Source organism: Oryzias latipes, chromosome 4 (genome assembly GCF_002234675.1).
Source record: "Oryzias latipes chromosome 4, ASM223467v1".
Taxonomy (NCBI): Eukaryota; Metazoa; Chordata; class Actinopteri; order Beloniformes; family Adrianichthyidae; genus Oryzias; species Oryzias latipes.
Genome location: NC_019862.2, coordinates 27,627,959 through 27,700,047, shown reverse-complemented (window position 1 = coordinate 27,700,047; position 72,089 = coordinate 27,627,959). Strand labels below are relative to the sequence as shown.

General features: G+C 41.6%; 1 protein-coding gene across 1 annotated transcript; it reads left to right on the top strand.

Annotated features, from left to right (window-relative positions):
- The first annotated feature begins 13,474 nt into the window (after positions 1 to 13,474).
- On the top strand, positions 13,475 to 67,571 carry atp10a (ATPase phospholipid transporting 10A (putative)). The gene is made up of 21 exons (XM_004068298.4): positions 13,475 to 14,268; positions 18,394 to 18,598; positions 19,032 to 19,117; positions 31,325 to 31,431; positions 31,513 to 31,644; positions 31,806 to 31,936; positions 33,778 to 34,030; positions 34,133 to 34,347; positions 34,435 to 34,629; positions 39,901 to 40,456; positions 44,319 to 44,422; positions 44,811 to 44,937; positions 45,016 to 45,200; positions 47,767 to 48,115; positions 55,511 to 55,587; positions 57,570 to 57,695; positions 57,776 to 57,976; positions 59,618 to 59,698; positions 59,799 to 59,903; positions 63,443 to 63,630; positions 63,773 to 67,571. The coding sequence occupies exons 1-21, from the start codon at positions 13,841 to 13,843 to the stop codon at positions 64,302 to 64,304; spliced, it is 4,383 nt and encodes a 1,460-aa protein (XP_004068346.1). The 5' UTR covers positions 13,475 to 13,840; the 3' UTR covers positions 64,305 to 67,571.
- Positions 67,572 to 72,089: the final 4,518 nt, after the last annotated feature.

Sequence of the window (72,089 nt, the reverse complement as noted above, 5' to 3'; positions counted from 1 at the left end):
TTTTATTCGTGCTGCCACCTGTGCATTCTTACAATACATATTTTGTTCAAAATGAAGAATGGTATAATGTTTAAAAATATTTAAAACTTTTAAAGGGTCTAAATGAGTTTGCAAAAATTCTCTTCTACAGAAATACAATGTGAGATAAATATGTGGAGCTTTTAAAGAACCAAATGCAGAAGTGGAGCAGCGATAAGTGATGATCAAGCAAATGCCACAGAAACAGGAGTTTGGTCAACTGTTTTTTTTTTCTGTTTTTTTTTTTTGTTAATATGAGACTGTCTTGTGCATGGTTTCATGGGCAGCGGAAATGCAAAAAAACCACCAACAATTGACAAAGTAAAAAGTCTACGACTAAACTTTGTTTCTTTGTTGGGACTGGACAAAAACAAGCAGTAAGAAATGAACTTTCCCTCAGAAGAAATCATGCTTTGTTTAACTTATCATGACAATCAGCAGACTTTACTACTTTACTATTTTTACTACCCCCCTGAAAATTATGGAGCCCCAAACTGTACATAAATAAATAAATATGACCTTGTGCAATCACACAATCAACCAATAAATCTCTCATAAATATTTAAAAAGATCATGACATTGAGAAAAACCTGCGCACAGAGTTTAAATCAGTCATATTAATAAATATATTTCATGTTGCTGTAAAAACCTGTTGATTGTTTTAAAATAGCATTTTCAAATATTCATTTTTAATCAAGTTGAATATTGTTATAATTCAATGGCTTTTTTCAGAAACTTGATTTCAAAATCATTATTTTCCAAATTAGGTTTGTTTTTATTGTACGTTGCCGTTTTTTAGAATTACTTGTTTATTTTATGAGTTTTTTAGCAGAATGAGTTTGTCAATCAATGAAAGTGGGTGGGGTCTAAACGCACATCAGCTGCTCCCTTGAAATTGACTCATATTCCCAGATACCCGCTCTGCAGTGTGCCAGTCAGAAAGATGACATATTTCGCCTACATCCGCTCGGCTTTGCTGACATTAGCTGATCAAATAGAGACAAACAATCTGTCAGCAGACGCTGTTTTGAGTCGTTTAGATAACACTTTTGAAATGCTCTCGATGCAAGCATCTACGACTCAGTTTTTGCGCGTTTGAGAGCAATTAAGCACCGGGTTCATGTGCTGCGAGTCAAGCTTTCAAGAACACAATTTTGGACACGCCGAGCAGGGCGGCGAACCCCCAACATCAGGTTAAATGACAGAGCCAGGGCCATTAAGCATCTCTGCCTGATGCGTTCATGGAGCTCCAGTACATAGAAACTTAGCGGAACTCCAACAGCCTCCCAGCCTAACTGAGTCTGCTACTACAATTTCATGAGAAAAAAGAAAAAGCTAAACCAACCTTAAAACCATCCAAATTATGCCTAGACACCCAAAGCCATTTTTACCCACAAATTTAGAACCAAAACCACCCAATTTTGCTGAAAATTGGCAACACTGTCGATGTGTTGAGGTGCATGCCCCCACCTAGTGTTCAGAGGTGTGCACGTTCGCTGAAGCAACTTTGATCGATGTAGTTAGGGTGCTGCTGCTTATTTCTGAATAAAGTAGTGGCCAATCACAAAAGTGTGTCCACCGTGTCTGATTTGATTGGCAGACAGACCCATTCTACTGAAAATGCTCATTCTGAAATAAATAAGTCATTCTGAAAAACAGCAATGTGAAATAAAAACAAAGCAACTTTGGAAAATATTGATTTTGAAATCAGAGTTCCTAAAAAAAGCAATAGAATTATAATATAGAATAGACTATAGAATTATAACTATAATAAAATTCTACATGATTAAAAATGAATATTTTAAAATGCTGTTTTAAAATAATAATAATAAAATCTTTTAAAGCAAATATTTAATACTATAATGGCTAATTTAAAATATGTGTGCAGGGTTTTCTTAATTTCATGATCTTTTTATATATTTTTGAGAGATTTATTGTTTGATTGTGTGATTGCATAAGGTCATATTTATTTTTTTAATTATGAACATTTCGGGGCTCCATAGAAATGAGCAATAAGAAAAATTCCAGCCAATCATCGCAAATGTGCATGTCGAAAAAAAATGACCACATACACGAGGGGATGCAAGTCAATGAAAATGCATTTAATTACATCAATATGCACATATAGATATTCAATAACAAACTGAAAGAAGGTGTAACAATGTCTTAAACGTCAAAGATGGTGGTAGACTGAGAACATATGGCATGTGAACTCCAGAAACTGTATTAAGGGAAAGGAGATTTTTTTTAGAGACCAAAGCTTAAATAAATGGGAAAAGAGGTTGTCAATCATTTGTTTGCTTGTTTTGCAGCTGCTGTGTGTTTTTGACTGAGCTATAGACGCCCTCCAGAGTAACTGACTGCTTTTAATAAAATTGCCTTAAACCCCTGTTCATTCCTTCCACAGAGTGATAAGTATCTTTAACAGAATCAGCAAATTTCCTCCTGCGTGCCTGGAAAACACCAGACTTAACTGCTTTTGTTTATCTCTAGAAAAAAAAAAACAGTGGATTGATCACGAGCAGTGAGCACACAAGCAGCAATGTGTGGGTTTTCTTCACATTTTCCCAAAATACTTTATTGTCTCATAAGTCAGGCTGACTTTATGTTTCCTTCTTCCTTCTTCTTTATACAGGATATTATTTTCTTATTACAAAGCAAATTGTGTGTGTCATGATTTAAGTCTTGAGCCCCTTTGTTTTTCTTTATATTTAATTTTGGTTTAATTTCTGTGCAGGTTGACTGTGGCTCCTCCCAGATGGACCCGCCCCCCTCTGCGTTTAGTCACGATCTGTCAGGGCTGTGTGCACTTAGTCATTGGTGTGTGGATTTAAGGTCCCACTCTGATCATCTTTCAAACAATTTTTTTTATTATGATTAAGCAGTTATTAGCAAAAATAAAAAATAAACATTTTAATATTCTGGGACATATTTTCTGCAGATTTTATATGATTTACTGTTAATGTTAAAATATATTTTGGTCTTTTGGTGCAACTCTGATAAAAAAAACACGTTATTCAGTGTTTATAATGCAGTACCAACAATACAGTACTGTATGAGCTTTTAAATATTCCACACAGATTGGATCAGGGATAGTGTGGAGCGTCTCTGAATTGATTAGAAGACTGTGCCATCTTCTGGAAGGTTGCATGGTGTTTGTGACATAACAAGCTGTTAATGGATTTCATGCCTTCTGATGTACAATCTCTTGTGTAGTGATGTCAATTTAACTGTTTTCCTGCACTTTATTTCAGTTTTATGAGAAAATCTAGAAAACAATTATAATGAATAATTTAAAAATCGTATAGGATTTGATGGATTTTGTTCTACATTTTGTCTCACAGTTAAACTACAATGGCTGCGGGGTCTGGGGGGTTGGGGGTCTTGTTGGCCCTGTCCTGGGGGAGGGGAAGGGTCCACCAGCGGTACTGGACCTTGGAGATTTGTCGGGTTGGGGTCTCCGCTAAGACGATTGGCGGTCACCCCGGCTGGTTGGCTACCTCCGTCCCGTCGAGGCCTGACCAGAGCTCTCCCAGGGGCGGTGCCTGGCGGCGGGGGCCTGGGCTTGCTCCAGTGGGGCGGCACTTTCTGGCTCCTCTCTCTGTGTGTGGGGTGGGTGGTGTGGGGCATGGGGGGTCGGCGCTTTGGGGAATGGGATCCCTGGGCTGAGGGGACCTGAGCCCTATGCTGGGGGGGCCGGGGGGGGGGCTGTTTGACCACCGGGGGACAGTCTACCAGCTGTCCCCAACTTACCCTCTTCCTCATATAATCTATTATTGGGGTGATGGGGGATAGGGGTAAGCCTGCGTTGCACCTTGGGGGGGGGGGGGGGGGGGCTACTTGGCAGTGGTCCCCCTCCCCCTCTCGGTTTTAATTGCCCCTTAGACATGTAGGACCTTTGGTAGAGGGGGTGCCTGGACATCACTGCCAGCAAGCAGCAGATGTCCTTTTAGCGCCCTACCCACCAATTTTGACTGCACCTTAGACATTTAGGACCCCTTGGTGGGGAGGGTGATGACACATCACTGTGAGTAATCAGGAGATGTCCCCTCAGTGCCCTACCCGCCAATTTAAACTGCATCCCCTAAGTACATACACCCTTTACCCCTCAAAATATACAATTCAACACAAACACACATACATGCACACACACACCCTCACAAACACACACGTATGCATTTCACAAGGAAGGTTGTACCTTGGACCATCTGTCCCCTACCCCATCCTTGGTAGGGGGTTCAGGGCTCTTGGCAATGGCGGCAGTGTTCCCTGGGTGCCGGCCTCTCAGGCCCTGGCAGCCCTCTCTCCACACAGAGAGAGGGATCCCTGAGCTTTCTGGCAAGACCAAGAGCCTGGGATCACATCACATCTGAGCCTGGGGGTGTCCGTGTCCCTGTGGTGTGGGTTCTGGTCCTTGCCCCTGTGCGCTGTGGGCGAGTCTGGTCGGGCCATGTTTACAACACTTCTTGTGGACCCCTTCTTTCCCTGGGTGTCCTCCTCCTGGGCGGGGGTGGCTCACCTTTGCACAAATAGTTTGCTTGATTGAGTTAACTAGTTGGTTTAAATGCATAGGTATGCGTTTGTCAACATTATCTCTATTGTGTACATGTTGACATGAATATTTTTGGAGCCAACAGGAATGTTTGTGACATTTGGGTGTTTGTGTGGACAGGCCCCGCCCTTATAGTCTTGTATTACATCTGAACCTACCTGGAATGATTATAACCATCCAGCAACTTGTTGCTTTATGCTGCTTCATGGTTGTAACCCCCCCCCCCCCCTTCTATAATCACCCTTCTATTCCCCCTCTTTCTTCCTCCCTCCTCATATTTTCAAATATGATTAAAATGAATGAAGTTTGGCCTAGATTACAAAAGGGGTTTATTCAGATATACCTCTGGTTTGTCAGAAGATTCATAACGCCTGTTAAAGTAAAATATGGCCAACACAAGGGCCTGACACTCCTGGCTGTACGTGGTGTAGTGGTTTGCATTCTTACTGAACAACAAGAAGGCCCTTGTTCAAATCCTGGCTAGGTTCCTCCTGTGTGGAGTTCACATGTTCGCCTCAAGTAAGTGTGTGTATTCTCTGGGATCTCCAGCTTCCTTCCACAGTCTGAAGCCATGCTTCATAGGTGTATTGGTATCACCTGTAGGGGTAATTGTGTGTCGTGCCCCCCCCCCCCCCCCCCCCCCCCCCGGGTATACCCTTTTTTTGCCCAGCAGCCCCATGACCTAAAAGGAATTCAGCAGGTTCTGAAAATGGATGGATAGGACTGATAAAACTTGAGCCCTACTGTATATGAATGAATTATTTTGCTTTGTAAGTAATTAATCAATTTATCTGAATTTTCCAAGTCTCAGGAGAACATTTGATTTCATCAAACACTTTGGTTAGGTCAATAAAAAAAAAACTGTCACGGTGCCTCTGTCAGCCCCGCCCCCCTCTGCTCTGCTCTGCTCCTGACTCCACCAGCTGTGGCCACTTCACCCTCATCAACCAGCCTGCTCTTAAGGAGATCCAGCTCAATCATTCAACGCCAGTTCGTTACCCCTTATGGTGACTATGCCTGGTCTAGTTCTGCCCATGCCTTGCTTTTTCCTTGCCTTGCCTCGAACTAACGTTATATCTCCTTGTCACAGGATTCATCAACACGAAGGTCACCTGTGTGGAAGTCACCTGTTTCTCACCTGCTGCCTCTGAGGATGTCAGGAATTATCAGCCGCAATATTACCTCCAGCCACGTCGCGAGCCTCCTTCCAGTCTGGATTGCCATCCTGTCAAAATAATCTAGTTATCTCCAGTGAGATTAAAATCTATTTACCAAGCCACTGATCTGTGTTATCATTCTGGGTTTTCAGCGTCTGGGTCTGTCCTGCCTGAGAATTATGACAAAAACATTAAACCACTTTTGTTGATTTTTTTTCTATTAGCCCCATGATGGTCACTGCTGCTGAGTGATTTACCCCCAAAAACCATTTTACTATTACATAAAGTATTTTGTTTCTCAGTAAATGTATTCGATTTTTTTACAAAAACTTTTTCCAATATTTTGAATAACTGTGGAAGTACTGATGCTGCACATTTATTTTTATTTCCAGTTTTTAAAATGGTTCAATTTTTACAATTTTCAGCCTTTTTTTCTGTGAAAACTCCTGTCGCTATTGAGGGGTTACAAATATTAGTGAGTACTTCAACAACAGAACTCTATTCATAATCCTTATGTCGAAACAATAACAGACACTTGATCTTTGTTTCTTTTTTTAAATAGTTTTTATTTCCTCTTTGTCCTAAAAGTTGTCACACGCTGTAGCACAGTCACCTGACAATGGAAAGGCCCTGGTTTAAATCCCATGTGAATTTTTATTTATTTATTTATTTTTTATTTATTCGATGCAGGGACAGCGCATATTAATACACATTCCTGTCAATATGCCAGAGTTAGCCAAAGGGCTATTTTTCATCTGCAGTCCCTTGGTAGATGTTAAAATCACCCCAAAAGATCAAAATAAGATTACATATTTACATAACATTACATACACATATAAAACAATACATTCAATAAAATCAGCAGTTAACCTAGAAGTAATTGTCAATGAGCCATTTCTTTAACTGTGTCTTAAGTGAATTAGATGTTTTTCAATTTCTAATAGTTTTGGCGGTGAAGTACCACTCAGTAGCAGCTCTATAGCAGAAAAAGACCAAAACCAAAAACACTTTTCTAAAGGGAATGACACAGTCTCCTCTGACTGCGCTCCAAGGTCTGTTGTAATCTGCTCTCCGGATGTTAACAAACTTGTGAAGAGGAGGGGATGATAAGCCATGATTTAAACATTTCACCACATATTCCCAAGTCAGTAATCCATGTTTTTGTGAAATTGGACAACGGTGGACAATGTTGGGTTTCTTATCAAAGTTTTAACAGTTTGTTTGTATAATGTTTGCAGAGTGCCTTCTTCCTGTTTTGAGTTTGCATGTTCTCCCTGTGCATGCGTGGCTTTTCTCCCGGGCACTCTAGTTTTTTTCCCCACATGCTTCATGGCTTGACTGATGATTCGCTAGTTGTAAATGTGTGTGTTCTTGTGTTGCCCTGCCAAACTGTCCAGAGTGTGCCCCGCTGCTGGGATACGCTCCAGCAACCCAATGGTCCCACTACGGATTGAGTAGGTTTAGAAAATAGGTGAATGGGTTTTACCTTTATCCCTGTTGATAAGCCTATTTATTTTACTCCTCGCATCCTTTGTGTTGTTTTTATTCTTGTTTAGTGATTCCCTATTATATAGCTTTTTATTGCACAGCAGGGAAAGACGCAGCATAGTGATTTAAGCTAATTTGTGTTATTTTTTCAGCAAAACAAATTCTAACTATAAGCTAGTCACAGGATGTCACTGTGCAGATGAATAGAAAACAATGATTCTTTGTTTAATTTTGTTGATTTTGTTCTTTTGGGTGTTTTGCTTGTTTCAATTTGGATTCAGGGGATTTTTCATTTTTACATGTTTTTATTAGCTTTTGTTTTTCCTCTCAATAGCTGTTTCCTGTTCCTGTGTTTAAAAGTTTGCATTTTCAGTTGCTTCACCTCATACTGGTTCTCTTACAATCATTAAGAGTTTGATATCTTTCTACTATAAATGAATCTTTGTCTTGTTTAGTTCTTTTGGCTCAACCGTGTGTTTATTTGTCAAACCTCCTGCATGTGAGTTCTCCACAGTCTGCATTTCATGACAGAAAAGAAGTTCAAACAAACGAGTTTTTGCCATCTACAAACTCTAAATCAAGATGTTGGTCTGTCGTTTTGGTGTAAATTGTGGGTTTGTCGTTTTGGCCAATGTAATTGTCCCTGCTTGAGAATATACAGAACATCCTTTGAAAATATTTGCGTCAGCTTCATACATCAAACTTCTGAGCTACGCTAAAGGCAGGACAAGAAACAGATAGCTGGAACTAAAGATTATGGAGATGGACAGATCTGATCGGCAACGCCAAATAATATCTTCAGACCCATGATGCGATTGCAAACTGAAAGATTTATCTACAAACAAAAACATTGGTGTATTTATGTAGACGTGTATATATATATATATATATATATATATATATATATTATATATACATATATGTATATGTGTATGTATATGTGTATGTGTATGTGTATGTGTATGTATATATATATATATATATATATATATATATATATATATATATATATATATATATATATATATATATATATATATATATATATATATGTATATGTGTGTGCGTGTGCACGTGCACGTGCACATTTTTTATACCTAATTTGTGTTTGTTTTTTTTTTAGCAAATGAACGAAGAAGGAAAACCTAAGTTTCTAAATTCTATGGATTTTACAGACAAATTCTCAAACATCTGAAAACATTGGGAAAAGTAAGCAGGCCAGAATAGGAACAGTCTTACCCAGCAACACTATGCTGATCCAGCAAAAATCTCTCCCAGTGAGGTCAAATGATTAGCCCCAGTAGAACTGAACATGTCCCTGAACAATTATTGCATTATTCATGAAACTTTGCATTGTACGGACTGCTGTGAGGGCTCTTCATCACTGTGGCATATAAGACACTAAAACCATTTCACATGCAAAAGCTTTTGACTATGAACACTTGAAATTCAAATTTGTCTTTTGGTCATCCTGGACCCTTTAGGATCACGGAGCAGATTTTGTGTGACCGTGGATGACAGCCACCTTTGTCTACCAAAAAAAGTCAGCTTCTTCAATGAAGCAGGGTGGTGGGAGCAACACATTGTCGTTTGGAGGATGGTTTGGGGTTCATCCATCCATCTACATAACCTGTCAATTCCCATCTAGATTAGGTTCTTCTTTTGAAATTTGCTGTTTTCAAATGTTTCTAAAAGATATTATGTGAAACTATTCAAAGTAATTTAAGAAAAATGTCTTCATTGATTTTGGCTCTACTAGAAACCCTTCTAACATTTGGAATGAAACACCAATAAAATATCCTAAAATAAACAGCAATTTAGCTCTTTTAAAACAAAGGAATAACAAAGATTCGGTTGAAGCCATTCCTATTATTTTCTTGACTAAATTCAGTTAAACCTTACAAGCATAAAATAAGTTAATTTTATTAGAACTGTAGTTTCATTCAACTTTTTCTTGCCATTTTCTTAGTGCAATAGTTCTTTTTTGGCAGTTTTAGTCAGCATGTTGTCTCCGATTCACCTCCCTCTGGTCATTCATCATGAGGAAATTGAATTGTTCTCCGTGCCAAGATGCTGCAGTGTACAATCAGGCATTAGTTTTCAGCCCAACAGCTGGATGCTGCCATTGCAAATTGCTGTAGACTGCACCGAAATTGGTCTTTGATTTATTGCTCAAGGGGTACCTGCTGGCTAAGAGGCCAGTCAGCCACTGGAGGCACAGATATTCAGCGCAGAAACTCACGTCCATTATGGGCATGAAAAGAAATGCGAGTCAATGTTTCCTTTCATGTATGGATTTTTTTTAATTAACGAGATGTACTGTGAGTTTTCTAAGAAAATTGGGGACATGGCACAAAAATAAAGTTGCATTGAATAAAAATTGTAATTGTTTCTGCAGCAGCACATAAACGTGCTTACTAAAGAAAATTTAGCTTTTCTATTTGTAGTTATTTAATTTACTTTGTCTTAACTTTTCAGTAAAGACAAAGTTATGCCAGTAGGTGCAAACATAACTTAAAATCCAAATTCAATCGTCTGTTGTCAAATCTGTTCTCAAATAGTTCCCAGTGGTCTTTTAATTATGATTGTGCTGTTTTTAGATGTTAAGAAAAGACATGCATGGATTTATTTTACTGCAAGTGGATGCATCAAAATGGAGCAGAGCAGGAATTGGCCCACCCATGTCAGTTTCTACATCACAACTACAAGCTTTTTCAAACTGTGTTTTCTCCTCCACTTCCTGATTCAAACAAAATTTGAATAAAGATATACTCAGAAAATTAGAGATGGCAAATTCAGATACGTTTTATTGCACATAAAGGGCTGCCATGGAGCTGCGGAAGGGCGGTCGACCCATGATCGTAAGGTTGCAGGTTCAATTTCCGCCTTGCACACCCATGAGTCAAAGCAAATGGGTCTGTGACTGTAAAGCACTTTGTCCTTGTAGGTAGAAAAGCACTATATAAGTATACGCCATTTACATCATTAACCCCATTAATTTGTACATTCAAAATTCTATATATGTAGCTTTAAGCTTTATTAAACCAGTAATTTAACCCATGTTATTATCATCTTGTTATTTTTTATAAGTGCTAACAGCATTTGGACACAACAATAAAACAGAAAAGGAAACACATACAGCATAACCAAGTAGTTGTTTTTTTTGCATAAAACTATTTCATCAAAAACTGTTTTTTTCTTAACATCGAACCCATTTTTTGACTATGACTGAATTAGTCTTACTTAAATGTTTTTCTTGGTTGTTTTGCATTACACCAGCGAGACCCTAATTGAAAATAAAAAGTAGCTTTAGTGATTTAAGATCCAAATTCTATCATCAGAATTTAAAGCAACTTGGGTTTATTTTTAACCTTTTCATGCCGTATGTCGCTACATCCCAATATACCATTAGATCCAGGACTCCAATTGATTCAGTATCACTCCGAATAGAAAAAGAATCACTGACAAATATTTTTATATGATTAAAAGTGAAGTCAGGGGTCAAAATTGTTTGGATTTTGCATGCGCGTTATCTTTACATGAGACTTACAAATCTATGTTTTAGCTCCATGTTAACTTGTTCAAAATCTGTTCTATTTTCTTTATGCATTTTACTAGACGCCTTACATTTTTGCATATGTGACACTATTTTCAGCTGTGTGTGCTTTTTATTCAGATTGATGAAAAAAATGGATGAAATATCTGCACATTAAAAGAAACTGGAACACAGTGCACATAGCTGATTGCTGTGAAATTTGCTGTTTAAATAAGGTTAATTTAAAGCACATTTGCAAATTCTTGGTTTTCGTTCTAGTTGTGCGGCACAAAACAAAACACATTAACATTTGGGAAAAAACTGAATGCTGGATAAATTGGATCTAATCTTTAAGGCCTGTTCACACCGGGACGAATTTCGCCGGTGATTTTCGCCGACGTTTAACGCCTCGTGACTAAACAAAGGGCACCAATGAGAGTGTGCACACCGAGGCGAAAAAACGCCACGCGCCAAAGCGTCGAAAAAAAAAAACGCCTCGGGTTCGTTTTTTTTTTTCGAAGCGTCGCGTCGAAATCTATTCGACCAATGAGAATGGCGCTTTTGCACACGTGCCTGGAGCTTCTGAAGTTACAGTAAAACACAACTTGGGGGCGCTCAAACACAAAACTGCCTTGCTGAGCACACATACCAGCGAAGAAGTTAGACGCCAAGTAGCGTCTACACTGCCGCGAAGAAATAATGACGACATTCTTAAATATCCCCTTACCAAGTACCAGTTGGAGCTACTGATGCTTGAAATATTTATGTTTTCTTTGTATGATTCTGACAAGCGCGTAAATACTTGCTCTCTTCTTCTGAGTGAAAAGCGACTTTAAGAATCGTAAAGTTGCGCAGCGCCACCTTGTGTACAGGAGTATTTCTGTTTACATTAAGCGCCATCTAATGTCAGGGAAGGAAATTGCATGTTCGCTCGGCTCATCGTCAGCGAAAATCGCCTGGGTGTGAACACAAAAAACGTGGCGAAAAACGCTGGCGAATAACGCCTGGCGAATATTCGTCCCGGTGTGTACGGGCCTTTAATCTGGCTAAATTTTTGCTGGGAGGCAACTTCCCCTCCGTTGCCTCCGTTGCTCCTGATCACAAGTTTTTTCCACCCATTCTCAGTTATATAGTCAATTAATCTTAACTGTTCACTCAAATGAAACTTTAGAATGCTTTGAAACCCCACCTCCTAGAGACAATCTCTACCTGGCACGCACACTAAAAGGTTAACACAGAAACTCTAGGCATAAAAAAGTCACACCTTGCTTTTTTATCGTTATTCAATCACTGTTAAAAACAAGAAAAAGTACCTTTAGATAGCACCTTTTAAAACTGATTAGCACTGGCACCAGATAAAACCCAAACAGTACCCATCACTATATAGTCATCACTTTCAAGACAAATAAAATATGTAACCAGGCTGACCTGATACAAAATGTTCCCCACCTAGAGTGCTGGTACCTTACCTCAGCTTAGCCTCATTTGCTTGTCTGTACCAATCAAAAACGTTTGTTTGTTCTTTCTCTGACAGATTTTAATGCTAGCACAACCAGATCAGTGCCGATATAACTTAAAACTGAGCTTTTTTCAGTTTCAAGAATTGTAAGCAACAAAAAAATGAGAAAAAACTATTTTTTTGTTATAATGACAAAAAAATTGAAACACCCTTACGTCTGTGATCTATTATGAATTGTACTTAAATTGTTTTATGTTTGAATGTCAGTGTTCAACCTAAGCAAAACATTAAGTAACTTTTAGACACATGAAGCCTATAAAGTTAAACCTACTAATACATGGTAGTTAGATTTTTTTTTTCTTTGAGCTTTTAAGTGTATTGTAATGTTAGTTCCTCTCGGAAAAACACCCTCAAAGCGGTATTTTGATCCATTCACTTATCTCTGAGCATTCCTATAAAACCCTGCCCTCTGAGCACCAGCACCTCCCAATCCACGAAAACGAGTGGATTCTCACTTTGTGACATCACAAAGTGGGGAACAGCCCCTTCCAGGAAGAGTCTGTGCTGCTAGCACCGCCCCCAGGCTAACACACACTCCCACTTCCTCTGCTGAGCTAGCTGTGATCTTTGCAAAAGTTGTTGTTCGTTGTCGTGGGCGAAACACAGACACCTGCTGAGGCCGACTCTAGGTTAGGTCGAGTCATCTTACGTCCGGGTAGGAAACTGAGCTTGCAAATATAACTCATATTTTGTAAGAATATTTGCCGACTTAGCAAAGGCAACTGTCTTCCAGACTTTTCAGGCTTCTGCGTCGTCCTTTAATTTTTGATGATAGACACCTCGGCGGCCATTATTACACATATGGATATAGTTTACTCTGATAGGCTTAAGAATAGCATGATATAGGTCCTTTAATGTGTAATTAGCCAGTTTCCCCAGCATCTTTGACTAAAGTAGTATTTTTACTTAGAAAAAAACATGTTTAGAAATTACCATCCTTACCATTTTTGTTCACTTCCTTGCTTGCTAGTTAGTCTAGCGTGTTAAACATGACATGTTCTTGTCGCTTTAGGATAGGTTTCTACATTTTTACATTAAAAGTACTGCCTCCTGTGGGCCAGTGTAAACTCAACAACACAGCGTGGCACTCAAAAAAGAAAAAAAAAAAAGAAAAAGGCAGGTTGGCCATAGGAGGGGCCGCTGGGTCAGATTTCCAGGGAAGCGCGACTCCTGATTGGCTGACGGACAGACACAGTTATGAGTCTGCGCAGCTCTTTAAGAATCCTTCCCGCACGCGGACAACAGCTGTACCCCATCCATGGCGTTTGTAAATCGTGGATTTTTCTGTGGAAACTCCAAGTCTTCCCTTGCCACGACCTCAGCATCCTTTCCAGCGGTCGAGGGGGGAAAAGAAAAAAAAAGAAGCGAAACACGAAAAAGTTTTTCTCTGCCTCTCGGGTAAAGATAATCGACATGGGTGAAAACTGGGCGTTTGTGTGACCAAAAGAAGCAACCGAAGACCGAATGGTTCACACGATAAAAGAATGATAACATAGGCAGCGTGTTGTTTTGTGTGTGTGTTAGAGAGAAAAAAAACAAGGTGGAAAAAAAGTTTAAAGGAGGGTCAGGCTATGGCGCGGGAGAACGAAGACGCCGGGATGGCTGAAGACGTCTCGAAAGCCAAAAGTCAAAGAAAGAGCAAAGCGAAGGAGACCAAAACCAGGACCGTCCACGCAAACACACTCCACGACTTCGCCAAAGGGGAGGAAAACCCAAGCCGACGCTATGCAAACAACCGAATCAAGACGACCAAGTACACCGTGCTGTCATTCCTGCCAAAGAACCTCTTCGAGCAGTTCCACCGGCTTGCTAACGTCTACTTTGTTTTCATCGCTCTGCTGAACTTCGTTCCGGTCGTCAACACTTTCCTGCCGGAGCTCGCGCTGGCCCCCGTGCTGTTTATCCTGTCGGTCACCGCCATCAAAGACATTTGGGAGGACTACAGGAGGCACAGGTCGGATATGGAGATCAACCACATGGACTGCCTGGTCTACAGCAGGTAAGCTGGGCCTCAGGTGGAGCTGGCAGCCAGCAGGGCGGGTCGAACCCTCAGAGCAGCTGGGACAGTCCTGAATCCTGCAGGCTGTTGTTCTGATGCACACTGACTCTCACATCAGCTGATGCGGGAAAACAACAACAAACAAACTTTATTTTTATTGGCATCATGCAGGCTGCCCTTTGACTACCTTTTCTTTGAATCTTCTGGAGCTTTCACCTTTTTCACCGTCCAGCTTTAAGCACCAAACAAAACAAAAGCGTTTTTTTCTTCTTCTAGGTTGGTAAATGAAGTTTGGTTAACAATCAGCTGTGGATATCCAACCTGGTGACCTGTCTTCTTGTGCAGGGACTGTACTTTACTCATGAAAAGCAGCACTGTCTCCTCATACAGAGCATAATTCACAGGCATCAAAAGGCTCAGTGTTTACTGGCTCCGCAGTTTTTGCCAAGTCTTGACCCAAGTTTTTGTGTCAGGTTTGGACATTATTACATTTTTGTCAGCTGTGGCATTTTTGTACCAAAGATCTACACTTCTTTTAGCCTAGACTGGTTTTGATTACTTTTGACTGAGTTTACAAGTGTGCTTCTTTGTTGATTAAGTGGCTTGAACCTAAATTTGAGTAAATCTGACCATTAAAGTCCCACTCCCATCCTCCTTTATTTGAACCATTTCAAAAGTGTTCCCAGGTTTGTTTGTTTTTTAATTGATTAATCCGTTTTAAACCAAAACCAATTAATCTGTCGTTTTCTAGTACGTAGTTTCTGCAGAGAGGCAGTATTTCGTTAAAAATTCGTCTTTTGAGTTTGCACTGAAGTTGGCGCGGAAGTAAGCCTCTGCTTATTTTCCATGATCCCCACTCTCTCCCGCTAGCTTACAGCTCCCCACAATGCCAACCTAACAAAGTACAGACCATTGACCAATGAGAACTTAACAGAGTAACCCCCCCCCCCCCCCCCCCCCCCCGTGTCCCAAAAAGGAAATGCCTGGCGGAGCGAAGAATCCCAAATCCAGTAGACTTGAGAAATAAACAGCTATTACTCAGTCATTATTTTTGGCTAAATAATCATTCTTGTTCTGTTATCTTTTTTTTTAAATATGTTCTTGATTTTTTTGTCTTTATTGTTAGTTATTGAAGTTATAAACTGACCAATCTTTTGCCCTTAAAAGGCACGTGGTGCCCAGTGGCCCACACGCCAACCGATCGAAACATTCGGTTGGCAGATTCTCCCGAGGCTGCTTTCAGTGGAACAAGTCCATTCCCGATTAGCGATAGCGGTTACCATAGAAATGTTTACTAAGTACGATTTGGACCTATGGCTGCTTACTGACGTCATCTGGCTCAAACATGGCAGCATTTGTATCGCGAAAAAATGGTGACCGAATTGACTTAATGGGGTGTGAGCCGGAAGTCAGTCTTTTTCTGTGGGTGATGTCACACTCACTCGGTCCAAGTCTTGCGTACAGTCAATGCTACAGACTCAGTGGTTCTGCAGGCATGCTTTAATAACACAAGTTTCACAAATTGCAAAAAAAATAAGAGATTTTATAAATCTAATTACATAAAATGTCATTTTTCTCTCGTTTTTAAACATTCTGTGCACAGATGTTGTGACAGCTAAAGTTTTGTAACTTTATATTTGATTTGAAAAAAAAAAGAAAATCCAGTGATTAGTTTTCCCTCCCCCCAAAAAAACGCCTAAACTAAAGCAGCAGAATTGTTTATGAGGACATGATGGCACCATGGTCCGCTTTACCGAACGTCTCCACTTCATCTGCAGAGAATAGTGTTACAGACAGTTTACTCTGAGAAAAGGGAATTGTGGTTGGCTTCACCACACTCTGGCTTTCCATGTTGGTTTGTTTCACAGAAATCCACAATTGTTAACTCAACATACTAGATGTTTTTAAACTCTTGTGTGCTTGAGGCTTTGCTGTGCTTTCATAGAACAATGAAGTGGTTCTAATTTCAAACAGAACACATCAGCCACTTGTCACTGGCAGTCCAGAGAAACGGTTAGCTTTAATGGAGAGCTGTTGTGATTTTGCACAAAATCTAAGGTTGTATTCAGACTGGAAAGGTCTGTTGGTACGGAACAAGTCTACTTGATTTGGTCCGGATCGAGTCCTGAACCTTGCATTTGGTCTGTATTCTGAATTTACCAAGGGGAATTTTCCCCCTTCAGCTTGTAAACAAAACCACATGACTAAAGATCTCTTCACTCATTGGCCAGGAATTACAAGGCAGGGGCAAAGTAACGAGAGAATGACTAATGGAAGTCCAGTCCTTGTCGGGATAGTTCACTTATTCAAGTTTTATTATTCGCTGACCAATTTTCTCTGTGCTGCCCAAAACGTGCTGCTTCCAGATCACCAAGCACGCCGCAGGACCTCAGATCATGTCTGTACATTGACTTGGCATTAAAACTGCCCACCCCTGCTGCATGAATTGCTGCCGGTGTGAATGCAGCGTAATCTCTTTGTCCGTCCCTGGCAGTTGTTCATAAATTATAACTATTCTTGAAACAGATATAGCAAATATTTAAAGTACCGTACTTAACCACATTAGCTGACTTTAGTTGAAATCTAACATTAAGCTGGAGCAGCTCCTGATTCAGCATCGAACAGGTTTTATGACCTACAGTTGTCTCAGCATTTCCCAGCATTCTTGGTGGATGGCTCATTTGTTGAACCTCTGAGTTTATGAACCTTAACAAAAGAAAAATCTCAAAATGCAGAGCTTATTTAAGCACAGAGGGATCTTTGTTTCCCCCCCCCCCCCCCCCCCCAAGCTGCTTCCTGTTGCACTTAATAAATGTCCTCCTCGTTGTGCCATGCTGCTTTCCAGGAACTGGGAAAATCTCTTTTTTTTTACCAGAGAAAACCTTTTATTCGGGTAAAACATTTTCTTTTTTCAATTATCATTTTAATTGTTCCTTCAGAAGAACAATTAAGGGCAAGTGTCAAAATAACTTGGAATTTTTGTACACCGCGGTGATGAACCAGCAGGGGGCGTGGTGTCGCGGTTAACCGCCAAACAACCCCGGCGGCCGCGTCGCAAATGAATACAATTACAATATGTTAGGGTGTGTGTTGATTCTTCTGCAGTGGACCGCTCTCGAGCTGCATGCGAGGCTTCACCTGTCCTGTCTGGTACAGACATCTTCTCAGGATATTATATATTGCCCAGTAATAAACAGACTGCAGACACCTTGTCACCTTCCTGGTAGCCATGAAGCCTGACACCCTGTAAGTACACGGGGCAGGAGGCTCCGCCTCTATTTATACAGACACCTAATTTTGCGCTGCACAAAATAGTTCCCAAACAAAACATGTAGTGATATTCATGGAAATCTAACAGTGCGCGTTCATGTTTGGTGTGACAGAGTGAAGTAGAACAGTGATAACCCCCCCACACACACACACACCCACCCACCCAACACAAAATTCTCTGGCGGGCGGCCGTGTTGCACACTCAAGAACGCACGCAGCTTGTAATAGAAATGAATACAATGGAAATGAATAATTAGAACGCAGTAAATTTGTCGTATTTCCTTGCGAGAGGAAAACCCTTGTTGTAGAATGAGGATGTGTGCTTCTGAAACCGTGTGTAAGAAGAGGTAGCCTCATGCAGCGCTAGGGGGAGTGAAGGAGAACAGTAACAAAAGGTTTCCCCCAGAAACCCTTGAAGTCTGAACACAGGACTAGCAGGAAAAGTAAATTATCAGTAAAGATGAATGTGTTTAATGTGTTTATTATAGTTCTAATCACACACCATATGCAGAAGTTTCAACAAAATTTTTTTCTCCAAAAAAAACGACTTGCGATGATGCAGTGGGGAGCCTCATCACCGCGGCGATGCGATTATCGTCACTACCCCTAAATGGCATATACCTGTAAATGCGTATGTTTTGCACAGCTTGATATCGCGATAACGATAAGTTTGCGATTTATTTTGTAGACCTAATTTAAATGTATATTTAGAAATGAAACTCTGTTGCATTTGAGAAAGCGAGGAGGGAAATTATACATTAAGTGTCTTTTCTTGGATGTTGCCGATGTCTTACCAACACTCTTTGTCCATAACATTTGAAAGTAGTCATTTTTCACCTCCGGTTACTTTAACAGAGCAGAGAAAGGATACGTGGAGAAGTACTGGAAGGAAGTGCGGGTGGGAGACTTCATCAGGCTGAGATGTAATGAGATCCTCCCTGCTGACGTCCTGCTGCTGAGCTCCAGCGACCCAGACCGCCTCTGCCACATCGAAACCGCCACACTGGATGGAGAGACCAACCTCAAACAGAGGCAGGTGGTCCGCAGCTTCTTTGACCTGGTGAGATGGATTCTCTGTGGACAACTTCCACCTCGCATTATCACACCTGCCTGGTGCTTTGGATCCAATTGGGATGAAAACACAATCAGCTGCTGAGCTGACAAAACCAAAGACTGTTTTTTGCCTTTTTACCTGGTAGTACTAAATTGGGCTCAATCTTATTGGAAAACAAATTATGGTTTGTCTTAAATTTAAACCAGACAAATTCTGAACCTATTTAGATTAGCCTTTATGTTAACTTGTTTTCTAAAGAAATACCCAAACTGCAATCCCATCAATGGAGCTGGAAATCACTGCTTTAAAAGTTTTTTTTTTTTTCATTTTGCTGATTTTCCATTCATATATTAGGGTTGGTTGTAAACTGCAAATCTGTTTTTTTGTAGCAATTTCATTGTTAGGAAAGTAATGACTCTTTGCATTTGTCTGTGCACAGGACTGCGACTTTGACCCATTAAAGTACAACAGTGTCATAGAATGTGAAAAGCCCAACAACGACCTGAACAGATTCAGAGGATACATGTAAGTTCTGTTTGTCTGTAATTTCATGAGTTCTGAGCTGATATCTCAGAGTTGATTGACATTTCCCTGTACATTGATTTGTAATTTTTTTTGGGTGATATTTAGCTTCAGTTTGGAAAAGTTGAGTCACTGCTGTGTCTCTCTTGGGCTTACTCAGCACTCAGGACGACAGTGGAGGAATTTTGGCTCACTGGAACTTGCAGGATCATTTAAATTCAGCTTCATTGGAGTTTTTCTGATATGCCACTGTTTTAGACATTTCAATGATATTTAGGAGGGAAACGTTTGACCCGCTTGATCTATGCAGTTTACCTGCTGAGTCATTGGATTATTGTCCTGCTGTAGTCCCAAATCAATTCCTTGATTGACATTTTGGATGTTTTGTGATCGTCTTAACTGTATTGTAAGCCTAGATAAAAGACTGAATGTTTCATATCTCCTCACTTGGGGGCGTTTATTGCCTGACCAATACAGAGAAAAAACCCACAAGAATATTTTTTTTTCATGAGTCCTGCTTTTTTGGACACTTTTTTTTTTTTTTTTTTAACCTCACTTGTTTGGCGCCTTCATCATCAACCGTCTGGGCGCCACATTTGCTCTTCGGTTTGTCCTCAAATGAACTGAGACCATCTCAGGTCGACCACTTTTCAGTACGTACCAGAGTTCAGCTGAGCTTTTATGCCTGCCAAACAAAGTTGACTATTGAGTACATGGACCCTGGCGTAAACCAGCTCAGTGGGCTTGTGGTAGAGTGTCTGCCCCGAGACTGGATGGTCGTGAGTTCAAATCCAGGCCGAGTCATACCAAAGACTCTAAAAATGGGACCCAATGCCTCCCTGTTTGACACTAAACATTAGGGGGTTGGGTTGGGGGGTTAAACCACCAAATGGTTCCCATTATAGCCAGCGACACCAGTTCAATGTGTCTGCACCTCACCGCTCCTCCAGGGTGGGTCAAATGCAGAGAACAAATTTCACACACCTAGGTGTTTGACAGCTAATGGGACTTTAAGGCTACATTCTCACTGCAGGCTGAAACGACCCAATTCCATTTTTTTGCCTCTATGTGACCTGTATCTGATCTTTTCATGACAGTCTGAACGCCACAGATCCGATCTTTTTAAATGTGATCCAGGCCCCTTGGGTATGTGGTCCTGAATCCGATGCGTATCTGATCTTTTGAAATGCGACCTCCGTCTGAACGGCCAAGCCACGACCCGTACGTCATTGATACGCTACAAACGTCATAAATCTTCGTTGAAGTAGGCGGGAACGAGAACATAAACATCAACCATGGCGGACGATGCTGCTGAGACCAGTCAGTGGAAGGGAAGCCAGGTCACCCATTTGAATCATATTTGGGGTGACAGCTCTATTCAGGCCAAACTCGAGGGCTCTTACCGCAACCGGGAAGTTTTTGAAAAAATCCTGGCTCCAATGCCAGCAAAATATAAAAAGCCTCCGAGCCAAATACAAGGAGGTTAAAGACCGGAGCAAACAAAGTGGCCGCCAACGTATCACCTGTCCATTTTACGAAGAGCTGGACCGCATTTTGGGGGATGAGCCCAGCGTTGTTGACATCCATTGTTAATGTTAGCTACTTCCGCAAACAACGAGTGACGTCGTTCACCGTTGAGTACTCTTCTGCGCATGTGGGTCACTTCTAGGTCATTTCATGTTCACTCAGGAGATCACAAAAGTTTGCATTTATTTGGAATTGTGAACGGCTTGCAAAAAAATCAAATTTTTTTTCGGAATAGAGCATTAAGCCCTGCAGTGTGAACGTAGCCTAACTTTAACTTTAAATCAAGCCTGCCGGTGTGACTGCACCCCAAGTCTTCTGGAAGAACTTTTTTTTCTTCAGATCTCTGAAACTTTATTAGAAACCAACTTTTATGTTGTTGAGAAGTCTAAGTTAAAAACACATTTAGTTTTGAAATGAACAAACTGGTAGAAAATGTTCCCTTGTTTGTGTTGGAAGGTTCTCCAGCCAGCAAGTGTTCCTGACTTCTTTGATTTTATAAACTTCAAGAAATTTGCTGCAACTGTTTCCAAGCAAGGGGCATTCTGGAAACATGAAACAGGAAGCAGTTTTATTGGAGTGGCATTCACTTTTAGAACATTTCCAGCTCCTCGGGGGACGAACCTGTTTCTGTTGTAAGTTTGTGAAAGTTTCCATTGAAGCCACAGTTTTTACACAAAATCTATTTTTATCTTAATTCAATTCAATTCAATTCAATTTTATTTGTATAGCCCAAAATCACAACAACAGTCGTCTCGATGGGCTTCGAAGTAAAACATGAAATCAAAAGGATCACGAATACAAAGAGTTCAATAGAAAAATACTAAAATGAACTAACAAACTGACTAAGCTATACTGGCATCCCTGCCCTTAGACCCCCCTTCGCGGTAAGGAAAAACTCCCAAAAAAACCGGATTCCGGAAAAAACGAAGAAACCTCAGGGGTGCCCACATGAAGGAGGGATCCTCCCCCAGGACGGACAGGCGATTTACCAGAAATCTTAGAGAAGAATTAACTTATCTAAATCTACAACTACATATATAAAAGTCCAGCAGACGAGCTTCATCCAGCCGTGGTTGTGGGGACAGTCAAAGGCGCGAGTCGAGCCGGAGACAGGAACCACAGCCAGGTGTAGGAGCAGGAGCAAAGGCGAGGTAAACGGTCAGGAACTGGAGCACGGATGAGCCAACTGGAGTCTGGAAGCACTCCCACTCCCCAGGAGGGGAGAGGAAAAGAGGGACAATACATGAATCGCACTGCACCAAACAGAGGCATGGAGAACTAAATGATAAATTATGATCAAGAATAGAGGAGAGGAAGGGTAGAAGTAAAAAAGGAAAGAGGACAGAACCCCAGTGCACCATAGTTACCCCAGCTTCAACTTCTAGCAGCCTTTTAAAAGAAATAGTTATTATTAAGTTTAATTTAAACAAACTAACATTAAGTTAAATAATCTCTGAATACTAGCTAGTCTGACAATAAGCCTGTCCAAAGAGGAATGTTTTCAGTCTAGCTTTGAATGTAGAAACTGAGTCGGCCTCTCTTACATGAGCTGGGAGTTTATTCCATAAGACAGGGGCTTGGTGGCTAAACGCTCTACCTCCAACCGTACTTTTACTAATTCTAGGAACCACAAGCAGTCCTGCATTTTGCGAGCGAAGTGTTCTGATTGGTTGGTAAGGGACTATGAGGTCCTTAATATAGGACGGGGCCATTCCATGTAAGGCCTTATAGGTTAACAGGAGGATCTTGAACTTAATTCTAGAATCAACTGGGAGCCAATGGAGCGAAACTAACACAGGAGTGATGTGATCTCTTCTGCTGGTTCCAGCTAACGATCTAGCAGCTGCGTTCTGAACAAGCTGGAGACTTCTTAAGGAACTCTTAGGACACGCTGCTAACAAGGAGTTACAGTAATCCAGCCTCGACGTAACAAATGCATGGATGAGTTTTTCAGCATCACTCTTAGAAAGTATATTTCTGATCTTAGCAATATTTCGCAGGTGAAAAAAGGCAGTTCTACATGCCTGAGATATGTGAGCCTTAAATGATAAATCCTGGTCAAGTAAAACCCCAAGGTTTCTAACTGTGGAATTGGGGGCTATACTTATGCCATCCAGGGAGACTATCTGAGCAGACAGAGCATCTCTGAGGTTTTTAGGACCTAGTATAATGACCTCAGTTTTTTCTGGGTTCAAGAGGAGGTAATTAATTGTCATCCAGGTCTTGATGTCACTGATGCAGGCGTTCAGTTTCTCTATCTGGTCATTCTGGTCAGGCTTCATGGATAAATACAACTGCGTATCGTCGGCATAACAATGAAAATTAATGCTGTGTTTCCTGATTATGTTTCCTAGGGGTAACATATAAAGCGTAAACAGGATCGGTCCCAAGACTGAGCCCTGTGGGACTCCATAGTTGACTCGAGTGCACTGAGAGGAATGGCCATTTACATTAACGAACTGATACCTATCAGACAGGATTTAAACCACTGGAGAGCAGATCCTCTGATCCCTATGTCCTGCTCTAATCTATGGAGTAAAATACCGTGGTCGATAGTGTCAAAGGCAGCACTGAGGTCCAACAGGACCAGAATAGAAAGTAGTCCCTTTTCTGAGGCCAATAACAAGTCATTAGAGACTCTAACTAGTGCAGTTTCCGTACTGTGGTGAGGTCTAAACCCCGACTGAAAGTCTTCAAAGTGACTGTTGTCCTGTAGGTGGCAGTAAAGCTGCTTAACTACAACTCTTTCTAGGATTTTAGAAATAAAGGGCAGGTTTGATATCGGTCTATAGTTGGCCAAGATGCTAGGATCCAAACTGGGCTTTTTCAGAAGAGGTTTAACAACTGCATATTTAAAAGACTGTGGCACGTAACCCGTTTCCAGAGAGGCATTTATCATTGTTAATATGGGATCATTAATTAGGGGAAAAGTTTCTTTAAAAAGTCTAGTGGGAATTGGGTCTAACAGACACGTTGAGGATTTGGAGGACGTAATAATTGATGTTATTTCCGCTTGATCCACAGCAGTGAAGCAGTCTAATGTTACAGAGGTTTCTATGGATGCCTCCATTTCTACCGCTTCAGCCTGTTCTGGGCTGATAATAGGAATAACTTGATTTAACTTATGTCTAATATTTGAGATTTTACTATCGAAAAATGTAAGAAAATCATCAGAGCTGAGAGAAACAGGAACATGTGGTTCTACTGAGCTCTGACTGCGAGTTAATTTAGCTATAGTGCTAAAAAGAAATCTTGGATTGTTTCCATTCTCTGATATTAAGGTTGAATAGTACTGGCTTCTAGCTCTACGCAGAGCTTTTTTATAATTTAATAGGCTATGTTTCCAGATATCCAGAGACTGCTCTGAACCGGAGCGGCGCCATTCTCTTTCCAACTTACGGGTTTCTCGTTTAAGAGAACGAGTTTCAGCGTTAAACCACGGTGCTACTCGGTTTTGTCTGACGAACTTAGGTTTCAAGGGGGCAACAACATCGAGTGTACTCCTGAGGGCTTGTAAGGCATCATTAACAAAGTGGTCATTTATACTAGGACTGATACTATGGGAGCTGGTCTCAGAGTATTTTCTCAGAATATCACTAAGTACTGGCTGAACTGTGTGTTTAAACTCAGACACAGAACGGTCAGTTAAGGTTCTTCTAAGTTGTTTCTTATTCACTGGGGCAGAAGGATGTTCCAGTGTAAACTGGATGGTAATCAGAAAGTGATCAGAAATGATGGGGTTAAGAGGAAGGACACTCAGCTGGCTGATCTCTATCCCATGGGTTAGAACAAGGTCCAGGGTGTGCTTATGACAGTGAGTGGGTTCATTCACACTTTGGGTGAAACCAACATCATCTAATAAAGCTGCAAAAGCCTTTCCTAGGCAGTCACTGGGGTCATCAACATGAATATTAAAATCCCCTAATATTATAATTTGATCAGAATCTAAGACAATAGTCGATAGGAAGTCGGAAAACTCAGTTAAAAATTCTAAATATGGGCCGGGGGGGCGATAAATAATTATGAGTAAAACAGGTTTTCGAGTTTTCCTGTTTGGGTGACTTAAAGACAATATGATGCTTTCAAATGAATTATAAGCATTTTTAACTTTAGGGCTGAGAAGTAAGCTAGACTGTGATATTACTGCCAAACCACCTCCTTTCCCTGAAATCCTGGATTTCTGATAGTTAGCATAAGTGGGGGGGGGTTGCTTCATTCAATCTAACATAGTCATCCTGATGGAGCCAAGTTTCTGTTAAGGCTAAAAGACTAAGATTGTTATCAGTAATTAACTCGTTGACTAAGAGGGACTTGGAGGAAATGGATCGAATGTTTAATAAACCGCATTTAATGACATAATTCTGCTTGTGAGAACTGCTGTCTGTCACTTTTAAGTTTCTATGACGCGCTCCTTTCATTTGTCTTTCAGCACATAAGCTAAAGCTCGGACCTGCTTGACTTTCCCTGCATGGGTTTTGCACCGGCACTAACCCTAAGGGAGGTTCAGAGGAGCGTTTTACACTGCTGCTCTGCGCCCGGGTCTCGTCTCTGGATTGTCAGGTTAACAGACTAAGCCTAGCAGAAATGTTTCTAGAAAGAAGAGCGGCACCGTCCCGGGTGGGATGGACGCCGTCTCTCCGCATGAGACCGGGCTTCCCCCAAAACGCGCTCCAGTTATCCACAAAACCAACGCCGTTTTCTGGGCACCATCTAGAAAGCCAGCGGTTAAATGATGAAAAGCGGCTGTACATTTCATCACTGACTAAGTTCGGCAGGGGACCAGAGAAAATTACAGTGTCGGACATCGTCTTAGCCAGTTTACACACCGAAGTTACGTTTAACTTAACCACCTCTGACTGTCTCCGTCGGGCATCATTACCGCCTGCGTGAATCACGACTCGACGGAACCTGGACTTATTCTGAGCTAACATCCTAAGGTTCCCCTCGATGTCACCAACTCTGGCCCCCGGATAACACCTGACTGTAGCCGCTGGGAGCTCCACGTTTCTAACTTCAGAAGAGCCTATAACCAGAGTTGAGTGTTCAGCGGGTGTGTCGCTGAGGGGGGAGAACCTATTACTAACGTGGAGTCTCGGGTGCTCTAAGTTTTTGCGTTTAGCACTATGTTTCCTCCCAACCGGTACAAACCCCTGACTGTCTCCCGGCTGTTGGGAGGGCGCTGGGGTGCTAGCTAAGTTAGCCCTGGTAGCGCGGCCCGCGCTACGAGTAACGACCTGGCTAGCCGGCTTAGCTTCCACTGTGCGGAGCCGCGCTTCTAACTGCTCCAGCCTGGCCTCCAAGTCTAACACAAGACTACACTTAACACACCTACCCCTATCTTCACTAAAGGAGGCAGGATCATCACTAAACATATGGCACATGGGGCAGGAGAGAGGAGGAGAGGCGGAAGGAGTGGTGGTGGCCATACTAGGCTCTAAGCTAAGGCTAGCGGTGTTTAAGTAAAGAGAAGTGGTTTATTTAGCAAAATGAGAAAAGTGAACAGAAAGCGGTTTAACAGTGGTGAATTAGCTAATAAAAGGTACTAGATGTGAATATTAACCCAGATAACCCTTAGAGTAAGCAATAGTAGTAAGGCTAATGCCAAACAAGAGGACAGCAGTCACACAACTAGCACTGGGAATAGCTCACCCGGAAATGACGTCACAGGAAGTGTGAATTCAGCATCTTAAGTGCTGATAGTTTAGGATTATTTGTTTACAAACATGTATATTCATCTTAAGTAAAGAAACGAGTTGGTTTTGTTGTATGTCAGCTGTTTAACGCCCGCAGGGCGGCCAACCTTTAGCAGAACTTTGGTGACATGGAGGATGAGGAGCTCCCTCTGAGCTCACAGTAATCAGCTTGAACAGTTTGCAACTATGACATGCACTCTTTGCTCAGAGGGAGTCCAGATGCTGCAGGTAATTGGTTGCCAGGTTACGGTGGAGAACAGGACGCAGCGCCATACCCCAGTTGTACTTTATTACATTATAGTCAGCGACATCACTTCAGGCTTTCCCGCTGCGGAAGCGGAGCAGTGTGTGACCCTGAGATTGTTAAATTTTCAAACGTGTGAGCGCTGAAGATGGCAGATCAGCTCTGAGCTCAGGGGTGCTCTCATTCATTACTACAGGTGGCGAGGTGTCGGATGGCTTTTGGATGAATGTTTTTGTTGGTAAACAGGCTGACAATTGCAGGACTTGACACTTTAACACTGGAGCTTTGAGATGCTTTGGATTACCGTAACTCTTCAACCGTTTACGCAGTAAACGTAGTTCCAGGGGATTCTGAAGCAGAGAAAAGCAGCCTTAAGTACACACCGGGACGAATTCCGTGCGCGATTTTCGCCGACGTTTAACGCCTCGTGACTAAACAAAGGGCGCCAATGAGAGTGTGCACACCAACGCGAAAAAACGCCACCCGTCAAAGCGTCAAAAAAAAAAACGCCTCGGGTTCGTTTTTTTTTTTTTTGACGCGTCGCGTCGAAATCTATTTGACCAATGAGAATGGCGCTTTTGCACACGTGTCTGGAGCCTCTGAAGTTACAGTAAAACACAACTTGGGGGCGCTCAAACACAAAACTGCCTTGCTGAGTACACATACCAGCAAAGAAGATAGACGCCGAGTTGCATCTACACTGCCGCGAAGAAATAATGACGGACATTCTAAAATATCCCTGAACCCAAGCACCAGTTGGAGCTACTGGTGCTTGAAATATTCATGTTTTCTTTGTATGATTCTGACAAGCGCGTAAATACTTGCTCTCTTCTTCTGAGTGAAAAGCGACTGTAAGAAGCATGAAGTTGCGCAGCGCCACCTTGTGTACAGGAGTATTTCTGTTTTACATTAAGCTCCATCGAATGTCAGAGAATGAAATTGCATGTTCGCTCAGCTCATCATCAGTAAAAATCGCCTGGGTGTGAACACAAAAAACGTGGCGAAAAACGCTGGCGAATAACGCCTGGCGAATATTCGTCTCGGTGTGTACGGGCCTTTACACTCTTGTGTAACAGTGCGCAGCGGGGAAGAGCTTACGCATTTAACGAAAATCAGTTGATTCTGAGAAAAGTGGCACTGTTTTGCAGCACTTAACGTTAGTAATGTGTTGCAAGTGGGTTCAAAGCCCACATGCAAAGCAGGTTTTCTCTGCCTCAGAATCAGCTGATTCACGTCAATCACAAGAACAAAGGTGAGAAAGAAACTCCCCTCCGAGTTGTGTGCAGATCCGTTGGCGCGGAGTAAGCCCGCCCCCCTTTCCAACAGCATTTTTCCATCTGCTCTTGATTTACAATAATTTGAATAAAGAAATACTCAAAAATGCAGTTTTAAATACGTATGTATGTAAATATGTCCTCCATCATGAGAAAAATGCCACAAGAACATGTTAAAAAAGAAAAAGAAAAACACGATTTTCATTGGAGTGGGTCTTTAAATGAGCTACATCTGAGCTGTAGGTCAGCCCATAAATGTTGCTAGTCTTTTTTGGGTGTTTTCATGACCTTAAAAGATCAGCTCCTTCCCCTGACTTACATCTGACCTTTAGTTAAGAAGGGTAAGTTTACACACTAACTTCTGAGCTTAGTGCTTGGTTTTTAGTAGAAACTGACCGACTTTAGCCTTGCTCTCGGCTCTCAGCTGGTGTACTTTCAGGCTTTAAGGTGTTTGAGTTAAATGTTTGTGTTGCTGAGCTCTACGCTCTGGTCAGAGCAGTCAGGAAGTCCCGGTGCTTGCTTGACTGAGGCCCTCAGCACAATGAACTGATGTGGTCTTTGGGTTAGAGAACATTGCTCAGACTCTCCCGTCGGTGCTGCCAGTGCCGTTTGTTTGCCTCCCAAAGGATTTTCATTAGGGGTGTGTATCTTACCCTTTTACATAATTTGATGCGCATCTCAATACATGGGCCACAAATCGATGTATAAAAGATTGATCAAACTTTGTGGTGATACTTTACAGTTCACTTCTCTTACCTAAATGAATACAATCTATACATGTATTATTTACTTGCCTTTAAACTATACAGGAAAATGCCTTTCAACAGAGAAACTTTTTTTCCCTTACTGGCAGTTTTTATTTTAGGCAGCAAAAACAAAATGTCTTTGACATAATGGCTTCAAACACAAAAACCTGGCATTTTGTGTCTTTTAGGCTGTTTTGACCTTTATAGTTAAATAAAAATGTGTCATTAATTTATTCAGGTAATTTTTTAAGTGCTGTGGTAAAAAAACAAAAACTTAGTCCACACAACACACATCCCTCGCATTGTAATTGACTCAGCTTGGTAGAAGCAAGCTTGTGATTAGATGTCTTTGTTTGCATCACATGTACATAAAGACAGACAGCAGAGAATAAACAGGAAGAGAAACGGTCAACGTTTGACAGAACCTGAATACAATATTTTTCTAACTATAAGTTGATCCTGAGTAGAAGTCGTGGCAGCTAAAAAACGCATGATAAAGAAGGGAAAAGAATCATATAAAAGTGTGACTTATAATGTGACGCTTCTGAACCAGTCTGTCAAACCCAGCGTAATCCTGCGTTCACACCATTCAGACGTCAAATTCACATCTTTTGAAGCATCAAACTTGATGCTCAATGCTTGTTCAAAAAAGTGTTTTTTAAACTTAACCTTCCCAACACATTCAGGAAGAGCTACTGTTAAAGGTTTTCAGCTTCATTACTACATGGAAGCATTGATTGTATTTACAGAGCATGGAAGACCCGGATGATGTTGAGAGTTTAGGTTTATCTAGTTTGAAGAGCTCTACAAAAACACGGGGAATCACGTCTCCATGACTGGGTTCATGAGATTCTTTTGTACAGGGAAGTTCCCCATCTAGTGCAGGGGGGTATTCCAGGAAGCATCTTTAAACTACCCTGACTTTAAGCCTGAACTCTGGCTGAAATCCGCCTGAACTTGCTTACTCTGGGTATGTCGGTTCCAAAAGACTGGATATGAGTTAGCGTAATTACGCGCGACTTGGTAACCATGGGTTAATGCACGTGCAAGGCAAGTACATAAAGACATTCTCAATAGATCACCGATTTCTGGGGTCACCATGGAAACGCGTGGAGAACAAAAGAAAGCGCTATACTTCAGTGAGACGGAGTCTGAGATCATACGGCATAAGAAGATTATACGCCCATGAAAAAGTAATACGGCTGCATCAACAAAAAAAAGAATTTCATTTTCATATATATATATATATATATATATATATATATATATATATATATATATTATCCAACTTGAATGAATTATTTCAATTCGTAACAAGTAATTGAGTTAATCAATTGCCTGAGTTACTTATTCAACCTAATCTCTTACGTCTATCCAACTCAATATTTTTTTACAACTCAAATTTACATTATCTAACTAAATGTCATATTACTTCATTTCAATTAAATGTTTTTCCATCTCAATTTATTGTACTTCTTGAACTCTCTCAAGTCTAAGTTTGAGGCCGCAGATATTCTCATCTTTATAACATTAAAATGTAAGTTTCAACGTGGATTTGAAATATTATTTAAGCATTGATTTATCATGAATCTGACTTTAACTTCTGTTCTTGTTATGACAAACAGCCAGTAGTGGTGCTAAATAATCTCATCATCTTCCTCTCTCTCACTCATGGTGCAGAAAGAATTAAACATAGTAGAACTAAATAACTCTGCAAAACACAGTAAAACGGCTAAACAACTAAACACATTTGGTCAAAAACCCACACTTAAACCCAAATCCGTCCAGACAGGCAAAGGGAATGGTATCCCACAATTCCTTGCGCTGCCAATCTAACAGCAGCACCAAAGTTACACCTACTTAATTGAATTAATTTGAATGAAAATAAAATAACTGTCTGAAAACTACGTGTTATTTTTAAGTTGACTTAACAAAAAAATGATTTATCCTAAATGATGAAAATAATTAAGTTGGATCAAAGTAAAAAAGTTTATTTTTCCAAAAAAAAGTATTATCTGAGCTTCTTCATCCACTAAATTATCTTCAAATGGACACGCCATGCTGCTTCACCTCTCTGAAAACAAACTAACCTTCAACTAAACCTGCTGCAGACCAGGTTATGTTCAGAGCATGAGTTGCTATGGCAACTTGACATACCCTGAAACATACCTCCATTTTTGAAACCGAAAGCTGAGGTTATCCGCTTCCTTATCCTCAAACGTACCGTGGGAGCTAGCATAACCTGCTTTTTGGAATACCCGCCAGGAGCTGCATCTGATCAACAGACACTTTTAGCGGTACTTCCGCCTCGCCGTACCCCGTTTTGATGCCTGCTGTCTGAGGAGAGAAAGATTGAAAACAAGAATAAAGATTTGCAAACAAAAAAATTACAATAAAGTTGAGGAGGAGAACAATTCGTCCATGTTTTTTTGGACAGCAAATATAGATATACATAACTACAATGCCCGCTAGTGGTTGTTAGTGACAAACATCTGCTAAAGCTGCTTAAATATAAGTCGCTCTCGATTAAAATTCGCACCCCTGGCCAAACTATGCAAAAAAAAAGTGACTTGTACTCCGAAAAATACTTCCTGATTTTTACCAACATCTCCTTTGAATCTGTGGTTTTAAATGATATTGCTGTTACTCTCTGCACTAGATCCGTTTTTTTTTCCGTATCTGTATCCTTTGATGATCCTAATTTTGTCCATCTTCCAATCTGACAGAATTCACCAAAGTGGTAAAAAAGACGCACTTTACAAGGAGAACCTGCTGCTGCGAGGGTGCACCATCCGCAACACGGAGGAGGCCGTGGGAATAGTCATCTACGCAGGTCAGCAGCTCCCATCCTATCGAAGGCGTCATGCGCGGCGCTCTCGCTTAGGCCTATGACTAACTCGCCGTGGTTCTGCAGGTCATGAGACCAAGGCCATGCTGAACAACAACGGGCCGCGTTACAAGCGCAGCAAACTGGAACGACAGATGAATGTGGATGTGTTCTGGTGCGTCATCATCCTGCTGGTGATGTGCCTGTTTGCCGCTCTAGGTATGTATTAGCTTAAGCTGCAGGATCAACTGTTTTTCATATCTGCTCCCTTTTAGCAAGTCTCCCTGCATTGAAGAGGAGAAAAACACTCTTTTAATTGAGTTTGGCTGCGTTTTTTTGTCTTTCTTCTCAGCATTGACCTTGTGGTGTTCCTTTTGCAGGTCACGGGCTGTGGATGTTTCAGTACGGCGATAAGAGACCCGTGTTTGACGTTCTTAGTCCAGAAGGAACAAACTTATCACCCATCATGTCTGCCATTTATCTCTTTCTCACCATGATCATTGTCTTTCAGGTATGAAAAAAAAGCTGAACTCTAAACAATAGCATAGATAAAGGTGTGATGTATTACCTGGTTGAAATGTTTCTCCTTTGTTCACAAATAGTGAAGCAAATCAAGCAATGCAAGTAGTTTTGCCGCCCTTGGCGGTGACTTTATCTCCAAAACTGCCCCAAAATCACTAAATCATTGCAATTACTAAAGGAAATTTTAATTATTTTCCTGTTCGGTTGAAGATTTGAAGGAAAAGGTGACAAAAGCTACAGCAAAGTTTAGCCTTTAAAATCCTGTATTTTATTTTAAATCCCTCCAGCTTTAACTCAGCAGCCACTGAACAAACTGAGGTTCTAAGCAGTTTGCACCTTAAAGTAAACACAAGAGGGCAGAAGTTCAGGGGCGCCAGGAGAGTCTCCTCCTTCCCGAACGTCCTCACATTTCCCAGAACTGAGACCTTCCCCGGAAACTTCTCCTTCTGGACTACATCGGAACTATTTAGTCACATGAAAATATAAACCATCGGCCTCCAAAATCTTAATGTCTTACAATTGTTAGATACTCTTCAATGGTCATTTTCCACAGGATCTTATGAAGCCGCTTTCCCGTCCCACCAGCAGCCACTTTCAAGTAACTTCCACTTTATCCTTGTTAATAAAAATCAAAACCTTTCCTCGTAAATTGAGTTTTTTTGCAAACTTATTCAGAAAACCAAGGTAAATATTAGGTTGCCAGTGATCCAACACTAAACTACTTCATCAAGAGCTTCATGTGCAGATTGGGAACCGCCTCATCCTCTAATTAATATTTGCTCTGCTCCTGATTCACAATTTGTATAAAAAAATACACAGAAATGCAATTTAGAGGCTCATTTTTCTAGCATATGTCCCCCATCATGAGAAAAATGCCATAAGAAAACGTTAAGAACACTGAAAACATGATTTTCATCGGTGTGGGTCTTTAAGCAAACTTTCTGTGTGGGTCCCAAACCTGAATAGTGAGAAAAGGGGGGAGACGTCTTAACTAGTATGTCTTATTTAAGTTCAACTCCAGTCCATGTTGGCCTTTTTAGTCCGATTTGTAATTTTCTTTAGCTCAATGTACAGACGGCCACGTGATGCAGTAACTCCTCGGTCATGTTTTCTCATCATACTTTTGCCCAAACACAAAGCTGGAGCTGATTGACTTAGACAGTAGGAAGCAGGAATGTTAATTCTACCCAAGCAGACACCGCTTAGATGCTACTTTCCTAACTTTTCTTCCTTTTTTTTTTTTTGCAGACCCTAAAGATGTTATCAATTACTGGATTCTTTTGTGTGACAACAAGTTTTTAAAGTCTTATTTTGGTGCTGTTTTGGCCATCGCTTTCAGCAAATTGTTTAGTTTACGCCATTGAAGCTGTGTTTGCCTATTTTGTTGTTTTGCAGCAAACTGTTAATGTTTATTTTGTTTCTAAGCTGTTTGCTGTTGATTATCTGGTCAACTATTCAGCTTCAGAGTCTCTCATGTTTAAACATTTCACATTCCTTAACTTTTCAACCTTAAACATTCACTTGAGCTACTGTCTGTCTTTATTTTAATCAAGTTTTATTTATTTAAAAAAGTGCTCTTCATGTTTTGAGCAGCTCAGTGCTTTACAGATTAAAAAACAAACTAAAAAAATGTAATTAAAATCCACCTCACTCCATTTTAATGTCATTTTCATTTTTCTGTTCATTATTTTACTAATAGCTTTTTTCTCTTCTCTACATTTACCTGTACTTTATTTTTCTTGGTAAGGGTTGGTGCTCCAGGCTTTTACATCTTGATTCCTTCAGTCACTCGGTCCTCCGGGTCTTAACCAGCTGTTTCTTCTCCTATAGGTGCTGATACCCATCTCACTTTTTGTGTCAATCGAAATAGTCAAGATCTGCCAGGTTTACTTCATCCATCAGGACGCGGATCTGTACGACGAGGAGACGGACTCTCACCTGCAGTGCAGAGCCCTGAACATCACAGAGGATCTGGGCCAGATGCAATACATCTTCTCTGACAAGACGGGCACGCTGACGGAAAACAAGATGGTGTTCCGCCGCTGCACCGTGGCCGGGGTGGAATACTCCCATGATGCCAATGGTGTGACATGGACACTCGCACTTGAACATATAAGCATTCCTTAAGGAAACTTGGATTGCGTGCTGCTTTGGAGGTCTAAGGATATTTCTGTTTGGGTTGCAGCTAAAAGAATTGCCATGTACCAAGAAATGGACTCTGAGGAGGAGGAGTGCATTTCTCACGGTGGCACCCTGCCCAGGCGGGACAGCGTCGGCAGCCACCAGAGCGCCCGAGTTCTGCGCTCTCACAGCACCAAGTCGCACCGCCGGACCGGCAGCAGGGCGGAGGCCAAGCGCGCTAGCATCCTGTCCAAACACACGGCCTTCAGCAGCCCTATGGTGGGTTTACCTCGACGATCTGGATGCCGTCATAGCATCCGCCATCCACTAATTACCCCCCCCCCATGCATCTCAATGCTCCTGCAGGAGAAAGACATCACCCCCGACCCACAACTGCTGGACAAAGTGAATGACTGCAGCAGTCAGCTGGACTTCATGCGCCTCCACAGCCAGCCCATGTCCCAGCTGCCCTCTGACCTGTCCGACGTCTTCGACTTCTTCATCGCTCTCACCATCTGCAACACGGTGGTGGTGTCCTCCCCCAACCAACCCCGGCAGAAGGTGCAATGTTCTGTCTTTTTCCACACGTGCGCTCCCTGTGGTCTGCGTTCAAATTAGGGATGTTCCGATCCAATCATGTGATTGGAAATCACATAGTTTCAGACTCGATCGAAATCGGATTTTGTATCCTGATCAAGGATCGGATATTTCTTTTATTTTCATCACTATGATCGGCGCTATACATTTATAATCTTATTACTACAAAAAATTACTCTGCTAGAAGTCTGCATATCGGGAACGGATCACCACATTTTAGCAGAACACGACACTAGTTTGAGCAGGAGGCACAAAGAGTTCAGTAAAGGCAGAGAGATCTTCACAGATTCTGACAAACCTGGTTCAAAAACTCTTTAAACATTTTAAACTGACAGCAAGTGTCTCTATTGGTTTGTCTTAATGCAAGGAAGACCTTCAAAGACATTTAAAAAATAAAAAGATGGTTTTAAACGGCAGTGAGACGGTTACCAAAAGGAACGACTGCAACATGCAAGCTCTGAGGAAATAGAGGAAGAAAAACATGCGTAATTTCCTGAGCTGGTCATGGATACTTCTCATCATATTCATACTACAACGATTTCATTCATTTTTGAGATAATGTAGATCTGAATCACATATGAATAAAGGGTTCAATATTTCTGCAGCTACAGTCAGCAGACTTTCCCACATGACTAATTATCAGCTATTTTTCATGATAAAGAATTTTTACGAGTTGATAGCTACACTATTCTTATTTGATTGTTAATGCCATGTCACAAAAATGCTCTAAGTGGGAAAAGATGAGAGAAGGTAAATAAAATCGGGGACTTTGCTCCTATTTTTTTATGTTTTGCAAAAGAATCTGATCAGGACTCTGGATCGGCAGATACTCCGATCGTTTGAATCGGAGAGCTGATCGGGACGTCCCTGCTGCGAGTCTCTGAGGTCCCGTTCAAACATTTACAGCCTGAGAGTGTTGGCTTGTTTAGATGCAAACAAAGACGTCGGGGTAGATGTTGTTTTGAAGAACTGCTATTTTCTACAATATGTAACTGCCGATTTTTGGCTGAAAACTCAGCATCTGGAATGCTCTGCAGTAGGAAGTACTCCATTCACCAAATGGGCCGGTGTTTCTCTTCTGTTAGAACAAAGAACATCAATGCAGGATCCAAGAATACAAGCAGTCCCCTCCAAAACATCAACCCGAGTTTGTTTTTCTTTGCTTGTTACGGTTCCTCTCTTTCAAAAACATACGAGCAGTTACGCAATTTCCAAAACCTCCCAAATGGTAGCGGCATGTGCATTAGCACGTAGCTTTGACTGCTCTGCTGGCTGTAACTTTAAAGTGCTGCTGCTGTGTATCCGCATTTTGTTTTGCCTCTGTGTGAGCAGGGGTGTGGTTGTCCTGACCAGAGGTGACATCCTCTCCACGCCACACACAGTCTGTACTGGCTCGCCGGTGCATCCTGCCCTCAGAGATGCAAGTCTGCACACAAAGAACTCTACACCAAGTGTGTGTGTGTGTGTGTTTCCTCTGAGCTTATCTGATCTTACTCAGAATCTGCAATCGTGACAAAGGCCTTCCACGGTTTTTCATTCTTGCTTCTAGTACTGGTTGGCTGTGTTCTCCTCAGCTTCAGTGCAGGTATTTACATTTACATCCTGATGTAAATGTAAATACTTGAATGATTTGTGCTTTTGTATCCGCTGGAACTGAGACTCCTCCTGTTAGAAGGCCTTAGTGGCGTGAAGGTCTGCCTTAAACCTTCCGGCCAGAGGAGGCGCTGTCAACACCTCTTGATTATCTTTGAGCTGAAACATTGATTAGAAATCCTGCATAAGTTTGTCATTTAGCCGATTTGTTTGCTCAGTGTTTTATACTTGCTGCTCATTATTGGACTTCTCTTTACTCTGCCTTTCCTAAATGATCATTTGAGCTGCTGTCATCCCACTGAGGCCCCAAACTCCCATCATCCATGTCTGCTTTGCTTTGAAATAAAAACCCTGTACACCTTTCCCCTGATCCTCAGTGGAGAATTCCAATGGAAGAATGTTGGGAGGATTTTGAAGGAAGTGTAAAAGAAAAATGTACTCGTCTGGGCAGGGATGGCTATCGCTGCCAAACCGATGAGTGGATTTGACTGAGATAAGGAAAATGTTCCCTCGTTTATCCCGGGAGTTGCATTTTAAAAATGATCTGCAATAGCTGGAATCCACAAAGTAGGCTGTAAAACCCCTTCATTACAAACTTTATACTCTTTTTCTCAGACAGACGTGAACATTTTCACAATTTTCTCTCTACTTTAAACTCTCAAAGTTCGAACCATGAATGAAAACAAAAATCTGCTGGCGATCAAAGACTTATGAAGATATAGAGAGCCGCACATATCTGTTAAACAGAGAAGTCTGGGAAGTCTCCAGCCAATCAGGACGCAGAGCATGACTACTTTAAAGAAAATCATGTAGAATTTCACTGAAAAATCTATTCTATTTATATATTTTGGTGTTCTTATTGTTATAGCAAGAGACCACTGTACACAATCCATCCAATTTTCTGTCCGACTCTTTTCTGTTTAAAGGCCTTAAATTTTTCATATTTCTATTTTAATGGTTAATTAAACCAAACAAATGTGTAGATTTTATTCAAAATAATTTATATTTAAAACAGACCTTTTTTTTTCCCATGGAAAAAGATAATGATTCATAAATTTGATCACTGTTGCTTTTTCCAATTGAAGAAAGATTCACTTTATTTATTTATTTATTTATTTATTCCAGCCCATAAATGAAGTTGAATCAAATTTTTCTGTTGTTGATGTATACTATTTTAAAGCTGTTTTTGTCTTTGTGTCACGAGCAGAGGGCAGTCAGGTGACCTGTTGGAAATGTTTTATATCTCTGGGATGCAGAATAGGGGAGTTGTGGGAGTTTACGCTTGCTGTCTTTACAAGAAACGGAGACGTAAACACTGGCTCTGGGACGTGCCTGCACTGCACTATAGCAGCTGTTGGATGTACAGCAAGACTGAAACGGCCAACCTTTTGCTCTGGTAGTTGCTGAAATGGTGGTGTTTATAGTGTTGGATAAATCTGTCGTACTAGACGTATGAGTCATCGTAAACATTGGAAAATGGCAGCTTTATTCCTGCCAGCGTTTCTCTCCGAGGCTGAGGTTTGCCAACATGACTGACTCCCCATCTTTCTGAAGTTCATTAATCAAAAGCATTCATTTGATTTTAGTGTTTGCTGTCTTTGCCGGGGACTCCTGGTCAGGTCACATGAGTGCGGTCTGCCCGTGATAAACCAAGACAAAGAACCGCCTGTGTGAAGTTGCTTCAAGATATGGAGAGAAGCAGCTGGTTGTAATTTGGGTGTGAGCTGCAAAAAGAAAATCTGTGTTGAGGTTTGAATCTAGAGGCTAAAATGCTGATGGTGCTGCATTTTAATACCACTACTTTTATTTTAAAATGGGTATTTCAGCTGGAAAATAAAAATCCAAATATTTTTTGTATGCCATCACAGTTGCTTTTGATCCTGAAGTATTGACAGGATTTTGAATGGGGGGCGGTCGTGGTGCAGCGGAAGGGCGGTCGACCCATGATCGTAAGATTGCAGGTTCGATTCCTGCCATGAGTCGAAGTGTCCTTGTGAAAGACACTGAACCCCACCTTGCCTCTGGTGGAAGGTTGTCGCCAGTGTTCGGCAGCGGTGCTGCCACCAGTGTGTTAATGTGTGTGTGCATGTGTGTGTGACTGTAAAGCGCTTTGGGCCTTGTAGGTAGAACGGGGCTGTATAAGTATACGCCATTTACACCATTTGAATCATTGGTCAGCTTTAAGACATTTAAATTTAAAAAAGTGTCTCTGGCGAACATTTTTAAAGAAGTTTCTCTCTAAAAAGACGGCTGGTTGTGTTTTTATTACTGGAAAGCTCAATTTTTCTGGTCCTTTAGTGATGTTTTTATGAACACATCTTGAAAAAGTGCCTTTCCCAGATATGTAGTTAACATTTCTTTACGTTATTTTATTTTACTTAATTGTCCAGTCAATTTACGACATATCTAAGTATATATACTTTTTATTTGTTTTGTTTTTTTGTTTTGGTGCATCTAAAAAAAAAATCAATTTTCTTAAAGGGAGTTTTGGCTTTTTTCTTTAGACAGATTTTTTTTTATCACAGCAGTGTTTTCCCCTCGATTTAATAATTGCATTAGCTAAAGCACATGTGTCAAACTCAAGGCCCGGGGGCCAAATACGGGCCTCCATGTCATTTTATGTGGCCCGCGAGAGCATAAAAGTTTTTAATTTCTTCAAATAAAATATAAAAATTGGTGTGTATTTATTCATATCTAGGGGGAATCTGACTTGAAATATTGGATTGTGCAACTATGCATTAGGACTTAAACACTGTCCATATAACCTAACCTGACAGAATATAATTTAAAAGGATTTATGCTAGAATAGCAAGCAAACATATGTTTTCTATGCAACTGTAATTGTGATTTAAAAAGTTATAATGACTAAATAATGAGTTATTCGACACCCCTGAGCTAAAGCTTTAAGCTGCGCATACTTTAAAGCAGTGGCCCCCAACCTTTTTCGCACAACAGACCATTTTATATGTCAGATTTTTACAAAATGAAAATCTAGGAAACGGGTGAAGAAGTGTGTCTCAGCAAGTTTGAATGAGTGGAGGATGGTGGAAATAAATGTTATTGGTTTTAGAGACTGAGAAAGAAACTGAAGGCAGAGCTGGAAATATCAGAAATGAAGATGTTCAGGTTCTTGTGATGAAGATTGAATCGGGAATGAATCCATCAGGGGGAACAGATCGTGGCTGATGTTTTGGAGATCAATGCAGGGAAGCCGACTGAGATAGTTTAAACACGTTGAGAGGAGGAACAGTGATGATGTTGTTAAAAGGATGACGAGGTGAGGAGGTGCATGGATGTGGGGAAGGAGCACACGAGTGGGGGTGGTGAGAGCTAGAAGAATACTGAAAATCAGATTAGATGGATGCAGACGAGTTGCTGTGGCGACCCGTAAAGGGATCAGCTGAAAGATGAGGGTTTTCTTTTTTTTTCTTGCCCCATCATGTATTTATCTTTTACACAGAGGAGTATTTTCCAAAGTTTCTCAACAGAAACTTTTTAAACTTCCCTTCCACTAATTTAAGTTATGCATTCTTTCTGTGCGGTACTGAGTGACCCATAGACCGGCTCTGCTTTATAGAGCGGCAAACTTGTGAGACGATCCCTGCTTCGTGTCCAGCTGACAGGCTCTTTGTTCTTCTTCAGGTCAGGATGAGGTTTGAGCTGAAGTCTCCAGTGAAGACCATTGAAGACTTCATCAAGCGCTTCACTCCCAGCCGCCTGACCTCAGGCTCCAACAACAGCAGCTCCTCCAGTTTAAACCGCTCGTCCAACAAAGGGGGCTCCAGCATGCAGTCATGCCCCTCTGCAGAGAGCACGCTCACCAAACTGAACGAAGAGCAGTCCAGCAGCGTGATGGAGCACGCCTTCAGCCCCGCCCCACCCTCCTACGATGGAAAAGCCTTCTGCACCCCGGACGAAGGAGAGCTTCGCTACGAAGCAGAGTCACCTGACGAGGCTGCGCTGGTTTACGCTGCCAGGGCCTACAAGTGCTCGCTGGTTGGACGCCTTCCTGACCAGGTGACGGTGGAGCTGCCTCACCTGGGAAAGCTAAACTTTGAGCTGCTGCACACACTGGGCTTTGATTCCACCAGGAAACGCATGTCTGTGGTGGTCCGACACCCCCTCACCGATCAGATCACGGTCTATACCAAAGGAGCAGACTCCGTCATCATGGAACTGATCAGACCCCCCATCACAGGTAAACAAAAAGTTTTCACATCAGTGTTGAGAAATTGGAGGCTATTGAATTGACTTGTTCTATAAATGTGTTGTAAATGGTTGGACTGTCATGTTGCCGTCATGTGGACGCCTGATCAGGAAGGGGACCTAAAATGACCCCCCCTCAAACCTACGGTGCTTTTTCTGTTCATGTCTGTCTGAGAAAAATGTATAAAGTTGGTTGTGAGAATAACATTTATAATCCTGATTGGTAGATTTCACCCATCACGGGTTATTTTTAGAACGCAACCCCCACGATAAACGAAGGTTTACTGTATAGATATAAAATATCTTTTAATTTAACGGTATTACTTGGTGAAACAACAATATCAATAAATTAAAGTAATATTCCTGGCTAAAATTCCCAAAACTGTGACACATGGCAAGAAAAGAGAAGAAAATGACTCTATGTGTCAAATACTGCTAAATGTTGAAGGTGCTCAGATTCTTTAAAGTTGTATGGAAATGGCAACATTTTCTTTGCTTTTATGTAAAGTTCCAACTCAGAACAGACAAAGGCAAACACTGAAAAAAAAAAACAAACGCCCCTCTCGCCCTTCCGTGGGTGGTTTCTCCTCTAAGCTTGGGTCCTCTACCAGAGGCCTGGGGGCTTGAGGGTCCTGCAGTATCTTAGCTGTTCCTGTTCTTTTCTGGATTGAGATGTCTGAGGTCTTTCCAGGTATCTGTTGTAGCCACTCCTCCAGCTTGGAGGTTACTGCCCCTAGTGCTCCAATTACCACAGGCACCACTGTCACCTTCACTTTCCAGGCTTTCTCCAGTTCTTCTTTGAGTTCCTGGTATTTCTCCAGTTTCTCATGTTCCTTCTTCCTGATGTTCCCATCGCTTGGCACTGCCACATCCACCACAACGGCTTTCCTCTGTTCTTTGTCCACCACTACAATGTCTGGTTGGTTCGCCGTTATCATCCTATCAGTCTGGATCTGGAAGTCCCATAGGGTCTTTTCCCTCTCATTCTCTACCACCTTCGGAGGCGTTTCCCATTTAGAGTTTGGGGTTTCCAGTCCATATTCTAACAGAGGTTTGAAAACCATCTGGTGGCCACCATGTCTCTTCCTTGTCAGTCAAGACAGACGCTATCCAGTCCAACAAAAATGGTGAGGAATATCGGAGCTATCCAGCTGTACGCTTTCAAGCCAGATGCCAAACCTGCACAAGAAAAACAAAGACCTACATGGATCTGTTTGTCTGAAAGTGGATGCAGGGAGCCAATTCTAGCTGCTAGGTCACAACTGCAAGCTTTTTTTTTTCATTGGCAATTTTCCATCTTCTCCTGGATCACCCCATTTCGAATAAAGACATTCTCAGAAATGCAATTTGAAGATCAACTGTCTATCATCCATTATAAGAAAAATTCTACAAGAACGTGTTTAAAAACCCCAAAAGCATCATTTTCATTGGAGTGAATTACCATGAGGTTTTTTCATTTAAATAATAATAATAATAATAATAATAATGGATTAGATTTATCTGCGCTTTTCCAGTGGACAAAGCAAAAACAATGGTGCTTGTTAGAGGAGGGTGGTCTATTGGGATGGAGCTCATATGAACCCCCCACATTCTACATCCTACTAAGCAGAAAATCTTTCCTGCTTTTTCTTTTTTGTCATTTGGTAACAGCAACCAGTTAGAGTTCAGTCTGAGTTGGTTTTCTTTTATTTAACGCCCATAATGACCCCATTGTTTTGATGGGTGAGTCGTCAGAACAGCACACAAGAGATGTTTGGAGGGACAAGAGTGCATCTGAAATGAGATTTAGAGCCGTTACTGTAATACACTTCATTACAAGACAGTGCAGCTTCTTGTTAGTAATAAAAAAAAGGCATTCTTCTTTCAAAAATAAAGTTTATCATAAAAATAAATGCATGTCCTTACTTGACTTTGCTAGAATTGTGAGGGGTGTGGTCGCATCAATGCTACCTGGAATGTTTTTTCCCCTTCTCCTGATTATCCCCATTCACTCACCAGGGGCTGCTTTGCTTTTGCTGAGGGGGTTTACTTAGTTTATACAACATGGAGAGATCACCTTCTTCACTAGGATGTCGGGGGTCTGTCTATCATACACTGACATTAAGGAAGACTGCCATGTGTCGAATTTTGCCACAGATGTTGACATTTCCAGTGGTTTTGCATCAAACGCTCAAATCAGAGCCATGAGGGGATAGTGTGTAGCAGCTCTTGCTGCCTTGTGTTCTTTGTCTTTGCTCTTTTGTTTGAGACATCTTGGTCATTTTTACACTGTTGAATCTCGCATGATCAGATGTTGGATCACATAAAGGGTTTTTTTTGCCTTTGCCCTTTTGTTCATTTGTTGGTGGCAGTTTGCATCACTGCCACTTTGTGGTGTTTCTAAAATTCGAAACTTGGCCTTTTTTTATTATTTATTTATTTATTTATTTTATTTTAGACTTCTGGTTTTTTTGTGTTTTTAGAAATTCCCAAATGTGAAGATCATTAACACAACTGGGATTTGGTAGTTGGTGAAAAATTGGTCAATTTTTAAACTGTTAAGCTGTGTTGTTGTAAACGCTAGAGCAAGTGCAATTTATACTCAGTGTGTGTGTTTGTGTCTTTTGCAATACAAATGAGTGTGTTTGTGTACTTGTACATGTGGTGGGTAAAGGTTTGGATGGACACGTCCCATTTATAATCAGTGGTGGACAATTGCCATCTCATCATTGGACCTTTCTTGCGATCAAAGTGGGAGTGAGGTGGAGTCAGATCTGTACAACAATCGTGGAGGAAGATGTCACTGCAAGGTTAGCCCAAACCGCAAAGGTGTGTCTCCTCCCCACGAGTCCTGTTGAAACATTATAGGATAGGAGGCAGTTGGGGAACTGCTCCCAGGTTGGTACCACTGTTTGATTCACAGACTCTATAGGAGGTCACCAAGGACACCTTACCCCTAGCATCAAGGTCAATGTGGGGTGGGTGCTTTGGACTCTCAGAGGGTAGCATTTGGGGGCAACTAAGGCCTTTGGGCATGTGAGACCTTGGACTGAACCCAAGGGAATCCATGGGGCAACTTTCTGCCTCCATACTCCTGCGACCTCTGGTTCTTCGGTGGTGGGGGCTCCCATGGTGGTTCTTGTTTCCGAGCGGCTGGTATAGGGTTGTCCAGGGTCTCAGACTCTGTGTCCAAGGGAAACCTGGGGGATTTGTGGAGGATTCTGGGCTTAACTAATTCATTTCAACATGAATTAGCATCATGACACTTTATATCAACCGCTAGAGAGGACAAATGCGGGGGGGGTCTCTCCTTCCCTTTTGAACCCCCCCCCCCCCCCCCCCCCCTCAAAATCCATGTTTACTAGCTTTACATAATTAGGTTGAAGTGCCTTAAACAGCAGAATAAAACAATTGCATCAGAACAACAAAGTCCCTTGAAGAAAGTTCTCTTTATCAGAATAGAGGGCTGTATTTTAGACATGTTCTGATTTTCTCTTTTTTTTCTTTCTTTTTCTTTTTTTTAAAGTTAAGGATGCCATGTGGACCAAAACAATGTGCCAAAAAGTGAGGGGGGGGGATAGATTTCCAACTTTTTGATGTTGGAAGTTAAAAAAAAAATGGAATATTTAGTAAAATATTTAGCTTGGTGATCATAATACCTGGTCAGTTCAGTTTCCTGGAGAATCCTTTGATCAGACTCCCGTTTGGTGCAGAAGCTGCTGGTAGAGACATGAGTGCACACAGTTAGATCAGGCGGGACGACAGATGGCTTTCATGTGCCTGATGAAGGATTCTTTGGCAGTGTGCTACTTAAAGGCTGCAGCTCTCATTAAAATCAAACACTTCATTCTTCTGTTGTCTCGACTCTTTCCAAGGCAACTCCAAAGGGCGACGGCAGAAGAAAATCCTCTGCAGGACCCAAAACTACCTGAACCTGTATGCCGCAGATGGTCTGCGCACCCTGTGCATTGCAAAAAAGGTGAGAAGTCAGCCCTCTGTGAACCTGTGAAGACCTAACAGCTGCCCTCCCTTATTAAGCCGCCTCAGAGGTGAGAGGAGGGTCCCAGCTGCTACCCAGCAGGTTGTGTTTGTAGCGCAGCATAGATGATGGCGGGGAGCAACCCTTTCCAAAAGTGACATTCTTGGTGACTCAGCTGCAGTCTGCGCCGCTTTCCCCGGTTGATACTAGATGCCAGCACAGACTGGGCTTGTTATATTTCTGCTGGTGCAGGGCCCGTCCTCACAGCCAAGTGATAAAACACCTTGTCAGGGTCTCACAATCTGTCGCCCATCTCTGCAGTGCAGTGCCCCTCCACCCCACCTTGAGTAATCAAACAAATTAACCGGGACCTGTTTCTTTTTTTTAGGTTTTGAGCAAAGATGAATATGCACGCTGGCTGCAGCATCACTTACAGGCAGAGACGGCCATTCAGAGGCGGGAGGAGCTGCTCTTTGAGTCGGCCTTGAGGCTGGAAACGAACCTCCAGCTTTTAGGTAATTCTGGAATTCTGGCGTTCAAACAGGCTTCACGGTGGTGTAGAGTTTCTCACGGGTGAGCACTTTCTCCAACAGGAGCGACCGGCATCGAGGACCGGCTGCAGGACGGCGTGCCGGAGACCATCGCTTCACTGCGCAAAGCTGGTTTGCAGATATGGGTGCTGACAGGCGACAAGCAGGAAACGGCGGTCAACATTGCGTACGCCTGTAAGCTGCTGGACCCCGAGGAGGAGCTCCTGACGTTGAACGCCGACTCTCAGGTGAGCAGTGGCACCTCGCAAACTGCGTTTCCACTACCTTTCAAATTGCGACAATTGGATTTGCGATAATAAATTTGCTTGATGGAAACAACAGTGTTGATAAAAAATCGCACTTATCCAAAAAAAGTTTTTGCGCTTGGAGGTGCTTTTTGGAGCGTATGGAAATGGACATATTTCACTAAACTGCAACAGTAACACTTTTTAAAAAAATTTTTTTATTAAATGCGCTTCTTGGTACTGGCTGCCCTTGTTGCTTAGTTTCCATAGTGCCACACGGCTCATTAAAAGCTGCGTGTCCTGTGGAATTGTTGGATCCACAGAACCTCTTTAAAATCCCCATCATTTCCCAAAACCTCTTCATCCATAGTGTAGGAAGCAGCTATGCTTGCTGCTCCGTGGCCTGAATAAGACACAGACGTCTCCTTTGACAGATGATGATGATGAGCGCTAGTGCCGCGGTACCAATTTGAACATATGTTATCTTCTCAAACAGGACAAAGGGTTCCACTGCTTACTTGTTAGAACGTTTATTTTTGAATACCGGTGAACAGGCTTCCCACGTGCGCATGGCACTGCTGTGACGTCATCCAAAAGCTCCCTTTTTGTGAATCATCCCTAAAATAATACGTGTTCTCATCCATCGCCATGGTTTTGAATGACTTAACAGGTGAGTTGCTTTGTGTTTATTCAAATAATTAGGGTTTAATAGTATTGCGAAATTGTGTTTTTTTTTTTTTTTCAACATTTCTAGAATTTGGATAAAGCTCTGTGCCTACGGGTTTATGGAAACGCAGCCGAGTACAGCTGCTGCACACACATCCACACTGAAACTCCTGAGCTCTGTCAAGTTTTTCAGCCACCAATACTTCTGACCTTGTTAGCCTCACGTGATTCCAAATGGAAAAACCCAGAGTAGTTCAGTTATTTTTAAGCTTCCAATTTGCTGTGAATAATTTAGCAGCATTCTTGCACAATTCTTAAGTGTCATGGTGTATGAACAGATTCAGCAAATATAAAAATTAATATTTCACACACACAGTATGTATATATACACACACACAGTATGTATATATATACACACACACAGTATGTATGAAACAATATTATGAAGCACAGCATCTTCGTCTTCAAAGTCTGCTCATTGTACCTGCAAATGATGACCAAGCACCTTTTTCTCTTAGACATAGTCCATTAGATAAAACCCACGACAGACAGACTGACTTTCTTCTTTAAACGTACCATTTATAATGACATATACTCGTTAAATATTTGACTTATGAGCTGTTCATTACATTTACATGCACTCTAATATTTGAATCTTCTGCGAATTAGCTAATGTCCCACTATAAGTCCTCTTCTTCTTTAGCAGTCCGTCGATGACGACAGTGACGTGGGGGAGGAGCTTGTGCCTATGGCGTATGTGGGAGGACTTCCCACTTGCTCCTCTCCTAGCTTGGGCACCTATAGGAACTAGCAGCTTGCCTAGTACTGCTAGTACCCTCTCTATTGGTAGCAAAAGTACAGAGGCAAGGACGAACCAAGACAGTCTGCACACATGCAGCCCACTGCATTCGATGGCTGGAGCAGACCTGGATCAGCTTCTACAACACCCTTGGTAGCCGCGTCGGCACTGCGGTGCTGGCTCATCCGCTGTCTAGCCGTTGGGATTCGCATCCTCTTCCGCCATTGTACACCGTTGGCCAGACTTTTGTTTCAGCTGTAACCCTAGGTAGGGGGGCAAGAGGGTGCTATCACTTGCCCAAGGTGAACCCTCAGACTAGTGGAGGGAAGGAGGTGTCTTACTTCTCCATTCTACTGGCTCCAAGCAAGATCTAGCCACTGCCCTGATTATTAAGGCATTAATTACTATCAGTCCTATATGTAATATAAATACATCACAAAACTGTTTTCTCTACAGTCTGCTTTTTGTTCTTTTGTTGTTTTTTTTTACTTCTGTTTCTTAGAAAACAGTACCAAACACAAAAAAAAATATCTGTTTCTGATAGACGGGTAAACAGTTTTCTTTCTTTTTACCAGACGTTTTGGAATAATTATTGAAAAGTTGCCACAGTGCAGTCTAAACAAAATAAAAGCAGATTGCAGCGAACCTGAGTTTTGCAGGATGTTGTATGTTATTCACACAAAAAAGAAAAATTCAAGAGATTTCAAGAGATTTCTGTATCTTTGAAGCACTTTTAAAAATTGTCCTGAAAATGTAGAAACAAGGGGTTAATCAAAACTTCATTTTGTTTTATTCTTTACATTCTTTACGTTATATTTTTTTCTGTTTGAATGAAGCAGCAGGTTTAAAAATGTTGGTTTTTTTATTAAATAAAGTTACCCAGATTGAACCTTTATTCCTTTGTTCTAATGCTCTCTATGGAGAAACATTTGAAAAGCTTTTGTTGTGCTGACATTTGCTTTGTGTTTCTTTCTTCATTAAACACAGCGATGCCGTTGTTTTGTCTCTGAAGTGGATCAAGTCAGGCTCTTTGTTTAGACTCACTTTGCTGATGCTGACCCCCCGCCTTACTCCACCCGGCCCCTGTTCCTCTGTCTAAACCAGGAGGCCTGCAAGCTGCTGTTGGAGGAGAGTTTACACTACATCCAGGCCAAGTTCCTCTGCAGCTCTGGAGACGCATCCGCTAAAGACTTCCACGCCAACGTCTCCTCCTTTGAGATTTATCCTTCTTCACCTCTGTCCTCCCACGCTGCTTCCGACTCCGTCCATCGACTGGGCCTGGTAATTGATGGGCGGACCCTGGCCTACGCTCTGGACGCCAGCCTGGAGGATACGTTTCTGACCGTCGCCCGGAGCTGCCGCTCAGTGCTGTGCTGCAGATCAACGCCGCTGCAGAAGAGCATGGTGGTCAAACTGGTGCGAAACAAACTCAAGGTCATGACCCTGGCCATAGGTGGGTCTGCATTTCTCACTCGGGCACGCTTAAACTATTTCTGTCTGCGTTTCTTATCATTTCAAACTCTCCGGTTGGAATGTGAATGACCTGAAAACAGGAAACGCATGATCTAAACACATGCAGCTGGAGTTTCCCTCTCATTTTGAAATTATAGCTGGATCTTTTCACCCCTAATATTTTTCATAAATACATTCTTCTGCAAAAATCTCTAAACATCTTCAGTTTTTAGAGATGAAACCGCTAAAAAGGAGGTAAAATGAGGCATTATTTGTTGTTCAATGGTCCAAATATAATTTTATAGTTGTTTAGTAGTAACACCCACACAGTAATATCTTATATTGTTTTATAGATTTATAAAATGTTAGAATTTATATTTGCTAAATGTTTGAAGCGCTAGCATGCTGAATTCAGTGGGCACAGGTACCCATATGTGATGTTTTTTCTCCAAAAAAACAGGAACTGGAACTTTTTCCAGCCGTTTCCTTTTTAATATTTAGGCCGTCTGTCAGTCTGCATCGCTGGTTATTCTGTATTTTGAGCAAACATTCCAAACTACATGAAAGACAACAAGCTCTTTGTGAATGGACACCTCGCTGTCCCTGAAGGAGAAAACGGCTTCAGACGTGAAGCTTTAAAAACCACTGAGGTCCAATCAGAGGAAAATCTAAGAGCTTTAAGCTGCTGCTGGTTAAACCGTCTTTACTTGGAAACATCACAGACTGCTAACCAATGGACAGCTTGGTAGCAAATTCCACAAATATACACATTCTTCATTGGCTACACCTAAACTCCCTCTGCTGAATTTGCTTCATTGTGGAAGCTGTTTTTTCTTTTTTTTGTAGCACAGAAGCTCTGCAGATGCAGTCGTTGATGAGACAAAAGGACAGCTTGGCCCTTTGACACAGTAGCCTGAAAAAATGTTCTCGTTAGAAACAACAAAACTCCTCTTCTTGCTCTTTTCTTACTTCATGGTGGTTTTTCCTGAGAACCTGACATTGGTTCTTAAGGCTGCTCTGCATCAATGCATTAATTTGTTTTGCCTCTCTTTTTAAAAACAAAACTCTGTGGTCCTGCTGTTCCTGCATTAAACATCGGTTGCATGGGATTTTATGAATCATTTAGGGCATAAAATCCCCATGTTTAGGGCAAGATGCAGAAACATGGCTGTTGACTCTTTCAAAAGCCACAATGTTTTACATTTTCGGTTTTAAATTTGATTTTTAATAAAAATTACAAACAGGTTAATGAACTATATTCCCAAGGAGGTGAAACAATATTTAATGAACACAATGAAAGAACTAACTCTTCCTCTAAAGGTGAATAAACTTGAATTTCACTCGCTGGCATTGACCAACATGGGTTTGAAAATATTGGCACATAAACTAGAAAAAAATAGGTGATAATTATTCCTGTGAGAAAGTTTGGTGACTGTAGATTTAGTAACTTCCAAACTATCGAACAGATGGGATTCTTATCTCCTTTAAAAATTAATAAATGTTTTCCTCTAAAATCACTCTTGTAGCAGAAATATGATGATTGTTTATTAGGGTTGTGCCGATGGACGATATCATCGTCCATCGTGATGGGTGACTGACATCCCGATGGAGAGACCACCATTGTGATGCCACGCCCCCGCCACGTTGCGCGTCGACACCATAAATCGCGGTTACATGTGCAAAATATCTTGATGGGATCAATGGTCGGATTAGAATCCAACCGTGTACATGGGCCCAGAAAAATGTTTTCAGAATATAAAAACGTTCACTAAGGTCACACTTTCCGTCGGAATAAATCATTCGCACATGCGCAGTAGGGTTTGAAAACCGGAAGGATATAAATTCCGACGAGCGTCTTTTTTTTTTCAAACTTCATTGAATGTAACAATTCAATACAAAACAATGTTAAACAGCGCCGAGCGGCTATATACCGTAATTTCCGGACTACAAGCCGCTACTTTTTTCCTGCGCTTACAGCCCTGCGGCTTTTTCAGTGACGCGGCTAATTTATGGATTTAATTGGCGGCCGCCGTGTACGTACTTTCGAACTCAGTGAATAGTTTGGATTCTCTATCCAACTCCAAGCACAAGGCATTTCTTTTCAACACACCTCTTGGCAGCCAAACAGCATGGACTTGACTTTAGGTCTTAGACACTTCAGTCATGGTTCAACAAAACGAAACACGCATGCCCGGCCGCATCCCAGAATCCTTTGGGGCCATTAGACCCAACGTGCACGTGATCGCCGCTACAATATGATGAAGCTTTCAAGTTAAAAGCAATCGTTAAAAGCAGCGTAAAAAAGTCCACCATCACCAACGGGTTTGGAAAAGCCGGTTTGCTGCGTGACGGAGAGAACAGCGCATGGAGTGAATTTACACTCCATTTACGGTTTCTAAGGAAACCGTAAAAGCGGAATTTTGCTTTGAAAAGCTCACAGCCTCCGTGTGAGCTGGAGCCATCTTCTCCTGCTGCTCTTATAGAGCTGCGGGGCCGATGACAGTCTGATGGCTCCCACACGTAACAACGCATCCGCCCCTCATACACAAAACGTACAGTATTAAGTCCGATTGCTTTGCACAGACACGATTTGCTCGGTCCACCGGCGCAATGGGGACGAAGTTCTCCTCCTTGAAGCCGCCCTGGCCAGAGGTGTCGGAGTAGATAGGAAGGGGAGACAAGGAGCGCGCGGGGCGGGAGCGGAGCGCAGAGGCTTCTGAATTCTGACGCACGCGCCGCACTGAGGCGCGCGTATCGCGCTGAGGCGCGCGTATCGCGCTGAGGCGCGCGCTTTTCAGTAGCCGCTGCTTTATTTTACCGGTGTGTTTTTTAACCAGTCCTGTTACTCCCATAACGCTGCCGCGACACAAGCGGAAGGAGAGCTTTACCCGTTCACCCCTCCATGCACTGCTGATACTTGCTCATTCTTAAACACATACAACAGTATGGCGAGCCGGGCGTTGGCCCCGCCTTTAGCCCCTAAGACTCATGGGAAATGTGGAATCGCGGATGTAAATTTCCTCATCATAACTGAGGGATGTAATGTTGATTATATGGTTACTGTTTGTAATTTTATGTATGATACCTCGATTGTCAATAAGTAAAAAAAAAAAAAATAATGAAATAAAAACACCATAACTGAGGAACTTGTGAACAGAATACAGGTCCATGCTGTTTGACAGATGTCGATACACTCAAATGCATGAGCCAGAGGCAAAGCTGGCTACACCCACAACGTACTAATGAACTGCACTCACTCTGGGATGCTGGCTGTGATCTGTCAGGATGACAATATCGCCTAACACATGCGCGGCTTGTACTCTGACGCGGCTTGTGTATGTATAAAAGTAGTTAAACACGTAAAAATGGGTGGGTGCGGCTTGTAATCGGGTGCGCTTTGTAGTCCGGAATTTACGGTACATTCACATGTCAGCTCGGTAAAATACGAGATGATCTTCTAAACGTGCTTTTAATAATGTTACGGTTATTATGAAACACCTGTTCGCTCATCATTTGAATTTTAATCCGTGTGGTCAGTGCTTTTTCTGAACGAAGCCAGGATTAGCAGTATGCTAACACGGGCTAACAACATTAGCTTTGGGTGGTGCTGCTTGCTGGCTGCACGTAAACATGTAAGAATAACATCAGCCTTTATTTTAGTCGGGACACGACTGGAAACACAAAGCAACGTGATTGTTTGAATGTTTTCTAAGGACTGAGCGACATTTCTGCTTTGAAGCTCAAACCGCTGTGTGTGCTGACGATCCGAGCTGTGCTCAGACACACACTTTAGACCCGGTTCTGACTTCAGCTGCTCGTACCCCTAGAGCTGCGGGACGGATCGCAGTCTTAAATCTCCCACACATACCGCTCATGTAACAAAGCAACCCCCCCCCCCCCCCCCCCCCCCCTCCCCTCAAACACAAAGCTGTAAGTCCGCGCTCCGCCGGTCCACTTGACTAGTGAAGTGCGGGAGCGGACTACTTCTTTTCTATTTTTTTGTTAATTTTTTTGTTAAAGTCACTTCCCTCAGCTTATACTGGATCATCGCGGATTAGTCATTAGTTGGGAAATTAAATGAAAAAAGCAAAAAAACAAATAGCAGTTATATAAGAACGAAAAATGTAAAAATACCCCCCCCCCCCCCCCCCCCGACGATGTCATCGTCCATCCCGATGGTTGACAGCAAACATCGTCAACGGCCAATTTAAGGGACATCGCCCAACCCTATTGTTTATGACTATATCAATCTAACCATTGATTATTTTGTTTTGTTTTTTAAAAAAGATTAAGGATTTTTGTTTTTTTTGTTTTTATTCCCAGAGCTTTTACTTTGTAGACGGTCCCTTGGCAGCCGTCTCTTTGTCTGCAGCACAGAGAGAGGAATTCCCATTAAAAAGAAAAACAAAAAACTTGATCTTTTTTCTGTTAAAAATGTCTTTGTAGATCGTTGTGTTAAGACAAACCACGAAAGACGCTTGCTGTCAGTTTAAACCATTTATTTAAAAAGTTTTTGAAGCAGGAATCTGTAAAGATCTCACTAACTTTAGAGTTTTTTGGGCCTCCTGCTCAAACTAGTGTCGTATTTTGCTGTGTTTTACACCAATAAAATATCGTGATCCGTTCCTGATATGCAGACTTCTAGAGGAGTATTTATCTAGAGGAGTATTTATCTGTAATAACGAGCTTAAAATGAATAGAGCTGATTATAATAAAACAATAAAAATCTAATCCCTGGTCAAGACACATCCACTTCGAGAGCCTCAAACTATGTAATCAGATTGTATAAGGACATACTGAATGTCAGCCTTACTAACATGGAGGAGTTACTGTCTGGTGATGAATGCTACCAAGAGCGAAGGATGTCTTTTCAAAGCTAAATGGAGTCGGATGTTCTCTGACTGTCCAAAACTGGCTCTCTTGACACGCTCCTAATGGAGGAGATGCTTTGCTTCAGGAAGCAGCCTGTGTCCATGCAAACACACTGCATGTGATTTACAGCAGCTGACAAGTACGCACTACGGCCCTTCATCCATCACACACCACAGCGACAGAAGGAGATGCAAAGTCACGCCTTTCTCAGTGTGACGGCAGGAAGTGTAAAAAGGAAAAATCTGGCGAGGGAAGTTTTCAGGAGAGTGAGAGCAGGATCACCGGCTTTGTAACAGGATCTCTGAGAGAAAAAAAGCCTTTTCAGCTCATGTAACAGCTGAACACTGATACAGTGAAGCTCAGTTTCTCCCGCTGTGACATCAGGAAGAGCCTATGTGAATATTACACTGAGACAGACGAACATTCATCAAACTCACAGCAGATCCGCCAACGCGGCTCACGTGAAACGCGCTTATTTTTAGCCATTACCCGCCGTGGCCGGATCGCCACCTAACAGAGGTGACACAGAGATGTCCAGGACTTCTGCCGCTCTCTCCTGTTTGCCATTTGCTTGTTCCTGCTCCCAGGAGAACCGCCTCTGCGCAAGCAAAGCATTTTTCTTTCTCCTTGTAGTCAATGTTTGCAGCAGCATGGAGGAAACGCTGCCTTCATGACCCCTGAATAATCACTGATTCCCATTCATTTATGAGTGATGGAAACATGAAGTTTTTTATTCTGACAGTTAAACAATCTTCCTAGATAGCAAGGGGGGAAAAAGTCCAGAAAACAACAATTAAAAAAATTCAAAAAGTAGGTTAAAAACTTTTGATTGGAATGATTTTTTGTTGTTGTTGTGTTAAAGTCTCACTCTGATCATCTTTTGATCTATTTTTAGTATTCCCAGCAGCCAAGGGTTAACCCTTGTGCTATCATAGATGACTCACCCTTACATTGACGTGTTCTCCCTACCATGACAAATGTGGATAAAGGGGGAAAGATTTCATGTAATCTATGGGCACCAGTGAAGATCACAAATCATTGAAGAAAAAAGGTTCAGAGCACTGTCTAGTGGGTCTAGATGACCCAACTCCCAATGTTAAAGTGCCTAGGATAGCACAAGGGTTACTTATGATGATGCTGGTTTTAGCCAAACGAAAAGAAAAAAAAAGTTAGGACATAGTTTCTCCAGAGCATCAGGAGTTCATTCAGGACAGTGTAAGCCCATCAGAGCCCATCACACCCATCTATTCTCCTGATAGCTTACAGCCCTTCACAAACCCCCAACAGGCAACAAGCGAGCAATTTCAAAGCTATCCACCCGTACAGTTTAGATCCAGATTTCAGCTCGGACTGGGGAAACAAAGACTTTCATGGGTCTATTTGTCTGCAGGTGGATGAATCAGAATGGAGCAGAGCAGGTGACTGTTGCACCTACATCAAAGCATTTTTTTTTCACAACAATTTCAATAAAGATATACTCAGAATTGCAATTTCAATCTTAGATTTTTTTTTTTTACAAAAGTCCATCATGAAAAAACGCTACAAGAACATGTTTAATAAAAGTAGGAGAGCTATAATGGTTATTCTGACAAATAGAATGACAGATTTGACAGAGCTGTATGTTTCTCTACAGAAGTCTATGGGATTTTGGCTTCTGTCAGCTTGCAGGTACTTCCTGTTTGGAACACCAGATGGGCGTGGTCAGTATGTCCAGTTCTCATCATTAAATGTATATCAAACATCTATTATTCAGTCATTATGCTCGTCAGAATAACCATTCTTGCTCTACCTTTTATTAACACATTCTTGCTAAATTAAAAATTTTTTCATCATGTTTTTCCTGCAGAACAAGTTATTTAAATGATAAATGGACCAATCAAATTCCTCAAAAAACATTAGGTGGCCGCACGTCAAACGTTCGAAGCGTTGACAGATTCTCTTTAGCCTGCTTTCAGTGGAAGGAGTGTGTCCTTCCAACTTCCTTACCCCTGATTGGAGAGAGTGGTTGCCATAGAAATGTAGACTCAGACCAACACGGACCAATCACAACTTACTGAGGACGTCTGGTTCCAACATGGCGATGGACACATCACGGAAAATTGGCGACTGAATTGACTTCATTATGTCGGAACAAAAGCAAGTCATTTATTTAATAGGTGATGTCACACGTGATCCGTCCAATTATATTGTGCAGTCAATGGTTCTCATATAAAGTCAATGGGCTGGAGGTCAGAGGGAAGAATCCTGAGCTCCATCCTGAACTGAACAAAGTCATATTGCTGACTCTCCTCTGCCCTCCATCTATCTGATCTTTCCCTTTTAATGGTTCATATTTACATTGAATTGTAACATTTCTTAGAAAAATATTCAAACGAGACCTAAACAGTGTAAAACCAAACCGCTTTTGTCTGTTATCCTAGGATAACGACTGCAGAGTGACAGCTGCATGAAGGCGTCGCTCTTTCTCCTCTAAACAAAGAGAATCTTCCTTAATTTTTCATTTGTTTCTCCCCGTTACTCCCAGGGGATGGAGCCAACGATGTGAGCATGATCCAGGTCGCGGATGTGGGGGTGGGGATTTCCGGTCAGGAGGGCATGCAGGTGAGTGTGGGCGGGGCATGTCAACATTGGAAGGGATTTTTTTTATTGCCTTGTTGGAGATCTTAAGAGGAACAGTGTGATGGAATATAAGGTAAAAGTCAAGTGTTTTTTAAATGAGCGTGCCTCTGCTGAGTCAGGCCGGTCCTGCAGAGAAAGGGGCACCTTTAATTCATACTCCAGGGCCACCTTTACTTTCTCGTTAAAGCGAAGCTGGTTTCTCTCACACGAGCAGCCCTGCGGGGGAAAAGACAAACTGGGTTGTCCTTCATCCCCCTTGTGTTAATTTTCCTCATGGCATGCTGTTCTTGGAGCTCTCATAGGGATGATGGAGATTCCCAATTAACTTCCTGCCGAGGCGTCAGTGACACTCTGCTGTACAGCACATCTGTAAGCCGTCTTTAATGGAGCCGCGTGATGAAACCCTGTTAATCAAATGTGCTCTTAATGAGACCGCCGCCTGTCCTCGGGATTGGGTTGCTGCTAAGGCGCACGTTTCTGCACAGCTCTGCTACCGCTGCAGTTTGATTAACACTCCCACTAAGGCTGCACTCCCAACATTATTGGACGGACAAAATATATTAAAGCAAGGTGAACAAGGTGCCTGCAGTTGTTTCTCTGGCTGGCAAATAATGCCAAGAGTTGTCATAAAGCGTTGGTTTAATCAGGAGGTCACGCTGTGAAGCAGAACCTCAAACTGCAAATCTTTTTAAAGTCCATCTCCAATCATCTTTTGATCTAATGTAAAAAATTCCCAGTGGTCTTTTTAATTAAGATTAAAAAAAGACCAAAATCTAAAGACTTATATTTTTTTCTGAGACATAGTTTTCACAGAGCAGCAGGCAAGGCACGTTTATTTGTAAAGGACAATTCGTACACAGTAATTCAAAGGGCTTCACAAAACAGGAAAATGCATTGAAATCACAATACAGAACAGTGCAAAGATTAAAAACAAATAATAATTACAAAAATCACTTAAAAGGAAACGAAAGATTTGACGTTCTGACAACCGTCAACAGATTTCAACACGTCGTAGAATGTATTAAAATCCCAATACGTAACAGTGCAAAGATTAAAAATATAAATAATCTTTATAAAATTTGCTTTAAAAGAAAGGAAAGAGAAAAAAAATGAAAAAAGGGGACGATATACACGGCTAGACAGGAATGTTTTGAGTCTAGATTGGAACCTTAACACAGTAGAGGCCTGTCTCACAACCTCAGGGAGACGGTTCCAGGTTTTAGCGGCATAAGACTGAAACGCTGATTCTCCTTGTTTAGTCCTGACTAACCAAGCCTGCAGAACGAGCAGCAGCGTTCTGGATGTACTGAAGCTGCTTTACAGCTCGTTTGGGGCGACCAGTGAGCAGGCCGTTACAAAAATCTAACCTACTGAAGACAAATGCGTGAATAAGTATCTCCAGGTCTGGCTTTGACACTGTTTTTGATTTTGGCAATGTTTATTTAGATGGTAAAATCCTGCTGACTTGATATGGCTGTTAAAGTTCAGGTCAGAGTCCATGATGGGTTTCAGACTTGATTGGAACGTTTTAGAGACAGAGTGAAGATAACTGCTGACACCGTCTCTTTGTTTTCTGTGGACCAAAGACGAGTACTTCAGTCTATTCCAGTCTTGATCTATTTGTCTGCAAGTGGATGCATCAGAATGGAGCAGAGCAGGAAGCTTGTGGCCCTCTTCATCACAAATGCAATCTTTTTCAAACAGCATTTTTTGCGTCTGCTCCTGATTCACAACAATTTGAATGAAGAAAAAAACTCAGAAATGTAATTTTGAGTCTTATTTTCCTAATATATGTCCTCCATCATCAGAAAAAGGCCACAAGAACATGTTAAAAACATTATTTTTAACAGAGTGCGTCTGTAAGGGTAATTGCTTTGGAAGGGTTATTCAAGAGCAGCAGGAGAGTAAAGCAGAGTTTCTGCTGGAGGAGAAGACGACGTTTGAACGTCTCCTGGTGTTCCCAGGCGGTGATGGCGAGCGACTTTGCCCTCCCACGTTTCCGGTATCTCCAGAAGCTCCTGCTGGTTCACGGACACTGGTGCTACTCTCGTCTGGCAAACATGATCCTGTACTTTTTCTACAAAAACGCTGTAAGATCCTTTGTTTATCATCGTTTGCTGTTCGTCCTCCGCTCGTCCTCCTCACCTCCATGCAACTTTTTTCTCCTCAGATGTTTGTCGCTCTCATCTTCTGGTATCAGTTCTACTGCGGGTTCTCCGGTTCAGCCATGATTGACCAGTGGTACCTGATCTTCTTCAACTTGATGTTTTCCTCCTTTCCTCAACTCATCAGCGGCACTCTGGACAAAGACGTGTCTGCAGAGACGCTCCAACAACTACCTCAGCTCTACACGAGCGGCCAGAACTCTGAGGTCAGGCTTCTGTTGTCCTGATGATCCAAGAATCTGTCGCCCTGCACTTGAAACCCAATCATTTTTTCTGTGTCTGATCGTTATTTGATCAAAAATATCATTTATCAAAAGTTGGAGTTTCATTCAGAGAAAATGGTGATGAAGCATTTTCATTGATTGTCTTTGTGTTTATGGGTCAAAAGGAAAATAGGTGTTTTAATGGAGAGGGGGGGGCGGGTCCACTCACACATATTTTTGTTCATTTAGCCAAACTACGAAAAGCATAAAAGGCCTTAAATGACTTAAAAGTAGGATACGTTTTTCACCAAATCTTAGTCTCAATCTAATCATGAGAGATCTACTATTGTAGACGTGCTGCACTTTTTGTGCTTTTTAATTGTATTTATGGTTCACTCCAAGTATACATGAGGAGTGAATGAATAATGGACACATTGTAAGCGCTTTGAGCGTCTGGAAAAACGCAGATAAATCTAATCCCTTATTATTATTATTATTTATGACCAAGCTTCTAAAAAGTTATAAAAAAGGAAACAAAACTTTTCTTTATAGCCTAATCAGGTTCACCAATTTTCCTAGTCTCCTAACCAAACTGCTTACAGAAATTTGTAAAAGTTTTTTTTATTTTATCCAACTTTTCTCATTGTTGCCAACACTACAATATCAGGATCAATGTTTTATGACGGCTTTAATATACTCCTGATTAAGGACTTTTATTTTGAAAATATTAGTATATTTGACCTCTGATAAACCTGGAAGTTCTGTAAAACTTTCCAGCTCTTCTACTTTGTCAGATCATGATTTGTAGATGGAAACTTCTGGATTCTCTGTGTAGACCAGCCTGTCCACGGACTGAGTCAGTCTGAAGTTTAAAAGCTGTTTTTTATTTGTCTGTTTGTGTCTTTTGCTGGTCAAAAGCAGTGTAACCTAGCATTCTATAGATACCTTTGAATGTTTTATTTTATTCCTATTAATGTGTGTTTTTCAACTGAAATTAAGCAACAACAACAACAAAAAAGGAAAATTGGGGGGGGTTGTTGGCGCTTCCTCCTCACAGAAAAAGTTCAAATCCCAGTTGGGACCTTTCTGTTTGGATTTTGCTTGTTAATAGGTGAATCTAAGTTGTCCCTTGGTGTGAATGTGTCATTGACTGGCAACCTTTCCAGGGTGAACCCAATGGTAGCTGGGATAGGCTCCGGCAACCCCATGACCCCAAAAGGGAGTCAGGGTGTTGAGAAAATAGTTGGATGGAAAAATGTGTTTTTCTGGTTGGTCTGTTGGGTTTTAAAGTGGCATTTTCGGCCATTATCTTGTAGCACTGTGAGGGTTATGTCCAAAATTTATCAGCTAGGTCCATGTTCCTCTGAATAATTAGAAATAACAGATTTCTTCTTTCTTTCACTAAAAGTCATAATTGTTTTCTTTCACAGCTACCCGTTTTTGCTTGATTTGGGTAAAAAAACCAACAATTACTGACTCCATAGCCTTACCAGACTTAGTAAATCAAAGAAGTCTCGTGGTTTAATATATTACTCTGGGGGGAAAGAAAAAAAAACGCTGCCTTTGTTAGAGTCCGAGCTGAAGGGCATCAAATCTAAATAAGCTTACAGATGTTTAGTGTGAAAATGTGGATTTTTCCTGCAGGAATATAAGCCATACATGTTCTGGATGAACATGATTGACGCCTTCTACCAAAGTCTGGTCTGCTTCTTCATCCCTTACTTTGTGAGTCTGCTTCCGTTTTCATCAGACTGCTGTGTTTTAGCGGTTTTAGCGCTCACTCGTGGTCTTTATCCTTCCATGTTTGTGCCCCCACCCCACGCAGGCCTACACTGACTCGGATGTGGATCTGTTTACATGGGGAACTCCCATCACAACCATTGCTTTACTCACCATCCTGCTGCATTTGGGCATCGAGACCAAGACTTGGGTAAGAAGCTGGTTTTCTCCTGCTGGTTCATTTACAGCTGCAGCTCATGTGACCTGAAAGGATCACCTTTTCTCATCTTTTGATCTTTTTTAAAAGTGTTCCCAGTGGTCTTTTAAATTATGATTTTGAGAAAAAAAAAGGCGTGCATGGATTTAGTTGTCATCAGAATGGAGCAGAGCTGCCCGCTTGTTTGGAGCTTTTATGTCACAGCTTCAAGTTTCTTTCCAAATGGCATTTCTTTCATTTGCTTTCTACATGTCCTCGATCATAAGAAAATGCCACAAAAACATGTTAAGAACACAAAAAAACAGGATTTTCTTCAGAGTGGGTCTTTGTTTTTCCTCTCAAGTTGTTCTGCTGACAGTCCACTCCTCCCAAATCACCTGGTCATTTCATTCCCAGCATTCCTTCTCAGGCATCATTATGTCAGAAAGCAGGTTATGCTAGTTACCACGGTAAGTTTGAGGCTAAGGAAGTTGATAACTTCAGCTTTCAGTTCCAAAAATGGAGGTATGTTTCAGGGTATGTCAAGTCGCCATAGCAACTCATGCTCTGAACATAACCCGGTCTGGAGCAGGTTTAGTTGAAGGTTAGTTTGTTTTCAAAGAGGTGAAGCAGCATGCAGTGTCCATTTGAAGATGATTTAGTGGATGAAGAAGCTCAGATAATACTTTTTCCATCGTGAGAGGGTGATAAGACCACATATGGATGTTGGAAAGAGAAACTTTTTTACATTAATCTAACTTAATTATTTGCTTCAGTTCAGATAAATCATTATTCTGAGTTCAGTCAACTTTGGCAGCGCAAGGAATTGTGGGATACCATTCCCTTTGCCTGTCTGGACGTATTGGGGTTTAAGTGTTTAAATGTGTTTAGTTGTGTAGCTGTTTTACTGTGTTTTGCTGAGTAATTTTATCCAGTTATATTTAATTCTTTGAGCACCATGAGTGAGAGGGACGGAGAGGATGATGAGATTATTTATCAGCCCTACTGTTTAGTGATGTAATGTTTAAGTCAGAGAAATGGTAAAAAAAACATCATGATTCATGATGTGAATCCATTTTGTTTCATTTATTTTAATGTTATAAAAATGAATATATCTGCAGGTTCAAACTTAGGGGAGTTGATAAGATGGAAAAACATTGAATTGAATTCGAGTAATATGAGATTTAGTTAAATTATGTAAATTGGAGTTGTAAAAAAATATTGAGTTGGATAGACATAAGAAATTAGGGCAAATAAATTTAACTCAATAACTTGTTACCAATTGAAGTAATTAATTTAAGTTGGATAAGCTTTTTATATATATATATATATATATATATATATATATATATATATATATATATATATATATATATATATATATATATATATATATATATATATATCTCACAATGAAAATAGAACTGGGATAGAAACTTGTGCTTCTTTGTCTGTTATTTTTCTCCAGCTGCAGCTGTATTCCTTTTTAATGGACGTATAATTTTCTGCGGCGTCATTAAAATCTCCGACTCCGTCTCACTGAAGTATAGCGCTTTCTTTATTTTCTTCACGCGTTTCCATGGTGACTCCGGAAAAGTCGAGCTTAATTACGCTAACTCATATCCGGTCTTTTGGAACCGACATACCCAGAGTACCGGTAAGCAAGTTCAGGCGACTTCAGCCAGAGTTCAGGGTTAAAGTCAGGCTAGTTTAAACGTGCTTTCTGGAATACCCCCCTGCTTGCTGGAGAACCATAGCATTGTAAAGAACCCTCAGTCTGAGCTCAGTGAGGTTTTCACACAGTCTAGAAAGTACAGCTGTTTGCTCAACTGCTCTTTTAGTTTGTTTATCTACAGACGTGTGCTCTAGCTCAGTGTTTTTCAACCAGTGTGCCGCGGCACACTAGTGTGCCGTGAGAGATGGTCAAGTGTGCCGTGAGAAATTGCCCTCATTAACTGATCTAAAAGCAATTACCATCTCCATGATTTCAGCTCTCTGTTCATCCAAACAGGCCCTGATAAAACACTGATGAGTTAGGAATATAAAAGATCATAAAATACTTTTTCTTTGTGTTTATTTTATTTTATTAAAGACATTTTGATAAGGTACCGCGATTCAGCTGCACCTTCGGCTGTATTTTGGAAACCTGTAGGACACCGGCCCTCGGGGCCTGGATTTGGGGACCCCTGAAAACCCTGTCTGTCCAAATGTAGTTTCCTTGGACTTTAAGACAAATCACTGTGAGAACTGAAGCATTTTTATCTCCAGTTTGTCCTCATATTCAGTGATCTGGAGAGCATCACCTTCGTCGTTTCCATCGTTACTTTATGACCGACGTGTGGAAACCACAAACATGGACAGAAATGCCCTCAGACACAAACCGTCTGTATTTCTTCATTTCCATCCAGAAAAAACAGTTGTTTCTCACGTTGAACTGTGCAGACTGCAAAAATTCAACTTTAAGAAAGTCAAGAAAAAATGTATTTTTTTCTGTCTTGCAAGAAAAATAATCTTATTAAGAAACTTTTTCATTAATAAAATCTCAGTTTGAGGAAACGTCCTAAAAACAACTTTTTTTTCTCTAAAAATCTGAATTCTTAGAAATTTACCCTATTGGCAGATTTTTTTATTTCTTTTTTTTGTGGTTAATTATGGTCTCACTCCAATGAAAATTGGGTTTTTACATCTTCTTGTGGCATTTTTCTTTTGATGGAGGAGATATGTAAAGGATATCAACATTAAAATGACATTTCTGATTATTTCCTGTTGAGAAGAATTAAGAATTAGGAGCAGACCAATAAAATGCTGTTTGAAATGGTCGGGGCGAGCAACAAGCTTCCTGCCTCGCTCACAAATGGATCAAGTGTTAGTGTTAACAGATGGATGACTGGAAGTGGAGGAAGGCTCACTTCCCAACAAACGTTGTTGCTCAGAGGTGAATTTCTGATGAACTCCTGCCGCTCTGCAGAAACTATGTCCTAGAAAACAACACAGGTTTTTGGATTTTGGCTAAAAACGCCACAATCATTACTAAAAGACCGCTGGGAACGCTTTGAAATCCGATCAAAAGATGATCGGAGTGGATTTTCTTTTTTGCAGAGTTGGTCAAAGTAAAAATCTCTGCTTTAAGCAAAAGTGCACTGACAGACGCTCACTTTCGCTTGTTCTTATTCTTTAAATGAACATTTAATTCAGTGTGAACTGTAGTTTCCAGGTGCGTGTCACAATCGTGTTCATGGTTCTCAAAGAGAAGCATGACATCCTGAACCTTTAAAATGATCTGGGTTTAATTTTTCTTGGAAAAACGCACCGAAAAAATGGTGAGCTGCTGAGTCGACGTGAACGCCAGAGAATCTACAACTATTTCATTTAAACAATTGATTGACAAATCAACCAATAAACAGACTGAAGTGTTGGTACCTTTCCACACCCTTTACATTAGAAACCGTGGAAGTCCCAGGTGAGTCTCAGGTGTTTGGCTCAGACAGGTCAGTTCTGAATGTTTCGGTTGTGTCAAACAGATGAGAACCTGTCCTTGCTTCCCTCCTCTGTAGACCTGGATGAACTGCCTGTCTATAGCCTTCAGTGTAGCCCTGTTCTTCACCGTGGCTCTGTGCTACAACGCCTCCTGCCCCACCTGCTACCCCCCCTCCAACCCCTACTGGACCATCCAAAGGCTGTTGCAGGACCCCGTCTTTTACCTGCTGTGCACCATCGCGCCTGTGGCTGCGCTGCTGCCCCGGTACGCTCCCCCCTTCCAGATGAGTTGGAACACATGATGGCCCCCAAATATTTTGGATGGGTGCCGTTGCTGAAACCAGATGCTTGGGTCTGGCGCTGATGGTTGGAGCGGGGCTCACGTCTGCCTCTGTTTTATCTTGCAGATACTTCTACAGGGCGTGTCACAGCACGCTGTTTCCAAACCCCGTGCAAGTCGGACGGCAGCTGGATAAACTTCCTGCCGACACTCGCAGGAACATTCTGAGCCTGAGCAGGGTCAAGATGGGGTCGTGGCTCAGCCCCAGACAGCCCTCTCTGCCCGTCGGCAAACCCCAAAACTGCACCCAGAAGGACCAGAGGGGCACGGAGGCTCCTGCCAAGCGAGCAGGAGCAGAGAGCGTCCAGCAGGGTCCGGCCCACCCCCCTGATCCTCACTCATCCAGTCTGAAAGAGTTGGGCGCCAAAAATGATCCTCTGCTCTCAGAGGAGCTGCAACCTGCTTCAACCAAAGACCCCTCAGACCCGAGCTGGGTGCCCTCCACCCAGATGGACAGGGTGCAGCTGAACCTGCCCCCCAGCAGAGCCCCACCGTGCGTCACATACGTGAGGAGTTCAGAGACGGCGCTCAGCTGTGAGCAGACTCCTCCCTGCTCACGCGGGACGACGGCGGAGGCGGAGCTCTACACGGCAGTATGATGTCTGGAGGGATCTCAGCCGTTCTCCAGTTTGCACAATAGTTTTTTAAAATCTAATTTTATTGTATTTTTCAATTAAATCTTTTATAAAATATACACAAAGGTACTTTATATTTGTAACGTAAAGCGGACTATTTTTGAGATTTGGGAGAGGTCGAACTGCCTTTTTTATTTGTTTTCCTTTCTGAAGGGGCTTTTCTGCAAAGCTTCATTCATCTCAAGACTCAATCAGGTTTGGAAGCTGAGCAGAGAAGCTTGTTCTCCTCCTCACCAGGTTCCTGGACCAGAGGCTGTTCTAGGGCCATCAGGGCCTGGACCAGAGGCTGTTCTAGGGCCATCAGGGCCTGGACCAGAGGCTGTTCTAGGGCCATCAGGGCCTGGACCAGAGGCTGTTCTAGGGCCATCAGGGCCTGGACCAGAGGCTGTTCTAGGGCCATCAGGGCCTGGACCAGAGGCTGTTCTAGGGCCATCAGGGCCTGGACCAGAGGCTGTTCTAGGGCCATCAGGGCCTGGACCAGAGGCTGTTCTAGGGCCATCAGGGCCTGGACCAGAGGCTGTTCTAGGGCCATCAGGGCCTGGACCAGAGGCTGTTCTAGGGCCATCAGGGCCTGGACCAGAGGCTGTTCTAGGGCCATCAGGGCCTGGACCAGAGGCTGTTCTAGGGCCATCAGGGCCTGGACCAGAGGCTGTTCTAGGGCCATCAGGGCCTGGACCAGAGGCTGTTCTAGGGCCATCAGGGCCTGGACCAGAGGCTGTTCTAGGGCCATCAGGGCCTGGACCAGAGGCTGTTCTAGGGCCATCAGGGCCTGGACCAGAGGCTGTTCTAGGGCCATCAGGGCCTGGACCAGAGGCTGTTCTAGGGCCATCAGGGCCTGGACCAGAGGCTGTTCTAGGGCCATCAGGGCCTGGACCAGAGGCTGTTCTAGGGCCATCAGGGCCTGGACCAGAGGCTGTTCTAGGGCCATCAGGGCCTGGACCAGAGGCTGTTCTAGGGCCATCAGGGCCTGGACCAGAGGCTGTTCTAGGGCCATCAGGGCCTGGACCAGAGGCTGTTCTAGGGCCATCAGGGCCTGGACCAGAGGCTGTTCTAGGGCCATCAGGGCCTGGACCAGAGGCTGTTCTAGGGCCATCAGGGCCTGGACCAGAGGCTGTTCTAGGGCCATCAGGTCCTGGACCAGAGGCTGTTCTAGGGCCATCAGGGCCTGGACCAGAGGCTGCTTCAGCTCACAGACAGAGGAAGCTTTCCTGTTTCTCCTCTAAGTGTGTTTGAGCATTTCTACGCAGGACATTCCAAAGTTTGAACACACGTCTTACATTGCTGCTGGATCACAAACTGAGCATTTTCTCTGTTTCAATCGACACATATCTTTATATTTGATGCATATTGTGTCATGAGTTCCCCCCCTTAGCCAGGAGCTATGCTATTTTATGTTTCTCTGTTATTTTTTTTTTATTTTTCTTGAGTCCGGTTGAGTATTTCTGTTGAATTTACTGTTCAGAATCTGGTTAGGTCAGTGTTGAGGTTGATATGAACACAGATCTGGTGACTCACTGAAGTTCCTAAGTACTTATAGTTTTACATTTTTGGCTGTTTATTTACCAGAGATAAGTACAATTCTATAATAGTTAAAAATGTGTTGAAACTAGACTTGAGTCATCGAAGATTGTCTGTCTATAGAATTTGCCAAGATCTATGCAGATAAATGCCATCAAGCCTAGATTCCTTTGGAAATATTGCAATATGTAACTTGGTATTTATAATAAGGGTCTGCCTTACTGTTCTAAATGTCTAAATGTCATGTTATTGGATACGTTCTGATTTCAGATCACTTTGATGACCAGAATTTCTTTTATAAAGTGTTTTTTAGGCTTCTAATCCGTTTTTTGTTTGTTTTTTGGTGAAGTTGAGTTTTCAGTCACCATCTATAGAAGAGCTGCTTTTCGCTCAGATGAATACAGCAGTGACGTAAAAATAAATGTTTCTCACTTTTTTAGGTTTGGGGCTGAGAAAAAGCAGTTTCTGCTTTCGGATTAAAATACCTCATCAGCAGACAAACTAAAGCTTGAGGGACTTGAGGACATATTTCTGAACCTGCTGGTTAATCTGTCTATGGATTCATGTTTGGAACCTAAATATGATTTTAATGTGATCTAGAACAGCTAGCGGAGTTTTCTAAGCTAACTTTTAGTTTGTAGTTCTGCACTTCTGTTCCGAAAACGCTTCTGCACGTTCATTAGACTGCCACCGTTAGCTAGACGCTCAAGTTTAGGAACTTAGGACCAACCGTAAGCACACGTTGAAATAAACTAATCACTAAAAATCTCTTTTTTTTTTCAGCAAAACACTTGTCTCACTTTTATATCTCTATTTCATCCCAATCTGAAGCTAAACTAAGCTGCAATCTGCCTTTATCTTTAAACAAACTTAGTTTACTCTTAAGAAAAACGTTGATTTTATTTGTCAAAAGGTTGCTTTGTGTGACCTTCAGCGGTAAACCGGTTCTTCTGAAGCTTTATTTAAGCATTTCTTGATCTAAAATCTTTTTTTTCCTGCCTGTCCTGGTCCACATTCATCCACAGCTGTTTTGTTTTTATGTCTTAACACTTTTATTTGCACTTTGAAAGTACAAAACATCTACAGTTCTATGCAAAGAAGAGGATCTTTTTGTTTTACCTGCAAATAACTTTCTTACATGGTTATTTTTGTATATGTTAGCAAACCAAAGTATTTGCCAAAGAGCAGTTTGATGCGAGTCACATGACGTGCCTTAACACTGGAATAGAGTTTATAAATCTGCCCTTCATGCTGGATCTTAATCTGTTTTTGTGTTTTTTTTAGACATTTTCAGTTGAAACGTTTCCTTACTCTGCTATTCTTTTCACATACGCTGCATTCCTCGGGTACGCTTCAGTCTGTTCTTTGCGTTGCACAGTTTTCCAAAGCGAGGCCCGACCACTTCCACGCGTTCCTCTGCACAAACTCTGGCTTGGTTTCTTTCTATGCTGACAAGAAAACAATGAAAGAAAGCCTCTGTTTGCTGACTCGCCATTTCTAAAAGGACACGTTCTAACATCTAGAACTTCTGTCCAGGATTCATTAAGTTTTCCTGTCATGACGGTATTCGTTGAAGAAATGAAAGAAGTTCTTATACTTTATGACAAAAATAAACCAAAAGGATTTCATTCCATTTTTATTTACACTTGTTTTATGTCTTCAATTGTGATCCTGGTGTTTATGAAAATAAATGAAAGAATTGGTGAAATTCAATGAAGGCTTGAAGAAGAGTAGTTATTGCTTTTTTTTTTCTCCAAATCCAATTTGGAGTTGACTATTAAAGGACTGAAAACACTGACAGTCTCTCCTTACCATGTCTATTCAAGGTCCTGCTTTGTTTTTGGAACTTCTGGGATTTTTAAAACTTGCTGATGATTAAAGACAAAGTGAAGACATTGAGCAGATTTCTGCACAGCTTCAGACTCTCCAACCTCCTTTATCGCCTCATTCAGCCTCTCAAGTCTGCTCCTTCATAGCTGAAGATCACAAAACACATCCCTTCAAACAATCACTGCCATCCTCCTATTCTTTATATCTAGGCTGTTGTCCAGAACTCAGAAGACACCTTCTTGTGGGCGTGTTTTAGATCAAGTCTGACATGGGTGCTGCCCTTTCATCAGCACCCCAAGCTCAAAATCTGATGATCCTCCATTTGTGGCTCTTTGAGCATCGTCCTCTGAATCCACCTCTCCTCCTGCTCAACATCTGAGCCGCTTCCCTTCCCTTCTGCCCGGACCTGAACGTGGACGAGTCCCTCTGTCTCAGTAACTGTTCTTTGCTGTGGATATATGCATTGGGAAGCAAAAGAAAAGGAATCCTAAAAGCTTACTAAAGTTCAAAATGCGACTGAGAGCCGAAGCTGCAGGATTTATGTCCCATAAAGAGGATTCATTGAAATACTTCTATTTCTTTGTTAAACAAAATGTCCCCAATGAGCCGGTTTGATCGTTTCATTCTGAGATTCTTTTTGCATTGAGATTTTAAAAATACTCTTTGGCCTCAGCACACAGTGAGCACTGCCATACCTTCAGAAGACTGACCATGGCTGCACTTTACAGGAGCAGCCTCAGAGATAGTGATGACTCCCGCATCCTCTAGCTGCTGCTCTTCATCTCCTTTAGAGGTCGGAGTCTGACTACTGGGTGCAGATCTCAGACTCCGCCGGACGCTCTGTCGGAGTCCCCCAAGAATCGATTCCTGGATTCCTTTTCACCTTACCAACCGAGCTAACCAGCCATATAGATGATATTTTAAGGTGGGGCCACATCTGCAGATGTTCCCTGAGATTCTACAAATTCTACTTTTAAATTTTGAACCAAATAAAACACTTGAAAATATATCAAAAGTGACAGGAAGAATTGGAAATTTAACAATGATTTTCCTATTACCTATGATTAGATTGCACTCCTGTGTCATTGTCACAAAGACGAACAGATCAACAAATCTCAGATCTTACTATGAGACTGTCAACACAAAGAACATCAAGGTCTTGATGATGACCAGAGAACAGTTGGCCTGTGGAACACTGACATTATTTCCTGATCTGTGGATCTTTCTGGGGTTTTATCATCAAGGACCTGGGCTGTGTTCACCTTCATGGACCAGAGTCTCAGACAGAGCGGACACTTCTGCTGATCTAGCTGTAATGTGGATGTTTCACCACTAGGTGGCGGCAGAGAGCAGAGAAGAGTGAGGCTCTGCAGAAGATTGAAGCTACTCTGAAATTACCTGAATTTATTTTTTTGTTTTGTTTTTTAACTTAGAAACAAAAGCCAAAGACTTCTAATTTTCCTTGTGAGATTGACATTTTTATGAGGCCTATAATGTTTTTTTTTAATCCAATTTCTTCACCTGTGCAGTTGCACATATGAACAAGAAAGGGACCCCCCCCCCCCGAGAATCGATCCTGGATTCCTGTGTGGCAATCCTTCACCTGCCCAACCGAGCTACCCAGCCATATAGATGATATTTTAAGGTGGGGCCACATCTGCAGATGTTCCCTGAGATTCTACAAATTCTACTTTTAATTCTGAACCAAAGAAACCGCTTGAAAATGTATCAAAAGTGACATGAAGGATTTGAAATTTAACAATGATTTACCTATTAGTTCAAGGGTTTTGTTTTATCATCCCTGATAACATGCTGCCTTGCTCAGAGGACACACCCAAAATGTTGGAGGGTAACACTGCTTGTCTTATCAAGATCTAAAAGATAAAACAAAACATTTTTCCTTGTTGATTTTCTTCACTTCAGTCATGTTTTGGGTGTAAGTTTGAAGTTGGTTGTACGTCTTTTACTTGAACATTTCCTTCCTTTACCTAAAAGAACGATGAACAGCGACCAAATAAACACACAAAAATTTGCAAATCAAATATTCCTCCAATCTTTGTTTTGGTTCTGCTGAAACTGTCATATAAGAAACTTGTCTGATTTGTTCTAACTTCAACATTTGGGAATAAATACAAACGTATGTGTAACTGGTTGGATTTTAATGCAGTTTTTTTATGCTGGACACAAATGTAAATATGTTTTACAGTTTGGGAAATTTTGAGACAAAACCTATGAAAAGAATCATAAAAGTTTAAAGGATATTGCACGATAATTTAACATTTTATGGTGGAATTTTTCACATGACTCCTTCAGATGGTGGGGTAGGGGGGCATGACCAGTATAAAACCAGATAAAAAAAAACAATGTGAGATATTCAAAAATCTTTGGATTCACTAACATTTCTGATGAGAATTGGCAAGATGATGGTTCCTCCAATCTTATAAATATAAAAGTATTTATAATATTTTATGTTACTTTATAGTATAAAAGTAAAAAAGTTTTGCTTTCATAATAAAACCACTTGTCAGGATCTGTTCTGATGTTTCACCTCCCCCCTCAGTTTCTCAGTAAAAATGGAAGGACATTTTCTGTGTTGAAGGCTGTTGGTGTTCTTCAGGACAAGGGGAAGGTGTTTGGACCAAGCTTTGGATGTGGGCATTTTTATGTTGCTAGGTGACAGGTTGCTAACCAGAAAAAACAACAACGCGTGAATGTGTTTGACAATAACTAAATTAAAAAGCACATGATTGAAATTATTCAGGCACAGAATGCAGACCGTGATGACATAAAACACAGGCAGTGTTTGACTTTTTACAACTCCTTTTATCAATGCAGCTGGGAGGGGAGGGGGCATGATGAAGAGTCACTGAATGGTCAACTACTTTTACTACTTTTATACTTTTTTCTTTTTATTCTATTTTTAGTGAGTAGGATTGTCATTATTTTCATGTTTTTATGAGTTAATTACTTTTAAATATTTTTAATCTCCTTTTATGATCCAATAAGAACCTTATTGGTTAAAGCATTCAAAAAAAATTGTTTATTTCATTGAAAAAATCAGACAATGTTGATTACTCCCTTTAAGAACACATATATTTTAGGTTACCAAAATAAAAGCACTGAGTTTGCTTTGGTAAAAGCAACTTCTATATGAGTTAAAGTTGCAGTGCTTGTGTATAAATATTCAGGAAGATTTTTTTCTAAGTCATACTATTAAAAAAAAGGAAAATGTGTTCCGGTACAATATCAAGATATGTATAGTATCGTTGGGCGCGTATCGGGTTACGTATCGTATCGCCAGACTCTTGCTGATAGACACCCGTACAAATTACTGATCAAATAGTTGTTAATTTCACCGTGAAAAAAGAAAAACAAAAAAACAGCTAAGATTTGATTTGATACTTGGTTCACAGAAAACTCACAAAACAGTAAAAAACATTTGCTGCAAGAGAAAACAGTCTTTTTGTACTACCGTGTTGGTTTCAGACACCAATACTTCATGCTTCATCAGTCTCTTCTGGTGCAGTCTGAGTCAACTAAACGTCCCTCAGCCGCAGACAAAATGATGATGTTTTCTAGTGGACTCTACAAGTCTTCATGTTCCGGTGGATCACTGCTTCATCTTTACATTAAGCTGCGTTTAAATAAAAACAAAATCTGACGACAAGGAAAAAGAAAAACTCTTCTATTGTTTTCAGTCACTGGGATGTTTTGCCTCTTCCTTTTTCCTCCATTTCGATCTGAACCTATGCCTGGTTGGATGGAGGAGCGTAAAACCTTCGTGCACATCTGCAGCCTCCACTTCTCCATTTCTAGACCATCCACGGGAGGAGCAGAGAACTGCTTAAGTTGGCAGCAGCGATAACTCCTGCAGTTGCAATGTCAGTGCAGATGTCTAAAGAAAGACAAATCCTTGAAAAACAAAGAAAAATTCGCAAAATTTTGATTAAAAAAACAAGCCACAAAATAAGCATTTCCAGTTGAGTTTCTTAAAGTCTGACATTTCCAGAATAAATTGTCATAACTGATAAAAGCAAAAAGTAGGGTAACTTACTGGAAGGCGGGTGAGGATTCTTGACCACAAAAAGGCTGCAGGTCACTGGCATAAACAATAAAAGGAAGATAATCTGAGTAATGAGCTGGTTATAATTAGATAAAACACCTTGAGCATCTTACCTGAGCAGGAAACCTCCAGCTGAACCTGAAAGATAAAACCATAAAGAGTTATGATTTATGGAAACTGTTCAGAGCGCCCTCAACATTTAACATTAGGGCAAAGCGGGGTTAGTAGTGCTAATTTTTACTTTAAGTGGCTCTAAAGCAAAGGAACTACTGAAATTCCCCCAAGTACATAATGTTTAGGATCTTGGCACTGATTTAGTTATTTCGACATTCTCCAGT

What these genes read in the sequence shown, in the direction of transcription:
- atp10a (XM_004068298.4), top strand. Translation starts at nt 13,841, where the DNA reads ATGGCGCGGGAGAACGAAGACGCCGGGATGGCTGAAGACGTCTCGAAA. An exon ending in GGGAATAGTCATCTACGCAG is followed by an intron (nt 31,432 to 31,512) that starts GTCAGCAGCTCC and finishes GTGGTTCTGCAG; the next exon opens with GTCATGAGACCAAGGCCATG. An exon ending in GTGCCTGTTTGCCGCTCTAG is followed by an intron (nt 31,645 to 31,805) that starts GTATGTATTAGC and finishes TTCCTTTTGCAG; the next exon opens with GTCACGGGCTGTGGATGTTT.